Source organism: Ixodes scapularis, unplaced genomic scaffold (assembly GCF_016920785.2).
Source record: "Ixodes scapularis isolate PalLabHiFi unplaced genomic scaffold, ASM1692078v2 ptg001547l_1___fragment_2___debris__unscaffolded, whole genome shotgun sequence".
Lineage (NCBI taxonomy): Eukaryota > Metazoa > Arthropoda > Arachnida > Ixodida > Ixodidae > Ixodes > Ixodes scapularis.
Genome location: NW_024610164.1, coordinates 51,670 through 123,758, shown reverse-complemented (window position 1 = coordinate 123,758; position 72,089 = coordinate 51,670). Strand labels below are relative to the sequence as shown.

Here is a 72,089-nt window from a genome sequence, read left to right as displayed (position 1 = left end):
TTTGAAGAACACCGAAGTGTATTCATCTATAATATTGTCGAAGATTTTTTCACAATCATTAGAATCCTGTACGCTCCCGAACGACTGGAAGGTGGGAAAGGTGGTTCCTCTGCACAAATCAGGTAACACTCATTGTCCCAATAATTATAGACCCATTTCATTAACCAGTATACCGTGCAAACTCATGGAACATGTCATATACTGTCATATGGTGTCCTTCCTCGAAACTAATTCTTTTTTTAGTATGCATCAACACGGCTTCAGAAAAAATTACTCATGTGAAACTCAACTACTCGCCTTTACTAACGACTTATTCTCTGCTGCAGATCACTTAATCACTGTTGACTGCATTTTCATCGACTTCTCTAAAGCATTCGATAGTGTCTGTCATAGTCTGCTCCTGTATAAATTAAGTAAACTTAACATGGACCCTAATATTTTTAAATGGATAGAATGCTTCTTGTCTAATCGCACGCAATATGTAACCGCCAATGACCATAACTCCCCTCACTGTCCTGTAACGTCCGGTGTCCCGCAGGGGTCAGTGCTAGGGCCCTTGCTTTTTCTTATTTATATTAACGACTTACCTAGCTGCATTTCTTCATCTATAAAACTTTTTGCTGACGGCTGTGTTGTTTATCGCAAAATTCTGGAACCTGCTGATCATCATGCTCTTCAGTCTGACCTCGATAAGATTTCATTTTGGTGTGACACCTGGCTAATGAAACTTAACCCTGCTAAATGTAAGTCAATGAGAATTGCACGTCATTCAAATTACATCCTACCATGTGACTACTTACTTAACCGTGTTCACCTAACGCAAGTTTCGTCCTTCAAATATCTTGGCATTATCATTACTGCTAACCTTTCATGGCAAGATCACGTCAACTACATCACTAGTAATGCTAATCGCGCACTTGGTTATCTACGGCGTAATTTTTCTTTAGCCCCAACTAACTTGAAACTCATACTTTATAAAACTTTAGTGAGGTCAAAGCTTGAATATGCATCATCAATCTGGGACTCTCATATTAACTCCATTATTCTTCAAATAGAAGCCATTCAAAACCGTTCCGCGCGTTTCATCTTCTCAAATTACTTTCGAACTGCCAGTGTCACTTCCATGAAATCTAATCTTAACTTACCCGATCTTTCATTGCGTCGTAAACTATCTCGTCTTTGTCTCTTTCACAAGGTTTATCATTTCAATTCTCTACTCAGTGACTCTCTCTTTCTGCCACCATCGTACATTTCTTCCCGCAGCGACCATCAGTTCAAGGTTGGCGTCCCAAGCAGCCGCACCAATTTGCACTTCCACTCGTTCATTCCCAAAACCTGCACAGACTGGAACCACCTCCCCGCCTCCATCGCTTCAATCACCGACAGCGACCGTTTCAAAAGCGCCATTTGCAACCATTTTTTGTAATCTCCCTGCTGTGTTTATGTTCATGTTGTATTATTATTATTTTTTTTTTTGCTTCACCACTCCTCTCTGTAATGCTTCGGCCTTGAGAGTAAATAAATGAAATGAAATGAAATGAAATGAAATGTATTGTTTGCGGGCGAAAACGAGTGTTTGTTTAAATCAGTGGTTCTGAAATGAAAGCCTGCAGAGAATTTGGGTTCCCTGAAAGCCTTGCTAGGGACCTTGAAGTTCTTGACCTTTAATTTAGCAGTCAATGAAACATTTTGTCTTTTTATGATGCTGTTTTTTTTAAGAAGCTAAATATATCAAATCATGTGCGCGAAGTGACTAGAGTTGATTATTCTTCATTTCAGAGCTGTTCCTCCAATGAAAAAGGCGATATTGCTTCTACGCAAAATATGACGCCATATCCTTCCGATACATCATTCACAAAATGCAAAAAAAAAAAAAATACGCGAAAATATTGCATACGTCTAAACGTCTAAATTTTTGGCTGAGGTAATTCCATGCTGTTGCTAAGCCTGCCCTCGTTCTCTAAACATTTTTCAACCGCTCGGCAATTTTATCTTCATGCGCGTCCTCCTTCTACTACTAATTCCTATTTTTGTAACACATTATATTTTGTGACAATGGGCTGGAGATATATGCAGATATCTCCTGCATTCTGGCAGCAGGAGATACCCGATATTGACGGAGTTTCATATAAGTAAACACTTGATGCCCGCTGACACTGGTTCGACAAGAGCGATTTTGAGTTCCGTGCCTCGTGAAGGCTGAAGAAAAAACCGTTCAATATGAGGCTGCGAAAATCGCGTTTTTGCCCTTTTCCTTGCAGCGGTACCGCAAGGCACCATCTGAGCACGAATGAAATAAAAAAGCAATATTTGAGCGTTCAATGCTACTGTCGGTAGAGCGTCGAACCCCAAACATTATTTTAAAGAGTCCTTGCTTCGCTTGAATCTCAGCGTGAAGTAATTCCAGAAGAAATAGTCAGAAGAGAGCTGAAGAATGATGCTTATTTTGCGATTGTTCTAGTAGAGGCACAAAAAATAATTAGGCACGGAATCGCACCAACTATCAACGCGCCACCTAGTTCAGCTGTCCACATTGCTACAGCTGCAGCAAATCAGCATTTTAACTGGGTGACTTCTTCGGGATTGTCAATGAACAACTATTTTCCCTCATTGGTTTTATATTTTATTTAAATTACAATAAACTTATCTTGGTCATTCTGGTAAACCCAGAGAGAACAGAATCCGTCGCGAGTGCATTATGTGTCCGTTGGACTTCGTTATGCTAGATTACGTGGAGCTTTGGTTGTATTCAGGTTCGCTGCGTAAACAATGCACTGAAGTGCCCCTTCTCCCCCCCCCCCCCCCCAACCACCAAACACACATACCTGGTTTATCAGAAGAATCAAGAAAAATATTACAATTTAGGAATAGACTTTGTTAGGTGTACGGTTTGCTTAAAATATTTTATGGGTAGTGTTTCTTCTCGATGAAGAAACACTACCACCCTCGATGAAGAAGCTGCGGCGCAGCGCCCAAGAATGCAGACCACGGCAGCACCTGTCACCGATGTCCGCTACGACGGTGTGGGTCACCTACCAACACTGGAAGGCAAAGGTCGCTGCAGGTACTGCCCAAGCGGCCAAACATCAATTGCCTGTAAAAAGTACAAAGTTAGGCTTTGCATAGTGACGGGAAAGTCCCCAAGAAACTGCTTCAGGTTGTACCACAAGAAGTAATTATTGTTTCAAATATTCAACATTTTGTTATCCCCTAACGGGCAGTGTGCACTGGGAGATACATGTCCTATCTCTTAAATGTGAAATAAAATGCCACAAAAAATAATGTTTTGGTGCTTGAATTGGTTCCTTAAGGAAATACTGATTGTGATATAATTTTAGTTCCATTTTTGTATGACTGCCCGAATAAGGGTTAAGTCAGTGTTCTTGAACTACAAGAAGGCCATTGTGGTAGTCGAAGTAGTCGTGAGGAAAGGAGGTTTATTAAAACCCGCTTCATAAATGTCACGCTTCACGTCTTTTCCAGGTACCGACAATTTTGGTTTGCCCTGGGCAGTCATACAAAAATCCCCTAACGGGCAGTGTGCACTGGGAGATACATGTCCTATCTCTTAAATGTGAAATAAAATGCCACAAAAAATAATGTTTTGGTGCTTGAATTGGTTCCTTAAGGAAATACTGATTGTGATATAATTTTAGTTCCATTTTTGTATGACTGCCCGAATAAGGGTTAAGTCAGTGTTCTTGAACTACAAGAAGCCCATTGTGGTAGTCGAAGTAGTCGTGAGGAAAGGAGGTTTATTAAAACCCGCTTTATAAATGTCACGCTTCACGTCTTTTCCAGGTACCGACAATCTTGCGTTTGCCCTGGGCTAATGCTACGCAGCCATTTGCTACCAAGGATCAGTATTTTACTGCTGCACCACCATTTGATTTCAAGAGCTACAAGAGGCGCGGGTTCCGTGCTTTTCCGCAGAAAAATGGCTTTAGTTTTATGGCGCCCTCTACGCTATCTATTAGCTGCCGTGCGGAATCATAACCTTGCACGCGCCTTGAGCTATTTGCTGGGACGTTATTATACGCCCCTTCATGTCGTGGGATCACGTTGTGAGCTATGCATTGTAATTGAGAAGACAACTTGCACCCGTCAATGTTAACATGCTGGCGCAGTTTCCCGTTCGCTATCCTTTGTCCTGCTGTTTGCGCTCGCTTTTATCTCCTTTTTGTTGCGCAGAGCAAAGACATTGTGCTACGAACCAAATGATTTAGGGTTCGATTCCCGCTGAGTTGCGTGGTAAATCTTGCTCGCTACAATCAATTAACCCTTGATATAATTACAGATTGATAATTATGGCAGAGTATGGCTTCTGTTTGGATGACCATGCATTACCTGCCATAGACTGTGTATTCGTTACGTTGCCTTGACTTGCGAGTAAGGCTTAATCTTTACATTTCCAGCTTGGAATTCTCCGCCTAATATCCAGCCTCGGGCCAATTAAGCTAAAGTTTAGGGGAAGGACATATCTGTCATATTGGTGCTAAAATTCACGTTTGCTAGCTATCTGGACCTTTATTTCAAATCACAGGAAACATTTGTCCATCCTCGAGAAATGTTAAAATTGTTTGCCACAGAGAAAAATGATATCACCTGAGCTTCCTGCGACCATGTCTAAAGCTGATGAAGTCGCATTTCTGAATTCCAACAACCGACAGTTATGTCTGCTCTGCTCTAAGCAGCAAGTTTGTGGCGCCCATTTCCAGGTCGGGGAACGGAGTGCCAATACTCTAAGTGTAGCTCATTTAGTGTTGCTATAATCCAGCCCATGTGCATATTAGGGGGTTGCAACTGTAAACGTTTTATTTATAGACATGAAAGTTAAAGTACTTTGCGACTAAAAAATTTTAGGTGCTTATATTGTACGATTTTTTTTCCGGTACTGACGTTGTATACGTGTTATTAGGATTGAAGTTATAAGGACTTCACTAAGCCCCAGGTATATCATACAGTGCCTTTCCTTCCCTAGCACAGCACTCTACACCGATTTTATTGCAGTATGCCTGTATTAAGTCTGGGACGTCATTTAGTTTGACATTTAACAAATATGCTTATGAGTTTGTGGGCTTGCCATACAGTGCCTTTTCTTCCCTAGCACAGCACTCTACACCGACCTTATTGCAGTATGCCTGTATTAGGTCTGGGACGACAATTAGTTTGACATTTAACAAATATGCTTAGAAGTTTGTGGGTTTGCCGTCTTTACCCGAAAGTCCTCATTGAGCTAAATACCCACTCCGTAGTCCGCTCTTTGCGCGGCTACGGAGTCCGTCCATTGACTGACTTTTGGGGCGCCGGTGGACGGGAGACAACACCAACACAGTGAGTCAGTTTTCCACATGTTTATTGACTCAAATGCCAACACGCTTTGCGTTAGACACGAACAGTCTGGGCGCTGGCTCAATTGCCAAAATCACCCGGTCGGTTTCCCGCGCTGCAGCAATAGACAGATTCACGGGAGATCGGAGGCCCACAAAGAAAAACCGAGCTCCGGAGAGCCAGGTCCTCCGCCGACGAGAGCCTTCGGCACTCTTTGGGGGCCGTCCTATGTAGCCTGCCGGAATATGGACGCGCCCGGGGCGGCGGATGGTAGGTTTAACCGGACAAAGCCGCGTCCACAGCCCCTTTCGCCTGTTCCTCGGGGCGGCTCATCTCCTCGCATCCGAGTAGCCGCCGCCACGGCTACCCGCGACCTGCACCTAGCTAGGGCCTAGATAGGGCAGGGAAACATGGCTGTTTTCACAAGTTTAATCAGTTCTTTTAAGTCTGCGAGTAAATCGAAATAATAATTTGTAAACAAAGCTGGTTAAATAAAAAAAATCCGTTAAATATAAGCGCTATATATTCTTTTTCTCTTAACATATTAAGAGTAGGGCTCAGGTACGGCTTCATAGTCGCACCAACCGAAATGTGTTCATGTGAATATAAAAAAAAAAAGATTCTCCGGTATTATATCTTTCACTCACTCATCCACGCATAATTTAGTAAATGTGAGACATTTGAGATGGATTTAGAAAAAGTAATTTAACCGATGAGTATTTTCATGGATATACTATCTAGACGCGATCAATTCAACTAAGCAGAATATTCGTACCTTTGTTTTTGGTTAGGCTACGGCAAACCAATAGTGAAACAAAAATAAAAACACGAAAAAAGCGATCATTGCATTCTGAGGGGCAGCATAGTAATATATTAAGAAAAAAACTGCGTCAAGCACAAAATGATTACGAAAATTGTTAGAAACGTTATGCTAAACAGCACACATTTATAGTTCATTTCGTTTACGAAGTATTTCCGGAATATCTCTGTAGTAAACTTGTTACTCAGTTTTGCTAATAAGAGGCTTTCAAAGGAACTAATTGATCTTAAGACTTCTGCGCGCCTAAAAATAGAGATTTATAACGCATATATTTTTCTTCAAACTCAAGTTCTATCTAGTTTCGTAGAAAATTTGGCCGAGTTCTGAATTTTAATAGTGAGCACACAAAAATAAGAAACAAATTTTTAAAGGTGAGTTGACCCGGAAGGATCTAACAGATTTTCATTTTTAAACTTGATCTCACATGGCTGCAGGCAAGAACCAAATATTCGTGTGCACCGTAATGGAAACCAGACATACAAACAGTGCTAAATGATCATCCGACGCAGTCCAGTGACTGCGCTCTTTCTGCTTTTCGTCGAGCATTAGAGCAGTCAACTAAATCGAAACGGGTCTCAAGGACAATTACGTTCGCTCAAATCGTTTCCCTGTCGTTTACGCTAAGAGATGAACGGAATGAATATGGACGGCGATAGGAGCACGAACATCACCGGATTACCAATGCATACAAAGGTATAAACCGCTCATAAAATTTATGTTTGAATAATTGTGTGATTCCGTTATTCCAGTCAGGGATTTGTAGTAAAAAAAAATCCGCGCCACAAAAAAAAACAAAAAAAAACGTATTTTAACTTGAATTGGCAGATACTGTTCCAGCACTGTCGAGATAATCATAGTTCCTGAGTTCGACTTTACGTGTTTCGCAATGATTTTAAATTCTTGGACACTACCTTGGAACTTCGTATAGGGCGCAACTGCAGAGCAACATATGGCGGCACTTTTATAATTTGATGAATAGAGATCGTACATAACCATTTCGAGTCCTAACACCCCCTTCTGAAGCCTGCAAGATTATTATTATTTTAATATCTGGAAGGTTTCATTTTGGTTTGGAACAGTTTCCACTTTCACAAATGCCGCTTAATATATTAGCAGCTAGTAAATATTCGCATCGGTAACCTGCTGCTCCGCTTCTGCAGTTTTGTATTCTTCATGTTTAACGGCAAAACAGCGTTCAATAACTAAAATGATTCTATGGCTTGGTTTTGTTTATAAATTCGTGCTGACTGTCCGGCCTGAAATCATATAGCGATGACTATTTTGTCCTTGTGAAGAGTGGAGCTTACATAACACGAGACAAAATGTGCAGGAGAAAAGATGTGCGTCATCAGGGAGTTAGACTGACAACATACGGATGGTCGTATAGACGTCCTACAAGTTATTACGTGGAAGAGAACGCCGTCACTGAAGAACATTTATATATGAGCTAAAAAAAATAAATCACAAAGTTACTAGACGATATGAATCAGCCACTTTCGATATCTTTCAGCCCGCTGTTCAAAAATATTGGTAGCACAGCTACCTTCTGGTTTGGAATGCCTTAAAACGGATTGTAATTGTATGTACGAAAATAATTTCTGGAAAAGGGAAACAACAGAGACAAAAAAAAAAAAACTTTGTCCCTCTTGTTCTCCTTTGCCCCTCTTGTTCCTCTTCTCCAGGAATTATTTTCGTCCTTCTTGTCCAGCTCGCTTGCACCTTTGCATTTCATTGCATTATAATCATAAATTGTATGTAGTCGTTTTGAGAAGTATTGTCCTGCTGACGCAAACTGAGTGGTTTAGGATTTTGAAGTTTTGTTTGACGCAGTACAAAACTCAGTGAAAGATTTCAAAATGTACTATTTTTAGAGCGCAGCTCTTAGGCGCCCGTTTCTGGCTTGAGCGGCGTCGCCGTCGGTGTCGGCGTAACCCTGCATTGCATTACGGGATGTTTTCCGTAACGACGTCACATTTGACGTCCCGAGTGACATCCCGAGGGTTGCGGGGGTCACAAGTGACATCACGAGACTCACGAGTGACATCACGAGGGTCACGAGTGTCGTCACAAGTGTTCCGAGTGATGTAACCAGGGTCCCGAGTGACGTCACGGTGGCGCCTAAATTTAGCAGAAACATTTCCCCGCTAATTTAGCGGAAAACATAGCCCGCTAAATTTAGCGAAATTCGGCAAAATTTATAAAAAATTCCCGCTAAATAGGAGGGGAGTATAAGAGAAAGAAGGGAGAAAAATGAGGGGCTCACCCTCTTTTCCGTAGCCTCCTCTCCTCCTCCTCAAGAGCTGCGCTCTAATTCGACGTTACACTCGAATTGTAAACGTCTTTCATTTTTATATTTTCTTAAGGCGCTGCGGCAAAGTTTTGTTTGCGAGAAACACACACAAAAAAAGGACTACAGGGAGCTTAATTTGTTCTTGACGTTGGTGTTTAGGAACACAAACCAAGACACAGACAACTCTTCTCGCGGAGAGGGTGCTAACAATCCCATGCATTTATAGAAGAAGCGCATACATGCATGATATGTAAATCCCACTTCGTCGAAGGAACACTGTAGAGCATAACAAATTCTTTCGAACACCATTTCAGCACACCCAGACCATTTTGTTTGGCGTAGAATAGATCCAAATGATAAATCTAGAGGAAATTTGTCCTACCACGTTCTATGTCCACTTCAATGTAAATAACAGGGCATATATTTTTCTCGCGCAAATATTTGAACACTACATGTATGCTTACGTCATACAAACAATTTCAACGAAGGCTAAACTTTGCCTAGAGGAAGTAGAACCCATTTCTTTGACAGCCAAACACTCGAGAGATAAAAAGCTTGCCGATTGTTGTTGATACCCTTTTTATTTTCATTTTCACATAATCTGGGACGGCCGGGAAGCGTTTGGTATAAGCCAGGCGTGAAGATGTTGCAACTCGTTCAAAACTAAAAAGTCTTCACGGTAAAATATTTTTTCCCGAAAACCTATTCGCAACTCCAGCGCGCCGCTCGCCCTCCCGCGGACGAGCGGAGAACCAGAGGAGCGGGGACGGCAGCGGCGACGGCGGCGCGGAAACGGTGGCAAGGACTGTCGGCCCTGATGCGTGAAGCCGTTTTAACGAAAAAAGTGAGCGCGTTAAAAAAGGAATTCTTGTCCTCCGCCTTGCAACAGCCTTGCACAAAGGACCGGAAGGTCTAATTTCATCAGGGACTTTTCGTGTATCGCATACGCCGCGGATTTCTAGTCTTGTGCATGGCCCCCAGCTCAATCTGTGCTCAACGTGACGGAAAACGCTCCCGCTAATAATAAAGAACTTTGTAGTACGGTCTACTGAAAGTCTATTTTTTGCAATAATTAGGAGCAAACTCGTCGCGCAACGGCATGTCGAGCAATGCAAATCGGGAATGGGTTCGCGTTTTAAGGGGGTTACAAGGAACATGACCATTTATTCTAAGCACTTTAAAAAGACAGAATACAAGTACTTGCTTTCAGGTAATTGCAAAGCAAATAAAAAAATGCTCGAAGTATTTTAAACGCGTCTGTGTTAGCCGGCCGTTTGTGACGAGAGCTTAGAACGCGCAGTTTAGGCCAGAGGGACTGCAATGTTGCAAATAACCCGGTACAACAAATGTACGGTATATTATAATATTTTTTTTTATAGATCAATAAACAAAACCCCCAAAACACGCCGATTATGTTAATAGGCAGTTTTTGCAAAGCGTACGACAACCCTAAAATTCAGTTGGACGTACAGCGCACTGATGTTCAACCGGCGCTACCAACTTTCACGAGCGGCTTGATAGCCGAGTTGGGCAACTTATTAAAAGAGCTTAAGTAAGTGTAAAGGACTAAAAAAAAAAAGAAAGTAATCGGGTTTTTTTTTGCCCTACTGCAAAACGTCGGTGTTTTTTTGTTTTTTGCCGCTCTTTCATGCGTACTTTAGCTGTTTAATATCTTATATTGCGCCGTAATCAAGCCTCTCGTTAAAGTTTGGCCCGTCAGTTTTACGTCAGTGGGCTGCACGGCAAACTGAAGTTTTGGAGTGTCGTATATGTGACAAGGGGTGTAAGGACTACAACATTTTTTTTTTTTAGAGTGATGAGCACGGCGACACTTCTGGCGCGCACTGAAAATTGTGCTTCAAAGGCGCAGCGCGAGCTTGCGGCTGTAATGCTACACCGCACGGTAGCCTGCGGTAAAAAACTTTTTAATTAATAACCATAGAGCAGTTTGATTGTGTGTTGCAATACACTATAACCGAGACGGTGAGCAGCGATTTGAGAGGCTGTGACGCGAAGACACCAATACTGTGTATAGCTGCTCTTCCGAAGCTTGACGATCACCGTTCGCGGCTCTCTTTTTAGAGCACTAAAGGCCAGGCAAAGCGCAAACATATCTTCATCACACTCAAAAATATTCTGCCATAAACAGCAACGTGGCCGGTGCCTAAAACGCGCTCGCTCACCACAAAGCTTCACTCTTTGAGGTTTCTGCAACTTTTAAATAACAGCATGCTCGTTTTCCTAACGTGCATCAGCATCTCCGTCACCTGTAATGATCCCTCCCTAACCGCTTCGCATTTGTAGACACACAAATCATTTTTAGCGCGCTGAACAGCGCCAGCGAGCAGGCGCACGGGATATCCTGGGGAATCCATCCCCGTCTCTTCCGCCATCTTGGAACTACCGCCCCGCCACCTATAGGGCGTTGGAGTTGCGAATATATTCGGAACCGCGATTAATATATTTTCGCGTTGGTCAAAATTATAATATAGTTAATTCCTTGACATGTTTTACTTTTTTTTCCGATGGAGGCTTAGTAATGTACACATAAAGTTTCATTCGCCTCAGAGTTTTACGTTTATAAATAACTAATTTATTTAGAAAAAAAAATTGTTTTAATTGTTTTCAATAAAATGTGAGTAAGAACTAATATAAAATTACAAAAAACATAAAACTGCGTTTGGTTATTCTAAGCCTTGAAAATGTTTTATAAATGAAGAAATCACAAAATACTGTAAGACCCTTTATTCTTGCGGCCCCTATTTTTCGCGAATCGGTCACAGATTATATAATCGCGACCACTAAATTTCGCGAATTCCAGACGCCTGCATTGAAAATCTTAAGGGCCGAAATTTTCGCGCGCCCTTAAATTTCGCGAATTCTTCAATTCGTGAAATTCGCGAAAATTGAGGGCTCGCGAACATTAAGGGTTTTACAGTAGTTGGTGAAAAGACGAAATCGCATAGAACCTGGAAAACTTCAGCCATTTTTCGAGCAAGTTGGACGCTTTTCAAAAATGAAGTCATTTGCTGCAAGTTTTTATAGACGTTATTATAAAGTTCTGTGCCACGGCCGGCTTGACCAGTGGCTGATTTATATAAAGGGCGGTATTTTCTAGTTTGTAAAAAAATAAGAAAACCAGCAAAACGGTTCTTAAACTTATAGTGCCAATTTCGTGGCGATCATGGTAACTAGAAAATTTGCGACATGAGTTATCGTTTAAAAATTAATTATAAGATATAAAAAAATATTGTAGTTTTAAACTTTTTTGGAGGCATAACTTATTTGGAGCAACGGCGCTAGACCTCAAAATGATGGGTGAAATTAAGCAAAATTGAGAACAATTACCACTGAAAAGCAATGTTTTTCAACAAAGCAGTAGCATCATCAACACTACACAGATGTATTCAGTCAGAGCACATCTTATCATGTCATTTTCGCGGAACTTATCTATGGAAGAGAGCTACTTGTCTGCATCAAAGCTCTCCTGCCAAGTTTTTCTTAGATGACGTCTGCCGTTTCTTCTCAGACCCGCTAATATCGACGGACAGAGCAATTAAGCTGAAATGCATGAGACCACTCAAAAAGACCGGGTTGATTACCCCGACAACACGTCGTGGGTGGTGCGCCTTTCATCCTTGTGCGACGATAGCTCTTTCAGATTGTCGATTTCTGAGCCCGAGTGATCTAATAACCGAAGGACGGGAAACAAGGCGCATGCTGCGTGGTTTCCTAAGAAAGGCCATGGAACAATTTCTAGGAAACTGGCATGTCAATGAATCCGCGTTTGCCTATGAAAATCTGTGTATTATATTTAGTTGTTCAGCTGGGAATCATACATTAATGACCCTCATCACCCTGAGTCAAAACTGAAACATGCGAAACGTTTATATTGATGGCAGTATGAGTGGCAATGATAGTTTTCGAGTTTGAGAATTTTACCTCGACCGAGACAATTTGGACTGTAACTCTACTATAAATTGATGTGTATCCTTTTATGCCCGTTAACAATATCCTAATGTCATTGAGATAAATATATAAAGACATGAGATATAATAAATATATTTTTACGGGTTGCAATAATTTTATAAACAATGATTTATATTTCTAGTCATAGCAACGAAGGAAACCAGGTCCAAAATTTTTGTACGACGGCTTCCAGGCAGTAACAAAAATTTTAGAGAAACCCTTGATTTTTGTTTGCAAACCGTTATTCTGTGTGTTTTATCTATATTCTAAATTGTTATCAGATATGAATCACATGTTACACAACGAATTCTAGAAACATACATTGTCCCACCTGCATCGAAAAAAAGACCACAAGGTGCAAACATACCTACCACAAACACAAAACAACCTCGTGGCAAATAAACAAATACGTGTCATACTTCCTTTCAATAACCCGCAATATGTAGGACACATTGTGTGGATCCATAGGCTCTTGTGTGGTGGTAATTACTTTTCAAATGTGCTAACTTTGTATTTTTTAACTAAAAGAAAAGCGATCATTGTCTGGCAACATATTTTCTCAAGTGATGTGTAATTAGGCAGAACCTGCCGCGATAAGCGCATAAGAAGTATAATTAAAAAGTATCTGCACTTCATCTTGTGGAACAACCTGTGACAAAAGTGCAAAAGCTGCCACCAGTTTAGTTCAAAGTGAAAATCTGTAACCTTATGGGGCAGATTCGTCTGCATACTTTGCTCTTGCAATGCCTTACCGCGCCGATGTTTTCAATATTGTATGACACATCACCAATGCTTATATATTTTTTTCATGGCATCTTTTCGCTTATCTTCTACAATTAACTGATATCAATATCGGTTTACAATTTTAATGCATTCGTCAAATATCAAGCAAACATAAGCCCACTGTAGCCACACACTGTTTAAGAAAAGTCGGGCCTGGCTTATCATGTTGACGGTTGACGTTTTATAATTCATTATCCGGCATTCTCATCAGCTGATGTTGCAACCTCAAATGCACCGGGACGATTATAATACGCTCCGGACAGAACCACGCCCGTCATTTCTCTAGCTGCCAGTCACGATTGGCACTCTCCATAAAGCTTTGTATTTAAATTGTAGTGCTTTAAACCATCAGCGCTATTGAGCCATTAGTGTTATTAAGCTTCTAGTGTTATTCCCTATAGTTAAAAATAAAAGGCAAGTATTCCACGCGAAGGTACTTGATTTATGTTTTAAGGTGACTATCTTAGCTATTTTTATGTTAATTTTATTCCACCCATGTTTATTCTATTCCACCCATGAAACAACCGTCGACGGTTGATACAGTCACTTACAGCTTAAGATGATGCTCAGGGTGTGGTTTATTAATAAGGCCCCACCTCTTCCACTTTGATTGGTTTCTCGGTGTTCTTATCGGCTAGTGCGGTAATCCCAGTGGCTCTGGAAACGTAATGAGATGCACTTGGATCTCCACGCCCGGCATTCCCTAAGCTGTCGTTGAATTTATACTTTAAAATGTCGGTGAGCTCACTATAATCAACAGCGGCGATTAGAAGGATTCCAGGAAATGACAAACCTGACATATAACCAGGCCACAAATAAAATAAGCGCCGAAAAAAAATTAGCCTGCCGTTTCAATTGCTCATTGTACCTCAACACATTTTCTTTTTTTTTTTCTACATATAATCTCATACTGAGCTAAGGGGCTTCTTGAAAATGGAATTTTTTTATTGCTCGCCGTGATTGTCTCTTGTCATGTTCGGCAGAAAAGTTAACTCAATATAAATTTCTTTTACAGTAAAGTGTCGATAAATACAACACATAAAAAACGCACAGCATACACGGACATTCGCACCATTAAGCGATAGCGGCCAGAAAGGACTGGAGTGTAACAAATTATCAAGCTTGAACAGGTAAAAAATACGGCAGTGGGGTTTATTTATAACTGTTATAATTCCACAGACTCAGTAACAATGCCCACAGAAAGGGCGGGGTTGCCTGACATAAATACACGAATGTATACACATCGTTTAAATGGCCATTTGGGATTATTAAATTTATTGCATAATATCGATATGTCAAAATTAGTCGACTCGAGCGTTCCAGCTGACTCACACAGGCTTCTTACCCGTACAAAGCATAACAAATATTATTCATTGATATTCGTACCTCACCCACACCTCTAAATGTTCATTTTCCCAAAGATGTGCAGAAGATGTAAATAAACTTGAGTCAGACGTTGTAAATGCCCTTAAGACACGAGTTTCATGAGCAGTATGGCACCATTGTAAGTGTAATTGTAATTTTACTTTGTTTGTTCGTTTCTTCTCTTTCTGTAGAAGTGAATCTGCACTTTCTTATACCACCACCCTGCCCGGGCCTATTGTTTTTTGGGCTGGCAGTATTTGTAAACCAAAATAAATAAATCATCGAGTGTACTATGTCACATACTGTGTAAACTACTCGCACCGGTATTGTTTTCGTGTTCAAGATGAGTTTTCCACGCATTTCTTTCAGTGTTCGAGAGGAAGCGATACAGAAGTATTTCTATTTCTTCACGCAGCACTCCTCGAGGATGAGTTAAATTAGTGGTGAAACCAGGGCACATGACTTTGCCTGAGTCTGGTCGGAGATAGATTATATCTGTCTGATAGATGAATCAGCGAAAATAAGGAATATGTTGAAATACGGCATTTACAAAAAAGCACTGATGGTCAACATATTTAATTTCGCTGACCCATCAGAATGAAGTGATAACTAAAAGAAGTGGATCTGCTCCCGCACATTAAAAGTGTCTCTTGCAGAAGCCGCGCTGAGCCTAGCTCGCAATGCCAGTGGAGCAAGAAGAAGGGGTTTACGCGTTAACCCGGCTAGTAAACTTGCAGAAAGTTTGCCGCTGAAAAGGCAGTTTGTTGTAAAAATGATTTATCGGGTGCTTTGATCAAATAATGGTTTCCGGGGACTGTTGCATTCTTCGCATGTTGCCACCAGGCAAAACGTTGATCCCACTCTTTTTAAAACTTGTTTACCTGAGTCTTTTCATAGGGGCAAAATGTATAGTTAAGGGACTTAGCAGTGGATTCGCTTCTCTTTGCATATTTATTCCCCAATTAGCCTCTACATCTCGATCCTTACAGTCGAGGTGCATTGACGTTCATTGGAGCGGTATTTGTCATTTACCTTCTGATATTTACATTTGAATTGGAAAAGCACGTAGCCTTTGAAGAAAATGGGTCTTGAAGCAATAGCGTTCTCGCGATACATGTGGGAGAATGTAAATTAATTTTGGTAAATACATTACCCTAAAGTTAGTCTTTGGAATATTTCTATTGTAATGTTTGTACGTCTGCAGTGACGGTGTTTTAATACATAATACGAGTTTCTCATTACCACCTGTGAAACAGAATTGTACATTAAAAACCGTTAGCAGTAGGTTAATTGCCATTAAGGCATACGCCATGACGTTAGTAAAGTGGTATATAGGTGTGTGATGGTGTTACTCATAAAGTATATATTTGCAAAGCTGTGCATCCACTAACTCCCTAAAACTTAGTGAATGCAGTTTGAAAAAAAAAATATATATATATATAGCCCCACCTCATTAATGATAGTTCAATTAAAAGCACGTGAATCTGCAGATAATATCCCGTATTAAATAAATGGCGGCCCACCCGAATCCTGCCCTGATGTTGGCGAGAAGGTACGAGCTCGTGGTATCACCAAGGAGTTGTCATCTGTTTAATCGAAATGCTTCCGAAAAATTTGATCGCTATAGCAATCAAATTATCCTATGAACAAACAAAAATATTTATATGGTCACATCAAGATAAAGTTTATGACAAGCCACTCCCACAAAGTATTAACGTTTTCCACCTTAGAAAATTGAATCCTGGACAGAGGCGATTCTACAATGGAAAACAAGCACACATGTTTAGCAGAAAGCTCAACAGAAGGGGTTTGTCTTTCTATTTTTTACCTGCGTGCAACATACTATTAGTAGTTAAATTTGCAATCTTCGATGAAAGAGCAAGGTAAGTGTAGAATTTATTATGATAGAAATTAGTTTGTGCATTAAGCTACAGAAATAGTGTGGTTTTTGTGTTCATTATATGCTAATAGGAGAGTGACAGAAGATTTCGAATTGTAATTGCGCTTAAAATGACGAGATATTAACTCATAAAACAAAACCAGTCACATAAGTCTTGAATCGTTCAGTAAAAGCTAGTCCCCTTTTGTATCCCCACCAAGGTATATTATGTGATATATATACATTTGACACCGTCACCCAACTTCCGCGCTCGTTTAGTAATGCAAGGGTTTGTTTTAAAAGGTGATACTCATACATGAGCGCTTGGCACATACACCGTTCGCGAAGTTCTGGTAATAGGCTAAACTTATTCGGCGAAAGTGTAAAGGGCCATGAAAAAGGAAGAAAACAAAACCGCATTAACATGCCCTGCAATCATTTATTTAGTGCCAACGCAGGACCAAAACACACCGGTAGTTTACTGAGTACAGAATATATAAATGTGTTTATACATACTGGAACCAGCCACATTATTACGACTAACCGATCTCACAGAATGACGCGACCGCCAATGATGCTGTAAAAGGTTTCAGGACGGTGTGAAAAATACGCGCCCTTGGCTGTGGCTTCGAAATCATACGTATATAAGTAGTCAAAGTGCGGCATTTTCGTTTGAATTATCTCGCTAGCTGTTAGACCCGATTGCTGATCGAGCTCATCTAAAGTGCATTTGCATATAGCATTAACGTTAAACAAAGCAATAAACAACGTGTCAGACATTAGCGAAAGTTTGGTTTGTACTTTGGTCCAAGTATTGGGCTACGCCAGTCATCGAGTACAGTTGAAAAAAAAAAGGTCTGGCAAATGGTTAGGCAATTATGTTGCATACTTGAAACGTTATTGCACCACAAAGATTTAACGAAGTTAGTTTAGCCGCAGGTCTAGCGAGTTCACTCGGACGCCTACGTTCACGGTGCTTTTCATCAGACAATTTAACGCGCGGCATGTGTACACTTCAAATGATAAACCTGGTGATCTTGATTAGCCTTCTAATTCTTTTCCTTCCCTCCCACCTTGTCTCCTCGCCTATGGCTTCTCCTCACTCCACCCATGGTCACATGACCTCCCCATTCACTCTTCTCCCACCCGTCAACAAATCAGTGGCGAGCCTCGCGGCCACTCTTTTATATATCCATTTTTTTTTCTTTTGGGCTCGATAATTTGCCGAACAGCTAACCAAATAAATTTGCTGCAAAAAGAAAAAAAAATAAAGAAATCTCAAGCTGGGTGTTCAGTAATGTTTCAGGTATGTTATGCCCGAATGAAAGCTTCTACATTCACTCTCTTGTAGAACAAGAGGTTACCTATCCCTGCGATTCCATAAGAATCTTAACGAAGTAAACAAAAATCAGAATGCGATTCCACTTTAACATGCATGTGCGTGGGAAAAATCCGCATGATGTTTCTAGTATTTTTTTTTGTACTAAACCGCATCGAAATATTTTCAGGTAAACCGTTATTTTTTATTTTTTGATTACCGTAACCCTTCCACTATCCAAAGTGATTTGTTACCTTCACTGTCGAGAGGGATGCGATGACACGGTGTTACAATTATCCTGGGAAAGCGAACGTGGGCCGCAATAGACCATTTGCTATATCCCCCAAGTGCCCCGGCTCACGCCAAAAGAATTATGGGAACGGTATTCCTTCAGCCCCTTAGAGATTAGTAATTTCGACCCTGTTTTTGGTTACACAGGTTTTGAGTGTAATACGGGGTCACCGTGAACAAGCACCTGATACACCCCAATGACCTGTCGTATCGCTTTTAAATTTCTCCTCAGTGTCAGCGTTTTTGATACTGTGCATGCTGTCCACCCTTCAAAATGGATGGGCAGCAGAAATCTCTTACATTATTTTCATGCTGATATGAAGTTAGAAACGCTAAAAATGCTATAAACAGCCTCACGGACTCCGAGCTAAATCCTGTTTTTTCTTGTTGTGAATTATCGGCTTTTTAAGCAATTCCTGCTCAAACAACAATCACGAGAATGATAATATTGTAAGATATTTCTACAACTCAATCAGGTAAAAAGGTGGATCGCATGCACAGTATCAAAAATGCTTTTTGCGTGCGGCTTTTTGCGCTTTACTACATTGGAAGCCGAGTGCAGGAACGTTTCACGCTAAAATAACGCTGCTTAAAATGTTAGCGCACTCTTTTTTTACGGTCAGCGTCGAGCAAAGCGATTCAATAAAGGATTACGAAACCCAACTTTACCACATACACTCGCAAAAACAAAATTACAGCGACCTTTATTTCTAGTTTTATTATGCATAAAATGCCGTATTAAGGAGCGGTCGTTTAAAAACTATCTGGGAGATATTAAACCGCCGTTTCGGGAATCGTAACCCTACCGAAAAATCCGGTATAACTTTTCCCTATCCGGATTATGGAACCGGAAATTTGTTTCTGGAAACCCGAAATCCAGATTGTAGACAAAGGAATAATTTCTGAAAATCTAAATTCCAGATAGATTCCGGATAGAATCCAGATAGATTTCCGGTTCCATAATCCGGATAGCGAAAAGTTATACCGGATTTTTCGATAGGGAACCTATTTATTTTTATAAATTTCCCCGTACACTGAGCGAGGAAACTAGGTGCATGAGTCGTGCGACGTCAATTTTCCTGCAAGATTTAGTGGGAAAAGTATTTTTACGTGTGTGTCACTAACGTGTCGTCAGGTCATCTGACGATTTTCCCGCCAAATTTAGCGGGCAAACTAAATTGGTCTTAGGACACGTGACCTGATATCACGTGACGTTAATTTCTCCACCAGAATTAGAAGAAAAGCTAACTTGGTGAGTAGGTCTCGTGACGTCATGTTATTTGATCTCGAATTTCCCGCTGAATTTAGCGGGGAAAGGTGATTGGTATATAGGTCACGTGACGTTGGGTCACGTTACATTAATTTTCTTATGAAATTTATCGGAGAAATTGAATTGAGGCATGGATTTAGTGACACCATGTTATTTACCGCCGACTTTGGGGAGAAACGTACCCAGGTAGCACGCCAGAGGAATGCCCAACTTGGGCAAAGGTCTGGCAATCATAAGGGCCCAACTTTGGCTCAGTTAGGTTTTTGCACCATGGCACTCATCAGTGCCAAAGTATGGTGCCTAACTATTGCCAAAGTTGGGCGATCCTAGGGCATGCCAAAGTTTGGCTCTTCTCTGGTACGCCAGAGGAGTGCCAAAGCTGGTGCCATACTTCAGCCATATCTGCCATAGTAAATCCTAATCTCGGAATTCGGGGCATGCCGAGGTTTGGCGTTTCTCTGGTCCGCCAGAGGAGCGCCAAATTTGGTGCCATACTTCAGCCATAACTGCCAGAGCAACGCCTAATTTCGGTATTTGGGACGGGCCAAAGTTTGCGCGGCATGCCAAAGTTTGGCTCTTCTCTGGTACGCCAGAGGAGTGCCAAAGCTGGTGCCATACTTCAGCCATACCTACCATAGTAAATCCTAATCTGGGAATTCGGGGCATGCCAAGGTTTGGCGTTTCTCTGGTCCGCCAGAGTAGCGCCAAATTTGGTGCCATACTTCAGCCATAACTGCCAGAGCAGCGCCAAATTTGGTGCCATACTTCAGCCATAACTGCCAGAGCAGCGCCAAATTTGGTGCCATACTTCAGCCATAACTGCCAGAGGAGCGCCAAATTTGGTGCCATACTTCAGCCATAACTGCCAGAGCAACGCCTAATTTCGGTATTTGGGACGGGCCAAAGTTTGACTTTTCTCTGGTCTGCCACAGAAGTGCCGAAGTAGTGCGATACTTGAGCCATAACTGCCAGATCAACGCCTAATTTGGGTATTTTGGACATGCCAATGTTTGGCTTTTCTCTGGTCCGCCAAAGTAGTCAATTGGCGAGGAGATCGAACTATAGGGTGCGCTGCGTTCACCAAAACAAACACATCTCCGATGTTCCAGTGTGCTGCCGTTGGCTGCCGTGTTGTTTCCGCGTTCCCTGCGGGTTTGTTAGAATATGGTACACGCTTGGGTTGCGTACCGGAGTGCTCAGCGCATGCTTTAAAGTCTGGAGGTAGCTTTCATAGCTTTCCTGCCGAAAAAGAAACTGAAATCGCAGTGGAAAGGTTAAGAGTAGAGAAGAAGTTGACTGCGCACGACGTGTATTCTCACGCGATGCCTTCCAAGCAAACTACGCTACTGGACGAGGTATGTACGCGCGTAAATCACGCTTCCATCGACATCCGTTCAAACCGTACATTGTATTTCATAGGTAGTGGATATTCTTCCGGCAGCCGGTAGAACTAACCGGGTGAAAAACAACAAAGCTGCCGATAGTTGTTGCCATTGGGTTTCGTATAAAAGGAATAGTCAAAGCGTGCATTTGAAGGTGCGTGAGTAGCTCAGTGGAAAGTTGTCCGCGTCATATGCGTTGGGTCGCGGGTTCAAATCCCCAGGAAACCAAACTTTTTTTTTTTTTTTTTTTTTTTTTAAACGTTTGGCAATATTTTTTTTTTTTTTTTTTACAATAATTATTGCCCTTTGAAACTCTCGGCAGTTCTTTTCCCGAGTGTTGTGCCCGGCTGCCGGCACAACCACTTTCATAACAGGGCCCAAGAGGAGGTTCTTGAAAACGCCGTTCCGTCGGAGAACCTTCCGAAGGGATCACACGACAAGGTCGTGAGGCTTCGGAAGCCACCGAGAGGTACTGCTATCATTTCATCTCTATTTTATTCCAGGCTAGCTTTGCAAATGAGCGTATGACTAAGGCCTCATCGTGCAGAACGCATTGATATTTCATTGTGAACCTTCGAATAACCGATAAATTTAACTGAAAAAGACAACTTGTACGTTTAATGCCAATATGCAGTCTAATTAGCAACATTCTACATTATAACGCTCGCCGTCGTGTTCTGTATTTTGGCATTTCAAGGAAAACATAATGTAATGACTATTTTGGTTGATGTTTTGGTGAAACTTCCACAGGTAACAGGGCAGCATCCGACACGAGCTGCTTGCCTCCTGGTGCTGCAGCATCAACACAGCACCTCCTGACTGCTTTCGAGAATGTGCAACAGACTGTGAGTTTATTACTAGGTCACCTCCTCACACTCAATGACGGCTTGCCAAGTTACTGTCTCTTTGTATGTCAGAGGCTGTTCTTGTGTAATACAGAAGTGTTGGAAAGCTAGGCTAAATGCCACCTTGCCCATTTGAATGGGTTGAATCTGAGAATAACAACCTGCATTTTTATCTGGTACATTCCTTGTTTGAGATAGTGTAGTAGTTTTGTAACTATCCCTTGCAAATTACACTAGGTGAGAGCGATGAGACCGTTTCCTGTGATGGGGACAGCGAGGCCACTCTCACCTGTGACGAGCACTGCGCGGAGACCAGCAGTCACTGCAGTGACAGTGAAATACAATGCAAGTTTTGTGACCACCGCATGCCAATTTATTGTGATTTCGGCATTACAAAACATTTCATTTCCAGCGACTGCCTGAAAAAAAGATTGGTTATACTTGCGGTGTCCAACTCCTAAATTTCCTTCGAAGTATGCTCCTTGCGCATTTGAACACTTAACCCAGCAGTCTTCCATTGCTGGAAACATTTATGGAAGTTATGCTTTGGTATAGTTGCCACCTATGCTGTTGTATTCATTTTGTGCGTGTTCTGCCGTTTTCACCTTTAGGGTCATAACATTTTGGCGGAACTTGATGAAAAAGCAGTGTTGGTCAAGCAGAAAGATTCACACTTGGGCAGGAGGACAAATCTTTATTAAAATAAAGAGCCCCTTACTCGAGAGCCAGGTGAAAAAATAAGTGTTAGGCGTCTGGAGAAGCTTGGTGAATATCGGCCATGGGGGCCTAGCACCATGGTACCGCATCAGCGGCGTCCGGGGGGGGAGGGGCGAGCCTCTCCTGAGGTGAACAAAGAGGGCTGATAATTAGGACTGAAGGCATCAAGGTGATGGTGAGATGCGAGGGCGTGTGGAAAATTCCTGAGCATCTGAGGGCTGTCAGTGTACTCCGAGCAGTTATCGGATCGGGGACGATGCGGGGAATCGGATGGGGTAGAGGAGGACGGGGAGCATGGGATAGTTTCAGCTTTCCAAAAAAGAAATTCTACAGTTTCCGGGATAGTGGCAAATACTTTGGTTGCACTGTGGGCCGCAAAAAGCTGCTTACAGGCACCATATGACACGGCTGTATTTTGTGTAGCCTCGCTGCAGTCATGGTACATATGAAGGTGAACATAAGACCATCAATCACTCCGCACCTGCAGCATCATGAAGCTATGGCCATGGTAGCTTGTTCGCCTTTTGACGCTTCTGGAACTGAGCTGCAGGGCACTATGGCCACTGCTCCATGGCACTGCCAGTACGGAGTGGTTGGTGATCCGACGTTCACATCCATGTGGGTCATGACTGCACACACACTGTAAGGAAATGCTGAAAATGTAAATTTCTGTTACATTCTTTTTTTTTTTTTTTTTGTAGGGCCCCACGACTCCCTTTTGAACATCCAAAAGGAATTGCCTGCCCAGGATGCCTGCGTTCAAGTAGACAGCATGTTGCAGGCGAAGCTAGGGCCCCACGTTCGCTTGGCGAAAGCTAAAAGTGACAGCGAGCTTGCCTCACTAACTGGGGTTGGATCTCTACAACTAATGAGAAACATTGTAACAGAGTTCGATAGTGTGCGAGCAAAGCTTTCTTCGAGGAGCTTCCTGCTTTCTTCAGGTGACACTGTGCTCATCACATTGATGAAGCTCTATCATGATGTCATTATCAGTTTCCTAGCGTTCCTTTTCAGGATACATAGAACAACGGCGTCTGAGAACGTGAAGATGTCCCTTTGTGTCCTGAGTTCGGTTTTAGGGTCAGCCCTGTATGTTCCCTGCGACCAGTCTATTGAGAACAACCTCACAGTTTACTTTAAAAGTTTCCTCGCACGAAAGTTATTCTGGACTGCACTGAGATCCCCATCCAGCGACCACTTGACCTTGCATCCAGGATACTGATGTACAGTCATTATAAGAAAACCTACACCCTAAAAGTGCTGATTGGGTACGCACCAACTGGCATGTTTACGTTCGTGAGCCGTGCTTTTGGGGGACGGACTTCGCATTCTTTTATCACAAAGGAATCGAGTTCTGGAGAGGTGCTCACCGTACGAGCAGGTAATGGTCGACAAGGGCTTCCTTATTGACAAGCTTTGCGACGAGGCTCTTGTCGAGCTTGTGCAGCCTCCATTTCTGAGGAACAAGCAACAGATGACTGAACATGACGCACTCGGGAACCAAGATATCGCACTTGCACGTGTCCACGTGGAACGTGCCATTCAACGACTAAAAGTGTTCAAGATTCTGCAGCATCATTTTCCTAAGCACCTGCTTCCTGTTTGACGATGTAATGCAGCTCCTTGCAGGTATCGTAAACCTTTCACTGCCAATTTTTGCAGAAGATAAGTTTCTGTAGCTGGCAAGGAAGCCACATGTAAATAGAGTAAATATGCGTATTAGCGGCTTGTATCATCATTTATGCGGGTTCAAACATCGGGAAAAGTGCTCGCAATGTGATGAAGGCTTTGTGCGGAAAAGGTGCTAGTCTATAAAATGTGTAACAGAAAACTCGGTATGCTGGATGGGATCAGTGCAACTTCAGACCAGTTTTGTGCGAGGCTTATGAAATTTTTCTAAAAGCCGGTTAACTTTAACCGCAGTAAAAATTTAATCGCATTTCCTTACGAGGGGAAATTTTAGGTCACGTGACTGGAAGATTAAGGCAGCAGGGAAACATGGCGGTGCCTTTGTGAGCGAGCACTGCTCGCTTTGGAACTAATATGTCATGTAGCTGCAATATTGGGCACGGTAGTCAGCAGTGAATATTGCAGGAGGCTTTTGCTTGGCCTTACGTCATTTACGCGCTGTCATCAAGAGATGAAAATGATGGGACAGTATCTCAACTAGATTGCACGTATGCTAAATAAATGAGTAAATAGTTAAAAAAATAAGCCTCTAGTTATTATGAATTGGCTCACGACAAATACACTTGACATCAGTGCGCCTAGTCTTGATGGGTGCATGGGTAGTCTTGATGACGGCGTGTCAGTTATGATGCGAAGCTATATCCATGCTAAGCGTGTGCTAAAAAATGAGAAATAAAGAAGTTCATTTCAATTGTGCCTCATTGTTTCTATGCCTGATTTGCCCAAGAGGGTTGCACAGTAGTCGTTTTGCACGGCTTCCATAGCGCACAGTACTGCAGCACACCTTGGATAAAAACAAAAAAGGAAGCTAGTTAAATGCCCCCCTTAGCTCAGCGAAAAGATAGTCCACATATATTGACCGTACAGCATGCACACATTCCTCGAAGTGAGCATGATCATACTTCACTTCAACTAGCTTGTAGTCTGTTTCTGAGACATAAGCAAAAAAGTCGCAACTTGCGAGTGCAGTGATACCCATGCAAACCTGCATCTGCATGTAGTAGACGGACTGGGGCTCTCTAGTTTTTTTACAGAACGAATTCTAGACGACCTCTGGGCATTCGACTTCCAGAAGCACCCGCTTTCCCTGACAACATTCACACTCAAACACCACGATCCCATCGGGCGAACTCTCCATAATGGGCATTTGGCCCCATATTATCAGCCCTCCGTTCTCAATCCTAGGACAATGTCCTTCCTTCACCAGCTTTGATAGGTATTTCTCTTTCGCAGTTCCCTCCTTCTGCTGTCCCCTCTTCATTGACGCTGACTGAAATGTGCTGACTTGCAACACTTTGTCAAGGAGACCTCTCAAGTTGTGCGGCCGTGGTTGAGCCTTTAGTGACAGCGCGGGTAAAGAACCCACGGCATATGGATGCAGTGGCCATACCCCTCCTGTACAGCATCCAATCAGATGATGAGGCCTGTGCCCTTGTCATGCGCTCAACTTCCGCAATAGCCTCTCGTGTCATTATGCGCTTGAGTTGCTCCAGCAGGTTTTCGGTCTCCTCCTCAGGCAGGTCCTGAAGCGCTTCAAGCAGGCTTCAGGGTCGAGGCACAGCTGCTGAAGTGCTGGCTCCACCTGTCTCTGAAATAGGGGACGTAACTTATGGCACAGGAGTTATAATAGTATACTGGTGGGCATTAGCCTACCTCAGAGCCGTATATGTAGAGAGTTTGGCCATTTGTTGGGAAGTATAGGAGACCAATGAGGAGGCGCCATTGGCCGAAAGCGGGCTGGGCGTGTTCCAGGGCGTCTTCAGAAATTCGAATGTGACCAACCAAAAGCCGGAAATAATACCCTGGCGGTGGTCGCGGGAACAAACCTGATAACTGCATTGGAGTAACTCTGGATGGCTGAAAATATGGTACACGTGATGTACCAATCACGCTCATCAAAAATGATGGTGGAAGAGTGCAAGTAGCGGAACGATCGACATAATCCGTACGTCAAACGCCAAGGGCCGAGAATCTGCCATTTGAGCGGTCACACACTGTCCGCGCAAAACAGAGTTGAGCGGCGCATTCGTTTCTTACATCGTTCTCGATAATCATGATCAAAACAACACGTGAGCCTATTTTCAACCACCAAGAGTTACTACACTTCACTCTTACGCACTTATTAAAACCATATACGAACACAGACTTTCGATCAGAACTGTTTCTCGCTATCACCGCTAGGGGATTCTTTTCGGCTTCTGGTTGGTGAAGAGAGCATGGCAAGCCCTCTTTCCGAGTCTGCCGCACGCCCTGGCTCTGCCTGCGCCTCCCATTGACCAAACTCTCTACATATACGGCTCTGGCCTACCTTAGCCCCATTGTGGAACAGTGCCTAGAGTCACAAGATCACAACTGGGATAACCTTCACATGTTACGGCATTGCACTTTACTAGTTTCGCCATAGAAAAAGGCATGACTGCACCTTGTAATGAGTTAGGTATGTTTAAACAAGAGATTGGGAGAAAAGTCTTTGCAAAAAAAAACGAGATTTACCTTTTCGTGTTCTCTTCCTTTTGTGAATAGCGACAGGACAGATGTGCGGAAGGCCTTCCATAAGTCTGTCCACGACACAACGCTCGACGGCTGGCAAGGCAGGTCGCTTGAACTGTAATAGTTTGCAGGTACATTCAATTAAATGTGTTGTTCACCTTCGTGACTCTTGAGATCCAGAGAACAATTAGTAATTCACCAAGTCTTAGATAGAGCATCATGTTTTAATTTCCACGAGCCACAAACACCCCTTATCTAGGTTAATGTTAAACTCATATAGCTGATGGCATCAAAGATTGTGATTGGTCAGAGATGTAGGAAATCTCTTTTAAAAACAAAAAAAACAATGGCAACGCTTTGTCGCCATGACTGCCACTCAGCAGCGGAATACACTGTAGAGGCGCAGGGCGCAGTGGCTAGCAGACGACAGCCGCTTGCGGCCACAGTTTAAGGGTAAACATGTAGCCAATTGGCCAGCCACTTTTCTACCACCAATTGGCCACGCCAAGCTGGCATCTTTCATCAGGAAGGGATCCTGTTTGCTTGGTTTAGTAAATTTCATTACGCCGAACAATTTGTTTCCAAGCAATGCACGTTTCAAGAAACTTTTTTTGCTATGTTTCGCTACGTTCACCGCAGTTGAAGCTCAGCACAAAAATTTAAACCAGTCTAAACATAATTGGCACGAAAATATTTAAAACAGACTATCCACTAATACCCTAATGCGCCTGGCTATCTGTGATTTGTCTGTATGGAACACTGAGAGACCAGCAGCCAGGACAAGGCTCTTGGAGAGAGGCCCATACCAGAACTGGGCACCGGCTTCCAAGACAACGGAAGTTGCTCACCAGTATTTCTGGAGACAAGTCAATGGTGTCCAAAGGGGTCTTTGTTTGGTTAGGGTACCTAGAGGCGTCTCTGAGCAACCGCACCCCACATTCTACCCTCAACTTAAATGCGGCTTGGACACAACCACCCTGGCTGGAATAACGGTCAGGGTAGCTGCCTGGTTCATTATTCGGAGTCGGACTGGCATTGTTGCCTTTGTCTAGCCCTGATGTTGTCCGAGACAGGCTTGCAATAAAGGTAGACAATGGAGTATCGGGAAGCGATCTGCAGGGCCATTTTTCTGCCTTTAGTATGGTTGGAGGTCCCTTTTGTTGTGAGCGACTTGTCTCCAGCTACTCGAGCATTTTCCAGGAACTTCAGCAGCTAGCTCCAGCTGTTTGCATATTCCTTAACATGGCAGCCAAGTTCTAGTTTCAGGCGTACTTTCCAAGTGCCAGCCCAGGCTGTCGCCAGCTGGCTGGGCGCATTCTGGCCCCGAGCTAAACGTAACTGAACTCTGCACGGCGATCATGCGCTGTCAATCCGACCAGCAATGCACTTGTTATAAAAGCATGCATACACTATTGAAGGCTACCATTATTTTTAAACAAGCATTATATCTACCTACATGCAGGGTACAGATGTTATAAATCTGCACTGGCATTTCAAGATAGCGGGACTTCAAAAAAAATATGCACATATTCGCTGTGCACAGCACTCACCTTTGGGCAGAAGGGGATCTCCATGAGAGACCTCACTGCATACTTGGTCTTGACGACATCCTTCGCATGCTGGCCCCAAGCCTGCGGCAAGTCTGTGCTTGACAACTGGAAGCTCTTGCATCCTGTTGGTTTTCAGCAGGACAGCAGTGCAGTGCTTGCATTCGCTTGACTTTCTGGGGGCAGCACAAACACACATCTGTTATATCTCTTGCATTCTACACCACTTCTACAACACCTCGTAGATTTCCTCACTTAAATCAGTTCTTAACTACGGAATGCCTAGGCAGTGCAACATTTCATAACAAAACTACCTTGCAGATTAAGAGAACGATGAAGGAACTGATGTCGTCTAATAAAACGTGGTTTATCGCCTAACCCCTCTCGTTAAAAAAAAACGCAGTGGAAACGTGCATTCTTGCCCTGCAGGGCACGTGCAGCACAGAGAGACAATCTCCCCTTTGTTCAGAGTGAGATGCACTGTATGCGGATCGCTGTGCAGAGCGCAGGACTGGAGGACGTATCCGACGATGCGGACGCTGTCAGCCGTCAGCTCCGGGGCGACGCTGCACTCTATCACATGATCGGACTTCGATACGTCTTCGCCTTCAACGAGGCATCTCTTGCTCTCGCCGATATGGCTGATTGTTGTTGCAAGTGACAAGGACACTGAAAAGCAATGCGCGAGTTCCGCGAGTACGGTTTCTCCAACCTAGGAAGCGCACAAACATCGCCACACCGCGTCAATCACGCACGACCTGGCACGCGCAGCCGGAGCGACGCGGCCAATCGCTAGCGGCTAGACGTGGGTTGGTTTTTGCTTCGAACGAGATAGCGGCGACATTTAAAGCAAAGCGAGACAAGCAGGGACTAATGCTACCCCCCCTGCAGATGCTTTTCGAGCAGATAACTATTCCACATACCTTTCACGAGCCTCAAGTCTTCGTCCTCCATGGCTGAACGAATACTAGCGGCGGAATTGTTATTCCCGCAAAATAGTTGCGACGGCGGCCGCTAGCCAGCGCCACCATTCGATCTCCTCCCCAATACTTGAGCCATAGCTGCCAGAGCAACTCCTAATTTGGGTATTTCAGACACGCCAAAGTTTGGCGTTTCTCTGGTTCGCCACAGGAGTGCCGAAGTAGTGCTATACTTAGGCCAGAACTGCCAGAGCAACGCCCATTTTGGGTATTTCGGACATGCCAAAGTTCGGTGTTGCTCTGGTTCGCCAAAGGAGCGCAAAAGTTGGTGCCATACTTCAGCCATAACTACCATAGTAAATTCTAATTTGGGAATTCGGGGCATACAAAAGTTTGGCATTGCTCTGGTCCGGCAGAGGAGTGCAAAAGTTGGTGCCATACTTTATCCACAATTGCCATAGTAAATTTTAATTTGGGAATTCGGGGCATATCAAAGTTTAGCATTGCTGGTCCGGCAGAAGAACACCAAAGTTGGTGCCATACTTGAGCTATTATAAATCCCAATTTGGGAATTCGGGGACAAAAAGTAGGCTTCTCTCTGGTCCGCCATAAAGTGCCAAAGCAAGCCCAGAGGCATGCCAAAGTTTGGTATTTCTACGGTTTGCCCCAGGAGTGCCAAAAGAGCCATACCTGAGCCAAAGCTGCCAGTCAATCCTAATTTGGGGGTTCAAAAGCATAAGAGTTAGCTCCTCTCTGGCTCCCCACTGGATTGTCTAACATGTGCCAAAAATGCCACAGAAAGCCCAGAGGCATGCCAAAGTTTTGTTTTTCTCTGTTTAGCCACTGGAGTGCATAAAAAAGTGACATGGATGAGCCAAGGCAAGATTGCTGAAAATGCCAGACTTCTGCCACATAAACCTGAAATAGCACCCACACACCATACCAAAATATGATTTTTGGAATACTAGACCCAAGCCAAAGTTGGTAAAGTAGGCATCTCTGAAAATTACTTAAAACTACCAATTTATGCCAATTTAACAATTTTGGCTGCATCAATTGGATTGTTATTACATATAGACTGTTTCACCTTACAATAATGTGAAGTTGATGGACTGCATTGACATGGGTGTGGGGGGGAGGGGGGCATAATCATGCAATAACTTCACCATGCTGGTCTGCCTGGGATAGCTCACAGCATCCACTGCAGATCATTGTAAAGTTAGAAGGAGTATAGCTTTTATTCCTGCATTAAACGATACATCACCACTAGTTAAAACCCATTGAAATAAGAACACCTCCACCAGTGGTGCTAAAAAAGGGCAAAAACGAAAGACTGTGGTCACGGGTTTTATTCTTAGAAATCTTCGTCGCTCCAGCCACCGGATGCGGCAACCTCGAAGAGGTCCACAACATCGAACGAGGCTGCAGCTTCGCCCGAGGCTACAGCGTTGTTCGAAGCTGGAGCCTCGCTCAATGCTGCAATCCTCCTCGAAGCTGCAGCATCTACAGCTTCCAAAAAGCGGGAACGCCGCCCGCCCTCCCGGTCCTTCACACCGTAGAGGTACACCCGGATGGCCGCCTCTACCTCCGTGTCAGCCGCCTTCGTTTTTTTTTGGACAGCAGCTAGAACACCAAATACAAAACACAGTAATACACAAGTTAGACTAAAATTGTTGTCTCCACCATTACGCCATCCCATTAACAAAATATGCTGTATGTTATCTGACAAAATGATGTAATAATGTGCTTGAATAACTGGAAGATGGTTTCGTACAAAATATGTTTGTGCTAATATTTTCTATCTGTGACAGCTATATTCAGACAATTATAGACACGCTTCGTCCAAGGACGTGCAATCACGAGGATTACAGCAAAACAAAAGATGCTCATACACACTGTACTGCAATGCTTTTGCTTGCTTTTGTGCACTGCAATTTGCTTTGCTATATGAATGCCTCATAAATGTTTGTGCTAGTAAAAAAATTAATTGTGCATTTTTACCCATTTTTTTTACACAATTTTTAGTTAAACACAAGATTAGCCATCTATAAACAAAAGCTATTGAGTGCATTTTAACACATAAAATATTAGATTTGTTTCTGAGCTTACCAAAGGGCTTGCATTTGTATCATAAAAAATGTACATGAACAAAAATGATATGGAGTAAAAGCTGTGGGTATTCCTGTGATCTCTCTTCCCCGATGGCTCTGATAATAGCCGCGGGTCGGAATGCTCGACCTTCTTCACCATGACCTCCCAACTCGTTCGTGAAACAGAGGGTCCCCTGTCTTGGAGGGCCCTCCCCTCACTCTCTCCCGGTGGTTCCCCTTTCCTTTCCCCCGCTCAGATGCAAACCACTGCTGACAGGCAAGGAGGTTTTGCCTCCTCTTTTCCCACTTTCACGAAGGTGACTCGTCCGGTGACCGCGAAATAGAAGGATATGTCGGTGACTTCTCAGATGCTTCCCCAATGTTGGCTCTCCGGAACCCTGCATCTCAGGTAAGGACCTTTTCTTACATTGCAGGCAAGGGGGGGGGGGGGGGGGGGGGGGCATTTTGGATGGGAACATAGTAGTTTGTACAGGAGAGTATTCTAACAAATACTCTTGGACTCCATCCTTACTCTGGTTTGTGTGTCCGCTATATTCGACAATCAAACAAAGATTCGATCATTAGCACAGACAGAAGAAATTTATTGAACCAATCCTCAGCAATGATGTGGGACCGTGCTACTAAGCTTGGTGTCTCCTTCGAGATTGCCGCCGCTGTTGAAACGGCCCTCTGGTTACTCTATCGGTACTTCTGCTCGAGATAACCAAAGGGTTATCTTAACAGTGGTGGCGATCTCAATGGAGATGTCAACCTAGTAGCACAGTCCCACACCTCTGCGGCAATGTAGACAACATTTAAGGCCACGTTACATTGGGTCGGTTTGATAAGTTATTTCTGCCGTCGGTGCCTATGATTGACTATTTTGTCTCACTCTCTTGAATATAGCGGAAAAGAAGACACTCATACCAGAGTAAGGACAGTGTCCAAGAGAATTTATGAAAACACTCTCCTATACGATCTACTATGTCCCCACCTGGAATGCTTCCCACGCCGGCAAAATAAGAAAAGGTCCTTACCTGCCATACGCGGGGTTCTAGAGAACCAAGATCTAAGAAGCATCAAAGAAGGAGCTGAGACATGTCCTATTTCTTTTGCGAACACTGGGCAAGTCCCCGTTTTCGAAAGCGGAAAAAGGAGGCGAAACCTCGCTTGTCTTTCGTGAGCCGCATTCGAGCGTGGGGCCAGGAAGAGGTCCACCCGGGGGAGTGAGAGGAGCGTCCACCAAGACCAAGGACCTTCCGCTTCACGAGCAGGCCAGGGCTCACGGCGAAAGAGGCCGAGCGTTCCAACCTGCGGCCAGTATCACAGCCATCAAGGAAAGGAGACCACAGGAATCCCCACAAAGCCCATAGAGAGACATGCTTTCCTACCTTTACCAACCCACTCCTTGTTCTTTTACCAATTTCGATTAATTAATAAGAAGTATAAAAAGTAACACTGTTGATACTGTAACTTTTTTTTATTTGTTATGCCAAGCAATTAAGATAACTTACCATTTTACTCTACTAATTGATTTTTTTAATTCTTATTATTTATTTTATTTGACAATAGTATTAGTCCTTACAATGGGGACCGTAATAGGGGTGAGCAACATAAGTGAACATAAAATAGTTACCCAGAACATGGTGTAAAACGTAACATTACCAGCATACTTTATGGTTATATTATCAGACACAACGGAAACACACTCAAGAAAGAAATACACAAAGCACTGTGAGCAACAGATTTAGATACATAATTTTTACAATAACTTCTGCAGACCTTAGTTCTTAGTTTTTCCTCAAACAATTATAAAATTCAATGGAATTTCTTATGACAGTATTAACCACTATTCTGTAAGTGCATTTGTTTAAATTTTGTGCTCTAAATGGGTAACTCATATTTTGATGCTTTGACTTGTAATACTTAGCCTTGCCACGACCCCGCAGATAAGATCAGTGTTGTTTGTAAATAAAAAAATACTAGATCAGCAAAGAAATAAACAAAATATCCAACTCTATGCCTACGGACCTTGAGTACTCAAGCTGAAGCTAAAGATTAAGCAATTACAGATCCAAATACATCCTTGGCACAATATGGCCTAAGTTGCTCTTGCGCCATAAAACCCCAAACCATCATCATCATCCAAATACATCCCCGAGACCAAAGTATGGTGCAAAATAAAAGCATTTTTTTACATGAAAAAATGGGGCACACTCTGCATGTTTTCAAGTAGAAGCTTCTTCTAAATGTTTGCTTTGTGTCGAAACATCAAGTTCATTGGGTATTTAAAAAATTACTAGATATCCATGTTCAATAAATAAAGCTGTAAATGACAGAAGTCATACCCTTGATGACGGAAAACAGCTTCGTTCCTTTAAATGGCTGCTTCCCCTGCCGCCCCACGAAAGTAAAATGTGCCTGAACTTCTTTCTTCAGGGTTCGCTCCATGATGCAGCGAACCGCATCCTTCACACTTGTTCCACCCATTAGAACAAACCGAGCTCTCTGCAATACGAACAAAACACAAAATTAGTCATGAGTGCTATATTTTCTATATCAGTTTAGGGAGCTTCACGTGCACAGTATAGCAGTAGCGTAATGTAAAATCTTGCTAACAGAGTCCTAGACAAATACCGTATTCACTCGAATGTAACGCAAGTTTTTTTTTCAAAATTTCCCTCACCTAATTTGGGGGTTCGCGTTATAATCGAAATGCTTCAAAATTCGCCTTGGCAGTGTCGCAGCACAGGCTCTTTAAAATAGCTACGAAAAATCTCGCAATCTTTCACTCTTGTGCTGGCAACATATACACGCTGGCAACCAACCGCCAATCCAAGTCTATTCTTGTTTGCGACTCGTTGCGCCCATGTTAGGGTTACCTTACCCATGTGCCCGTGTTTCGCGGGCTGCTGCTTCGTGCTTCCGCAACTGGACCCGAGGAAATGGCAACGCGACGAGCTCAGTACGACATTCACTTTAAAAGAAGTGAAATTTTGATGGCTGAGGAAATCGGAAACTCTGCCGCGGCTCGGCGGCTAGATGTGACAAAAGTCGACTATCTGTGGGTGCAGGCTCCAGCATGAAGCGCTCTTCAAGTGTGAGCCCAGCCAAAAAGGCTTCTGCGGACCTCATTGTCTCAGGGGGAACACTTGATTACCAATGGCAAAAGGGATGAGTGAGCAAACTCATTTTATTTTTAGAAACTGGCAGGTGTTGGCCACTATGTGCAACAAATAAATCACTTTTTTCCCCTCATTTTACTCGCGTTACATTTGTGTTCTTTTATTTTTTTGCGCTGTGAAGTCATCCTTTGCGTTACAATCATGGTTGCGTTACATTTGAGTGATTACGGTATACAGATAGATTATGTTTTGTTTTTCACACTGAATTTGAGCACGTTAATTATCCTGAGCTAGTACACTAAAGGTGTTTTATGAACACTCACATTATATGTGAGCCAGTGATGTGATTGGCCTAAGCCATTTTGGAGCACCTTTTGGAGCAGCCAAAACAGTGTTTTACAGCAACAAATGTGGCCTTTGGAGCAACCCAAACAGTGTTTTGGAGTACCAAAAGTGGCTTCTGGAACAGCGAAGATAGTGTTTCGGAGCAGCAAAAGTGGCTTTTGGAGAAGATATTCTTAGAAAAATAAAATTATTTGTTTTAGGTGCTGTAGAAACGAAGGCCATTTTGTGTTATGTTGTGTTGTGATGTGACGTTTTGAGACGGAACTCGCTGCTTGTGTTCTTACTGCTGAGACATCCCACAAGTGTACAGTGCTGTAGGCAATGCCGAGCAATTCCGAAAAACCGTTTGCCTGCGTTTTACTGGTTCCCGACGAGACAGATTTTCGTCAAAAGTAAGCAAACGTAAAACAATGGATTGCAAGTGTCTCGGCTGGTGCCTCTGTCATGCAATCATGTTCGCATGCACGTGAGGACAACTACGACAGGCATGCAGTTGTGCGTGCCTCGTCGCGCGAGCGCAGACAACGGCCTCGCCGCTGGAGTTCATGGCTGCATCTCCATTTACCCATGAACTCCAGCGGCCTCCACCTTCTCACTTTGACATTTTATAATGTGTTATACTCTTGAAACTGCTAACATACAATCTTCCAAGCTAATTTCATCTTATTCCAACTGCCAGCATTATGCTGGATAGTCTGGAAACTCTAGAATGTAGTTCATTATGCAGTGCGCAGAAACTATTTGCTCTTCTCAGAAATACTTTGTGGAAATAGGGCAAACATGGTTGTTAGTCCCCTTTTGCCAGATCATTTGCCATGATTTGACAGACTCCCTTAATCTGGGAAAGGGTGGAAGTAGAGGAGTTTTATACCACAATCAACATTTTTCATGTTTCGTGTGGTTTAGGAATGCACAGGCATACACTATAAAGCATACAATACCTCCACTAAAAGAATAACTTGAAAAGGAATGTTCACGCTGGTGCACACAACAAGCATCACGGAGCAAGTTAAAATTTCATGTCTTACTGCACGATACAACACATCCCATGCACCATACCAAAGCTTTTCTTGAGGCACCATCTTGGAGGACCTCCTCCGCGGCCTGGAAATCCTCCAGGGAGAACAGAGGCAGCTGAATTGCCTCTCCAGCTGGCTCAGTCCTCCTCGGAAGTTGGCCCTCCAGCTGGGCCAGCCGCAGGCACAGCTCCTCCTGGGTTTCCTTGAGGGCTGTGTTCTGTTGCGACAGCTCACGGAGCTGCTGGCGCTGCTCCAAGAGCAGCTTTAGTACCTGTGACTCAAAGCCTGATACAAAAAAGAGAAATATTTAAAAATGTACAAGGAAGGAATGACACTGCATTGTACTTCTCGAGCGCCGGAGTAAATAATACAGGAACTGGATAGTTCAGGTTACATACAACCAAAGCCATAATTGAACTAGGCATCTACGGCTCAGATACAAAGTATATGCATGCTGAAAAACTTCGTAGAAGTGCAACAATTTTCTTGTGGAAAAGGCCATCCACGACATTAATAAGCACATCCATGGGTTGCAGAGGACTTTACTTGGCAGGAGGGAAAGGGCAACAGAAACTTCATGACACCACTACATAATATAAGAAGCCCAACTTTTCTTACTATTGCTCTTGGGTGAAAATGAATACAGTATAGACCGCTTACAACGTAACCGCTTATAGTGCAGGACCGGGTATAACGTGGCTTTTTTAAACCACCGGTTCGCCTCCCATAGAACTCCACGTAATTACACACCGCCTAAAATGCAGGCGCGCGAAGGGAAATACCGGTTATAGTGCAGTTTCTGGAACAGCCTGCTGACCGCACGCTTCTCTGCGCGACACTAGATAACGGCGCTAGCCACGAGCTGCACTCGGCGGGGCAAGGAGGTTGCTCGAAGAAGCGGGGAGAAGCGAAGAGGGAGGCTTCAGTTGCCATAGCAACTGAGGGAGGCATGGACGTGTCGTAAACGTGCGTGCGTCCCTCCGCTGCATTGGAAACAACCGCAACGACAGACCAATCGCAGGTCGAGGAGAAGTGTTCGCGCGCATTGCATGCCGGTCACGGGCCGGCTGCTTCTATCCGCAAACATGGCGTCGGTTGTGATCGTCGCTCATCGTTCCGCGTAAAAGCGCTATCCTTGACAGTGAATTTTCGTTGTGTGTCGCTATGATAACCTAGCACGTACTAGAAGGGAAGATCCACCTACTCGTGCGGCGATGTTGTGGCGGCACTCTCAAAACGGCAGAAACGCCCGTGTTGTCGTGTTTGTTACTTCGACTACAGTGGTCCTTTCTAAGCATTTGTGTTTTCAAACATCACCCGGATTTCTTATTTGGAGCATTTCGTGCCTGTGCTCAAGTTGAAGGTATTACTGGCGCGTACCGTATAAAGGATGCGAATTTTCACGTATTTTCATCGCCGGAGAAAAGTGATTAGGGTTAGCAATTCTGACGTTAGCAACGTCCGTCCGCAACCCGCGACGCCGTTAAAAGGCTGTGCCAGGCGAAAGTCGCTCATTTCTTTCAAAATGTGTGACACACTTGAGAGAGAAGTATGGTGAAATAAAGACTTTCCTCAAACTAAGCTTTATTTTTTATCTAACATAAAATAAATTGTTTTACAAAGGTAAGTTGTCTGATGGCATGTATTTTGGCCTGAAAAATTGATGTTTTGGTTATAGCGCGGTACCGCTTATAGTGCAGATTTTCGCGACTCCCGCGACATACGTTATATGCGGTTTACACTGTACATCAGATTTCTTGTTTAAAAACAATTCTGGTTCTGCTATAGAACCGATTCTGTAAATGTCATGACACCAAAACACCTGGACTTCTTTAACATAATAAATGAGCATTATTGGCCTGCTTGTATGATTGCAGCATTAGGAACTAATTTGGAAGTTCAGAATTGGCTAAACAACCTGTGAGTGCAGGAACTGTTGCTGGAGGGGGTGGTTGGCAGTCTGAAGCGCAGCTTGCCGGCCTTCCCGCATCATTGGTAGGTGGAGCTGAAATGCAGACAAATATATATTGTTACCTGGTATATTATACAGGATAAGGAATGTACAATGAGCAATACAGTTAATATGAACATGACAAAGGTGATAATGCAATTAATGTAAAGGAGCAAGCCAGGTGGACAAGAATAACACTAATAATCCCCGGAGAAGAAGAACAAGGAGGACAAACACAAATCTCCAAACACAGCTACCATAAAATACCAGTGGAGTGCCCACCTCACTTTCACTGAAAACTGGGTTAATCTAGACAATGGCACTTGTCAATGGTCAAATCGGGCGCTGAACGTACAAATTGCAGAATTTCCAAGTTTGGAAAGTGTTAATAATGGGTGCTTGAACGAAGTGGGTGCTTTCCGCGTTAGTTTATAGTTTGCAACTGGTGTGCAAATCAAACAAATTGGGCCTCTTTTGAAACGTTTCCCTCACACAGGGGTTCTCAAACTTTTTGGTCTCACGGAACCCCAGGAAGCCTCAAAAACTGCCACGGAACACTGCTCCCCTCCCTCCTCTATATTTGCCGACCGAGAAGCAACAGATGCACAATTGTTGGCAATTCTGCTTGTGTTGCTTCCCATATATCCCCACCATATCAATTGCGATGTCAGTACAAAGTGAGATGAAGGCGCTTTGCATGGTCCTGCCGTGCAGCCTGCAGCGGGGGAGGGGGGATTGGGGGGAGGGGGGGATGGCAATTTGGGTGTTCGCTGAACCCATGAGACCAGCTCGTGAAACCAGTGTTCCCCAGAACCCAGTTTGAGAACCCCTGCCCTAACAGAACATTTGCTGATGCATGACAGTGGCACTTTTTTCAGTTTGCTCCTCAAACAACAAGGACAAACCCAATCTGATATCGTCCAAATTGGTGCTTCCAATAACATTCCCACCACACAAGTTGTGTTAAGGCCCGAGTGCATTTGACTTCTCTTTATTCCATACTATCTTACAGCACTTCTTCAAAATTCTTGCCAGCCTCGTATTGGTGGGAATCACGTAGCAGTGACTGATTGCTTTAGTTTAATTATTAAATGCTCTAATGTTCACTGATGAAACAAAACATGAATACTTCTGATTAGCAAAGATATTTTTTTATTACTTTGATAAACTAGATTTTTAGAAATTTCCTGCTGGTGGGCTGCAACGTTTACAGGGCTTGGCTGGAGCTATGGGGACAACTAGAAAAGAGATGAAACGGAATAATTAGCTAGCTGACTAAAAGGTTTCTGCAAACTTTTTGAAGTTTAAATAATATCTTCCGTCATAACGAAGTTGGACATTGACACTCAACTTCATTCTAGTTTAACCCAGCGGCACAAAAAGCCGGGGTTGAGAGGTGACGTCTGGGGGGGAGGCCTCAGAAAGCTGAGCTGTTGATTGCTTTGATACTGCTCTAAAGCGGGGAAGGGGACGGGGGGGGGGGGGGGGGGGGGGGGGTAGGGTAGGGTAGGTAATCGGACGGCGTTATTTTAGAGGTCGCGGGTCTACAAAGTTTGCGTAACTCTGGTCTTAACCAACCATGATGTGAAATGTCAATCCTTGTACACACCTCGTAACTGAAACTGAGCAGGCAAAGAGCAATGGTGATGGTGATTTCTTCGCTCTGTACTGGCTCCACAACCCAAAAGTTCATGCCGCAGGTGACGAAAGGCAGTGCGATGATGGCACAAAGCACAGGGATCGACGTCATGGGCATGTTCTGCTGGCTCAATTTTTGTTTGAATCCATGTACTAAGATGACATTTCTTGCCGCGTAGTACCCACTAATTATTTAATCAAAATTTCATGTCACAGCTACATAATGAGGTCGAGCATAGATTCTCCAATTACATTTTGTCCCAAAAAGTTGGTTAAGATTTAGATAGAAAATTAAATCTTAGCTAGTTAGGTAACTAATGAATCAATTGAGCCTCTTTTCTAGTTGCTGCTATAGACCTTTGCAAAAACAACTCGCTGGCCGCCGCCATTTTGCGACTCAAGCGACCCCTATCAGCCAAAAATTTCTGCCACCCCCCCGCGCTGTGGAAACCCGGTTAGCGCGACTCCCCACCTGCATTGCGTGTTTGAAGTTCGCCGGCTTTCCTTGAAAGTGTTTACTCTATTTGCCTGTTCAGGATGCTTGCGTGTTTTTGTAATCTTCCACTGTGAGAACCAGGGAATACCAGAGCTCGTAGCCTACTCGACCTTCGCAGGAAACGAACGAAGAGAGCGAACGTCAAGCAGCCCGCGACGCGGGCCGTTCGACGTTCTTCGAGGACTATTTCTGTTGAGATAATCTCCGAAAAGCCTTTCCGGCTATGTTCCGGGTCTTCGCGAAAAATAGCTGATAGGGTCGGGACCTAGGTGTGTGGAAGGAATAGACACGTTCGTTTATTTGCTTTAGTGCTGTGTAAAAAAACATCAGTCTTCAAAACGTACCCCAAGACAAGCCGGATTCCGTCCAATCGTCGTGAAGTGACTGTAGTCGACACTGTATATTGGATATGCTGTGTTACTTGAGACCTTTCTCAAATCCTGTTCGGATAACTCGGCACCGTGGGGTACGTACAATATATGTTGTTCGATTGATGAGATTCGTTGAATTTCATATAGTGAGCAGGCAATATCCATGCAGTTCGGTTATCCTCTGGTGTGGTCAAATATGTTAGGCAGTTAAGATCTTTGTAGTTTGACACGGCTGAGTGTATGGTGCCGTAAAAATATACGCATAAAATGAAACAAACATTCCAGTAGCATTTGTTCTATCGCGCACGGACTCACCGAAAATAGCTTTCATTTGTTTGTTTCTGTTCCCAAAAATAGTTCAATGCTCTCTTAAAAACTTCGAGAAATTCTCTTCGCCATAGAACACCAAAAAAAAAAATAAAGCGAGGCGATTTTTCTGTTACCAGCGTTCAAAATTGCTCCTACGCAGGCTTCCACAGCTTATTGACGAGAAAACCCACAGCTCAGCGCAGTCGGGCAACACTGATGTACAATCTCAAAACCAGGGACGCGCGCTGGAAATCGCTTCGTTCGAGACTGCCGCTGGAAAGGTCTATAGGCACCAACTTGCCCCCAGGACTAAAGAAAACCTGCAAGTTCTTTCTTTTTTTTAAAATCCTGGTCCTAATAAAAAACACTTTGTATATATCTATCACAATAACACCTAGCCTACTCCTTTATCAAAAGAACTTTGCATTATTTGCTTGTTTGTATGAGTCCAGTATTAGCAATCAATTTGGAACTTTCAAATCAGCTAAACAACCTGTGATCATAGAAGTCGTTGCAGGCAGTTGGTGGTCAAAAACCAAGCTTGACCTTGCGGCGTCAGTGGCAACTGGCGATGAAGCTGAATTGCAGGAAAATATACATTGTTACCTGCTAAAATATACACAATAAGGAATGTACACTGAGCAATAAAATTAATATGAACATGACACAGCTGCTCATTCTTATAGTTTTCTCTGACAGAACATTTGTTAATGCACAACAGTGGCCTTTTTTGCAGTTTACTCTTAAAAGAACAAGGACTACCACAATCTGGTATCGTCCAAGTTTGTGATTTCATTGACATTTCCACTACACAAGTGGCGTTGAAGGCCTGAGTGCATGCGACTCCTCTTTATTTGGTGCTTTCTCACATAACTTCTAGGAAAATTTTGCCAGCCTCGTGCTGGTTGGAATGTCGTAGCAGTGACCAATTGCTTTAGTTTAATTATTGAATGCTCTAATGTTCACTAATGAAACAAAACATAAATACATCTGATTGGCAACAATATTTTCTTATAACTTCTGATAAGATGTGGGTAGAAAATTTATGCTTTTGTGCCATAATGTTTTCAGAGTTTAGTTACTTGTAAATTTGAATGCAATCCTAAACTCCTATTAAGCCATAATCAGCTAGCAGAAACCTCACAAACTGCAAGGTTGCAAAAGACAGGACAATGCCAACACAGACCATTAGTAACTATGGTGGAGGTTGATCAAGTATTCCCATGCATTAAAACTAATATGCAGTGAGTTGTGACCCTCTGACACAAAGACATAAGTACTAACTGTAAACGCGGCTTGTCCACAGCTTAACAGTCACTATGCGGAGGTCACCTTTAGAATACTGGTGGCCAGGCACGATGCAAACACAACGATATCTTGATCACCCTCACATTTTCTTGCCACACACAACGACAGGGTCAGTCTTTTTAAATGCGCTCGTACTCCACAAAGCTTCAAAAGTTCTGTGAGGTCTCTGCAACTTTTAAAAATTAACCTGCTTGTTTTCCTAATATATATCAACAGCTCCGTCACCTGCGATATGCTCCTGCTCTGACCGCTTTGCGTTTGTAGCCGAATAAATTACTTTAAGCATGCTGACCTGCATCAGCGAGCAGGTGCATGGAAAATCCTGCAATATCGAACCCCATCTCTCCCGTTGTCTTAGAACTACCACCCCGCCATCTACAGGCCATTGGGATTGTAAATATACCGTAACAAAATAATCACAATTGAAAGCTTCGCATAGTAATTCATACTGTTTAAACTAGCAAATATCTTACCTCTTGGGCCAAATACCCCACAGGCAAGACCAGGAGCTGAAAGTAGTGGTTTAAAATTGAACTGGTACAAATGACAGAAATTTTAACGACAATAGTCCCTCGCTCGCATCTTTTTATTTTCATTGGTAATATCAAAAATTTGTTTGTCAGCTGTAGATGATAAAGGATAGTATGCATCACAAAATTGCAACTTGGTAGGTTATCGTTAATGTCAACTCACTCAAGAAGTGCACCAAACAAATGGGGGAAAGCTAATCATACATATACATTAAGGTATATCAGCCCATGTGCAGTGCTGCCAATTTCCCGGTTTTCTAAACGTTTCGCTCAGTTGACTAGAGCAAGAAGTTGCCGCTTTGTGGGCAGTGGGATTTTCAGCAGTTCTTAAGTCATGCTAGCATTTTCCCTGGCAGCCTAAAGTGTTCTCGAATTTAAATTTATCACTCGTAAATAGGTTAATTCCTGAGGTAAGTTATGATAGTGATTTAAAAATAAACTCTACAGCACCCTAAATGTAGAACTTACCTTAATCAAACAATTCTCCAGACCCAAGCCTGTCATGTAGTATTAAATAGCTGAAGCTTTGACTGATTTGCAAATTATTTGTCATCATCCACTATCATCTATTCAACAAAATCAGTTCACGCATATGCTTAATGTCATCGAAAATTGGGTTGTGTGTATGTTTATACAGTCTAGAACTTAGTCTGCCTCAATGTGCGACGAACCTCCCAGCTGTAGATAAGACATTTAGCCAGTGCAGTAGAACCGCTAGCCTGGGGTCTTTAACGTGCACCACGCAGTAGTGATACACGACCGCACGCCGGTACGATGCTCATCCAGATCGAAACGGGCAGCAGTGGGGATTGAACCCAGGATCCTGGTTTCCGCAGCGCGAGCCTTAACGTCGTCATTAGTCATGGACACGGACAGGTATCTGGCTGCTTCATTATAGCTGACACTTGCATGGTTGTCCTTGAACTTCTGAATCATTTCAAACACACTTCTTTGTGACAAAATACTTGACACTAAGCACACCCACAGACCACAAAAACAATGGACCTATCCCACTCATGCAAATCATAAGTGAAGCAGCCATTGTTTCTCGCATCTCAGTCACAAATTAATTTAACACATTCAAACCTGCACAGCAACGACTGGAAACGGCGACCTCCAAGGAAACACTGATAAGACTGTGCCACCAACAGAAGTTTTTAAGGTAACACTGTGGTAATAGTTTCTGCACCACCCTTGTTGATACATAGGGTTGACACCTTTGCTTTACTCTCAGCAAAATCATTGCGCGAGGGCAATGATTGCAACATTGAACTATGCCCTGTAATTCAGAAAACATGAAGGCTATAGGGTTCTAGACTTTGGGACTGGTTACTGAAAGTTCCAAAAGATGTTAGACGAGTCAGGTACCTCTAAAAAAAGGTTAGTTTTTGCAAAGCATGTCAATTCGGCCACTTAAGCCTTAAAGTGCCACCAAATATTGCACTAAGATCCGAATGATGGAAGCGTATATCGGCTGCATGTATGGCAAGACAACACACGTGGTAACACCTGGTAAATACATTAAAGGGAAGCTGAGGCGGTTTTGTATTTGAGAAAACCCACTTATATAATTTTCATTTGACCTCCAAGATCTCGAATATCTAAATTATTTTTTTTATTTGGGGCACGCAGGCCACTGAAGGCCCTCCTTGCCAGGGCGTAACATCACAAAAGTAGTGAAAGTAAACATCTTTGACAGAAATCTGTCTGGTTTAAAAAAATAATAAAAAAAAAAAAATCTCAAACCAAAAGCTCAGAAACTAACAGTTGCCACAGTTTCGAGGTCTACTTGACTCCTTCTTCAGGGGGTGACTAAATGGAATGGAACAGTAAGAGCTTCGACCTCTTCTTCCTCTTTTACCAAGTCTATGTTTTGTTAAAGTTATGCAGGCCCTGGACGTGAACAGATTGTAAGGCCCCGAGGGACCTGTTAATGTTCCCCGACGTAATACCCAAATATAATGATTAATCTAAGAATGACAAGCATGAGCGGGACTTTGAGTGATTGGTAACAAGAACACCGAAATAATAAGACACCCTAGGAATTTTAGCCATCTTGTTCAGTAACCCTCAGATGAGTATTCATGATACAAGGAACACATTATGCTGTGGAACAAAGAAAATAATGTGCTGCACTAATGAATCATTTCGTAAATCGGTGCATGCCCTTTCATGACATGAGAAAGGGAGCACCGAAACCTGGAGATCTGTGCTGCTTCATCGTCTAAAGAAAGTGGGCTTCGACAGAAAATTTAAATGATTTATCTTTCATAACTAGTTTGTAGAACAATAATACCTCAAGAAAAAAGTGTGCTGTATTAATTGTAGCTATTCATGTGAACAGTCGTCTTGCACATTTTTTTAGAAACCTTCAGTGCAGCAAAACACAACAGTGTTTGCTGCGTACCATATGTCGTCTGCTCAGTAATATGTTTTTTTTTTATTAAAAATTAAGATTTTTTGAGTGTAAGAAGCTTAACACATGAAAGTGTTTATCATGCATGTCTTAGATGTTTAAAGCAGTTATTATACAGTACACTGTCCATTCTTTGAACAAACAAAATGCTTCTTTTTTCATTTTCTTAGCATTCTTGAGTGAAGATGGCTGGGTGCACAGACGGTTCACATAATTTTTTTTTTGGCACACACTGGCAGTGCTAGCATTTGTAAAATCATTTATGTATTTAATTATTCAAGCAATTTGTAAAATTATTTACGTGGTGCAGGCAGCGACGTCGCCTGTTGGGTGGAAAGTGGCCGCCTGTGGAAGTGACGGTCACCTACGAAAATTGACATTGGAAATTAGGTGACATGACTGGGGTTCACCACTCTAGTGCTCTTGCCATTTTAATTGTTATTACCAATGTGAGCCATATTACCTGGTGATCCACGCTCCACTCCACCATCCGTGGTGTCCAGTGCCTGGTCTTCTTCTGCCCTTTTCAGCACCCTCAGGGCCTTGTCATATGTTGCTTTCAAGAAAAAAGAAAATATTAACGCCAGTCTTTTTTTTCCATATAGCCCTTCATGATGACTTTTACCTTCAAAATAAAGCAATACATGGCTTATATAAGATTATTGTCAGACATTTGATAAAAAACAAATTGGATCAGAAATTCTTGGCGGTTTGTGTCTAAAATCAATGAAGGTCAGCATGCCCAACAAAAGGACACATTAAAAAGTTTTACCAACATCAGGTATTTAACCCCTTAATCATTTAGGACAAGCTTAGCTTGTCCACCTAGAGCTGTCTCCGAACCGTACAGGATGAATATAGCTTTACCGCAAACTCTCGCTCGCCCCTTGACTGTTTTGGACAACCCAGGCATGTCGAGAGCTTAGTTTGCAGCGCTGCCAAAATATGGCAACACATTTTTTTTTACACATTTTTAAACATAGTGATTTGTGGTGGAGACACGTGTGGCTTGTACCGCACCTTTCTCCACCACATACAATAAATAAAAAAAAGAATAGCTTAAGAATTGCGAAAAATAAAAAAATGGATAAGGAGTTAGCATATAACTAAAAAAAAAACTGATCCAGGTACCCAACTTGTAAAATTTTGAAATGTAACTTAGAGACATGCTAAAAGCAGCAACAGCTCAGACCTAGCATTGTACCTACAAGTTGAAAATCTTCGCCACATATACTCCATGCGAGATGATACTGGTATGTCTCCATATAGCCAGCTGGAACTTTTGTCCAAGTTCAGTAATATGTTTGATAGTAAATCACAAAACAAGCTCCGGCATGTGTTTATCGCCTTCCATTGCGCATTGGCTGCACGCAAACGCTGAAAGCTCACAAGATGCGAAAGAGTTATCGAAGGGAGGCGACTGTCACTGGATCTGGGACCACGTACTGAAGGACCTCCCTTTTGTTTGTCCTGTCAGTGACAATACATTTTAATATTGAAAGGCATGGCAGCACTCCTGTGAAAATCTAAACATCCCGAACCGTTTAAAATGCAGATTCGGATACCGATGAACGAGTCGAGCTGAGTCAGCTAGGTTTGGTTTATTGCAGCCGAAAGGTGAGCGACACATGTGCGGAAGGTTCGCACAATCGCATTATGCTTCCGATTTATTTTAGTTGGTTTTAACCTAATTGCAAAATATTAATGCATGGAAGTGCAAATGCACAAGATATTTGGCTTTGTTAAAAAGCAATTTTCCTTGTAATTATATTGTTCATATACATGGTTAAGTCCAGTTACTTGGTATTAGTATATCTTATTTAACTCTGCGAGTTAGGTCATTACATAAGTCTGCAGGGCCATACCCATATGTATGTGATGCCTTCTAATTGCCAATGGATATACATACATACTTGTATGTATGTATAGACATTTATGTATATAAACATACATACTTGGTGAAATTACATAAAGAGCAACACATGCAAGTCGGCTGTCTGCACAACATAACAACCTTGGACAATACTTAATTGAGTCTTTACGTTTTGTGCCCAATAAAAGCAACCACATAGTTCTTCTCTTTTACGGCATTCAATGTATATGTCGGGTAACTTGGTCACCCCTCCCCAATTCATATTTGGAATAAGATGCTTGCACGCTTGACTCATGTTGACAACCCTCGCTCACTCTATCATGAAGACTTCTCGCAAACATGAAGCTGGTCATAGTAACAGGGGATCACTGCATTCACATATTCAGAAGTGTCTAGAGGCAGCATAAGCCAATGTACTTCAAAAGAAAAAAATGAAAAAATTACTTACAGCACTCCTTTAGCACCACAACTCCATGGATGTACCAGTTTTCATCCGGCTCCACTCCTTTGCGTACAAGTCTTTTAAAATTATGATGCCGGCCTTTTGGCCAACAACAGGCCAGCTTTCCCTCAAGCATCCAGCACCTCGGGACAACCGCCAGACTGTCCTCGAAGTGGGGGAACATCACGACAAAAAAGCACGCCCCTCCACTGCAACAAAACTTTATGTTAGAAAAATACTTGTAGCCTATTCATTAAGAAAGTTATTGTATACAGCAACTCTGTTATGGTTTCAAGAGTACAGTGCCTGGGATCATGACTAGTGCCCCTCGATAGTTCTCACATCACCAGCGATTGAGCTCATAGCCCTCCAAAATTTAGAAGTGCTCAAGTTCAAGGAAGGGGGGGAGGAAAAGAGAAAGAGAGAGAGAGCCCAAACCACGCTAAAGGACGCGTTATCAAGGCACGTAACACCGCGGCTGTAGTGATGCGGAAGCTCCGGTCGCGTTACCCTGTAAGCGCTGGTTGCGCAAGCTTCGTTCGCTTAAGCCAAGGTCGTGTAAGCTCATAAGCGCCGGTAGCTGAAGCTGACATGACCTGACGTCCTTGACATCCTCCTCATTGTCGTCCTAGAGGTCGTCCGAGAGATCAGTCGTTTTTCACATTGTATTTGAAATTGTCCTAGACACTGTTCTTGACGTCGTCCTCGATGTGTGTACAGTGTATTACAACCATTTCATCACCGTATGATTTCCTAATTGTTTTCACTAACAATGTCCCTGTAAAGGTGCCGGCTTTCATCACGTTTGGTCGAATTAACAAAGCTGCATCAATTTTTTAGTTTGTTTATGGGTTCCTCAGATGGTGTTTGTTCAAGACTGTCACAAAAACTGTCTGCCCACGAACACACAAACATCCAATAGTTGATGTAAGTGAGCGCACGTTTTACTTTAAGAACGTTAAATACCATATTTTCCAGGCTATAATCTGCACCCGGTGTTAGTCTGCAAAGGCAAGTTTAAGGTCAAAAATAAATTTTTTTGCATAGTCTCCACGCCGTGCATAGTCCGTACCGGTGCTTAGTCGACATAAAAATATTCTCATGCACAGCACACCTTGACAAATGTCTGCTTTCTTAGCTCACAAAGAAGCTTGTATTATACATAAATCATACATATTTTTTAATTCACAAAATCCGTTACGTCTCGTATAATGAACAATCTAGACAAACAAAATTCCTGTATAGTCCGCAGGCGTAGATAGTCTGCACAGCCTAAAATTCCAACTTTTAAACATGTATAGTCCACAGACTATAGCCCAGACAATATGGTAATATTACTACTAATAATGAGCATCACTCATGTTACTCCTAATGGACGATAAAGCCTGACCACAATTGTGACTCGCAAATCAGTTTCAGCGCTTGTTTTAGCACGCTCCCTGGTAAATGGCAAAACCACACCAGTTGCTCTATTTACCTTTAATAGTTTGTTTGTTTGTTTTGCTGTCTGACAGCTCCAGTGAGCCAAGAAAAAAAAGAATCAGTCGCTTGTGAGCGTTCACGTTAATACAACATGGCTTTGGTGCGGATGTCCGCTTTAGCTGACAAAGAGATACAAAGCCTTCCTTTTTTAAAGGGATTAAGGCTCAGGCACATGTGACGATAAATCCTCCTGCCTTTAAATATTCAGGAATCTGACGACAGTTTGATGGACAGTTACGGGAGTGATGAAAACAATGTGAATCCTGCAAGAATTTCATTAATTTAGGCGTCCGCACATAAGTGGGACTCTGACCTGAAGTCCTGATTTAGTGCAAGATATTATGCCTGGAAGTCAAAGAAATGTTCTTGCCTTATTTTAACGCAAATTGCAAGTTTGAATTAAAAAATTACTGTATGTTCCGTGCAGAAAAAATAAGAAAACAAGGGGTTGGATATTCATTACAGTACCAAGTTGGTTTGTGTTAGAAAAAACGAATATTTAAATCGAGCCGGCATCTCTATGGCACCATGGTTGTCTAAATTGTTAGTTTAGTTATATTTTTAGATGCCCGAGTCTCCTAAAGTGGCAAATAATTACTCTTTCAATAAATGTATCTAGCTAGTCTCTTAAATCTCCAGAAGAGTTGGATGCATACATTTTTATCTAAAAGGAAAAAAAATTCTAGGATTCCTATCCTTAAAGGGGCGGTACAATGATTTTCGAACTTTGGACAATCAACTGCACGTGACACCTCTGTGGTGGTGATGATGACAGCTAAAGACTTAGTTCTGGTTTGAAATGGATCGTTTTCGGAAATAAACAGTTTCAGAAAAATGAATTAGTATTCTCAACGCCGTTTAAAGATATAAGAACGCGTTTTTAGCGCGTAGCTGGGCGTCTAAATAGTGAAAGAAAAATCAAATTTAATTATGATGATGAAAAGTTGGAGCAATTCGGTTGCTGCGTGTGAACGCGGGCGGCCCGTGTTGCTGGTGTTGCGACGTCAAGTTGCTAGGCGAAATAGGCCCACCGATCCGCGGTGGGCCTATTTTTTTCTTTTTCAAACATTTCGTTTTCTCGAGGCATTAACAATATTTACGTTTTTTTTTTTTGTTTTTGTTTTTTTGTCGACAAAATTTTGCAGAACTAAATGGTATGGGTTTTCCTTTCCGGAGCTGCGATCGGGGACAGCCGCGATCGGCGTGTACTGGTTAACTTGGGTTGCCAGCTGGACGCCGCGAAGCGGCGTGTACTGGTCAACTGTAATTAGCAGCCGATACTGTCGCCGCGAAGCGGCGTGAACGCAGGCGAGGGGCTGTGTTGCGAACATATTTTCCGCCACGGCAGAACTCTATCTAGTGTGGTCTTCAGGATGCGAGACGCGTCTTCCCGCGATCGGCGTGCCACGCGCGCTTTCTCGCTAGTGTGGGCGGCCCTTTAAAGGGACACTGACACCCCCAAAAAATGTTTTTCCATTTTTTGTCAGGCGCTTCATTATGTGTCAGAGGACTACCCAATTAATATTTTGCAACAGAGCAGCGTATTTTTTTAATAAAGCCAAAAGACGCAACTGCTCGAAACCGAAACCGAAACCCGACGGAGGTCGGAGAAGTGGAGAGAAGAGAGTGAGTGGCGGAAGTCACGTGACTACACCCAACCGTGCGTTCTTTTTTTTTTTTTTTTTTTTCTCCTCTCCGTAGCAGACGACACGACATGCGGCGTACGGGAACTGTTCACCGTGCGATCCTTTTGCAGTTATAACTTATATTTGTTCCGCTCGCTGTTCTGTACTCCAAGATGAGTTGTTTTGTACATTGAGGAGTTGGAGATGAGTAGTGAGTGCCCGTGGTGAATTTCCATGATCGGCTCCGAAAATAATACACCCAAGATGTTGCGTGAAGAGCTGGCTCACATGTCCTGCGTCCGAAAAAAAAAAAAAAAAAAGGGGGGGCATTGTGCGACAGAGTTTCCGAAAGATCAACGAAATCGGGACCAATGGATGGCTGCAATTCAACATGTACGGGCACCTCGGAAAGAACAGGCTTCCTTATTTGTATGCTCCTTACATTTTGTGGAAAGTGATTACATTGAGTTCGCAAGTGTCAAAAAGGAAATTCCATACCATTTAACTCATCGAAGTGTTGTCCACAACATTTGTTTGTTATTTTTTTTTTTTGTTTCTTCAGTGATAATTGTAAAAAAAGAAAAAAAAATGTAAACATCGGAAAATGTTTGAAAAAAAAAAAAAAAAAGTTTCGCGGGGGATCGATCCCGGTCCTACCGAGTATGAAGCGGACGTCTTTCCCACTAAGCTACCGGGGCACCTCCTACTTGTAGATCTCTCTCCTTAGTAATGATCGGTAAACTGTAAGGGCTCATTCACACTGGAAGCGGATCCGCGTTCGCAAAGCGGCTGCGAACGCGGTTGTATAAGGATTCAGTACAATTGCACGCGCACACGATGACATCAAATGCGCGTGCATTTGTACTGGATCTTTATACAACCGCGTTCCCAACCGCTTCGCGACCGCGGATCCGCTTCCAGTGTGAATGGGGGGTAAGTCCGAAAGTTAGCTGCCGATTTTCCTCTAGCAAAAGCACTCCCGGGTCGAAGTCGGGAAGCACCACGTATTGGCGACATTCACACCTAGTAAAGAAATCGTACGCGTGCATGTTCAACTCGAAGTAGACACGTCGTGCTTGACGTTTGCGCGAGCGATGTCTTCAGCCACGAGAAGGGAGCGACGGCTCGGCGACGTCTTCGTGCAAATCGGCTTGGTGGTCGGGCGTGTCGTACGGGATGAATACCAATTCTTTTGATCAGTCCCGAATTTCTCTTTTAAAGGTAGACAGAATTCGCCGGTACCGCGAACAACAGTTCTGAAATAAAGGTCCCACGCCGGTCGTCCGCTGCCATCGCCGAACGACGAACGCACAGAATGCTTCCGGTTGTCTGTGGAACTTTTTTTTTTCAATCAACGTATTTGCAGCTTTTTAGAAGCCACAAAAAATTGGTTTCATATTTTTTCTATTTTTAATGCTGAGTGTGTGCCTTCAGTGACCCACGACTTTGATTAAATTTGGTGTTCTGTTCTGGGTAGTTCAGCTCTCATATGTCACGCACAACAAAAAGCCTCGGCGAGCATAAATACCTTGTCAGTGTCCCTTTAACGTGCCCATCAGTGATTCATATCACATGAGCGAATGACATTTTAGCGAACAGCGACATTTGAGCGAATCGACGTTTTAGCGAATAACGGGGGCGCGCGTCAATCCATCCGCCGCGCTGCGCTCCGCCAGCGGCGACAGTCTGCGGCGGCTCATTTCAAAAATGTGAACCCATTTGGCCCACCCGAAAACGCCGCTTCGCGGCGTCCTACTATTCGCTAAAGTGTCGTTCGGTGAAACGTGGGCGTTCGCTAAAACGTCATTCGATCAAGTGAGTGGAAAGGGTCCATATCACAAGAGCGAATGACATTTTAGCGAACGGCGACATTTGAGCGAATGGTCGTTTTAGCGAATAACGGGGGCGCGCGTTAACCCATCCGTCGCGCTGCGCTTTACGCCGCTTCGCGGCGACAGTTTGCGGCAACTCCCCGTGGCCTGCACAGCCTGCACGCGCAGAGCTCCAGCGAGGTGCTTGCACGCACAGAAAGACTAAAGTTCCCCCGATGCATTGCGGCAGCGGTGGCGTAGTCAAACTGGCTGGTGAGATCGGTCTATTGTCGGCGAGCGGCTGATGGAACATATGTCAGAATAAGCGTGATTTGTGCTTCACACTTTCGGACGGCACTGGAAGGCGCGAGTGGAGTGAACAAGTCTAAACACAACAAGAAAAAGAAAACTGCCAAAAATGACAATGAAGCTTTACTTTAGCCTTGCCAGTGGTCTCCCGGCGGCCTAAACTAGTCGAAGTTCATATGCTAGTGCTTCCTAAATCTATGCAAACTATTTCATGCACGCTAGAACAAAATCTACAAAGGAAACACCAAATACACTTAGCTTCGCACGCCTTCGGAAGAGCTGCCGCAAACACGCCTGCTTCGCTCGACAGCCAGGACAGCTGCCAGCGACAAGTTCTTTTGCGTCACGACCGCCACGGAGCAAGCATCCAGGAGCACAAAGAGCCGACCATCAAGGCCGAACGGCCGAGCGAGGCGCGGGAAGAACTTGGAAGACCGAAAGGAGGAGTAGAAAGGAAAGGAAAGAGTACAGCAGAGGAAACGAGCTGGCAAGGAGGATAAATTCGTCTCCGAGAGATGTTTCTTGTTGGGACCCATGTTGGGACCGTTCGCCGCACTTCAAGATGGACGATCACTGATCTCCTCCCGAGATCCCGAAGCGCGCCCGCATTCGCTCACTTCGGGAACTCGGAGGACATGTTTGGTGGATCGCGCTTCCCCGCTTGGTCGCTGCAGGCACGACCAACTCTGCTGCAGGCGCTGCAGCGCGAGCACTATGAGCGCGAGTGCGGCCACCGGGCGGCCCTCTTGCATGCAACAAAATCGCATTCTCGCTAGCGTTCCAGAGGCTTGCGGCTGCGTCGTGAAGACACTACTCGTTCGTCGTCATTCGCCGAAGAAGTTTTTCTAAAACTCACGCTGTGAAACTTGGCATTGAGAACACAGAAATTTCTACGAAAGCGCAGTGGAGTAGGTAAAAGACACAACTCGTCGAAAGCAAGTTCCCCCGGTCCGCGGCGTGATCAAAGCCTTCTCGGCACGCCGAACTGCTGCGTCTCTGTGCCTTTGCGCGCATGGATACCGATCCAGAACTGACGCCGTGTTGATGTTTTTAGCTTATACATGGTAAATAAAGCTATTTATAATATTATTATTATTATCATCATCATTATTTTTATTATTACTTTACGGTGTCGCCGGACACAAGTCGCTGTGCTAGCACTATCTTCGTCTCATCACATACCAGAACTACGAGCGAATAAGAGTAAACAAAAAACGAGCGCAACGCTTTGAAATTGACTGCTATGAACTTGACGCACAATGGTGAAGTGACAGCGTCGTGCAAAACAACACGCTCGGGCTGGTAGCATCGGCGCCGGTCACACTTACGATGCAAAATGGTAATGAAAAACATATTTCAAAACATGAGGCACATGCTATACTCGTTCTCGATTGTCGCTTTCGCTATGGGATGAAACAAAAATCACTTTGGGTACTTACTCTTCAGGCTGCAACCGCTTGGGTGGCATACTGCAAGAAATCTCTAGAGGACGCTATACTCCGTACAGCCAAGCTACTGGGAAGAGAGCGCGTATGCCAACCTGTTCAAGAGGAGAAACGGGAGAAAAGTGATGTGGACTCCCCCGTTCCTCCTTTCCCTCTTCGTGAGCAGGTCGGGATACACTCTCTCTGCTGTAGCATTAGCAGGCGGCTCATTAGGATACAAGGCCTCCGCACCGCTGAGACGCGCTAAGCGTTGCGGTCCTTCCAAATCCGCTTCCCCAGGCAGTTTACGAATGCACCGCACAGGCTGCACATTTGCTCGAAGTTGAGGCTTGCGACATAGAGACCGGCGTCGTTGGCCACAACATCGCTCTCGCCTAGGGCGGAAGATGCTTGCCTGGCGTGAATGTGCCGACTCTTTTGGATGCCTTGATGGCACACTTGAAGGTGTAGGTCAATTATCATTCTTGATAAAAGCGTCACGCGACAGCTTGGCTATTGAACTAATTTTTGACAGTCTATATACATAAAGCAACTTTTAGACTCATGTGCTGAACGCAATAATATCAACATTACTCACTTCAGCGATTAAGGAAGTCAACTAAGTACGCTTAATTGGTTTCCCCAGGAATGAAATTTGCGCGGGGGGGGGGGGGGGGGGGGGGGGGGGGGGGGGAGGCATTGAGAATAGAGGAGTCGTTGCGAATTAAAGGAGTCATGAAACGCTTTTCCAACTTTTTCCAGTTTCGCTTTCCTCCTCAACTCATAAATCGCGCATTCTACCAAACAGTTCAAGAAGACGGAAAAGGGGGTCTCGTTTCTGCAACGGAATCTCGTTTCTGCAGCCGGACACAACCATTGCCCCCCTAGAAGATCATCCCGTCGCTCGAAATTCAGACAAAAGTTGCTTTCCCCACCCCGTTCACCCCGAAGCCGACAGTCCGGTGGAAGCTACGTGCTCGTTGGGCCAGCCACACATTTTCCACGTGATCACGCTCTCTCGCGCATAACGACGCGCAGAGAATAAAGTCAGGTGATGAGAGGGAGGTGGCTGATTGGTTCGGCAAGCGCGTAGCTTCCACCACAATGTCAGCTTAGGGGTGAAGGGATTGAGTGAGGTCCGGTGCCGCGTGACGTGCGTTTGGGCCCGATGAAGCGCTGCGGGTGCCCGGTGACGCGCTGCGGGGTCCGCGGATGTATTACAGTGAAAAGGCAGAGAGCTTACGAAGGGAAGGAGGTACAAAATAGTCCGATGTGTTTTCAAAATTTTCGTACCGAAAGTCAGGCTTTTAGCTTTCTACTTTTTTTTCTTTTGGCCCACTGAACGATGTGCTATTAGTAAAATCCCAATATAAATTGATTTACTCCAGCCCGAAATTCGTTTCATAGGCCCTTTGAGGAGGTGCCTTCAGAATAACAAGGGGGGTGTACAGCCCCCTAGGGGGTGTGTAGGGAAATCACTGGTACGCTTTGAAACTAAGTGACTATGAGCACTTCAAAGTTGCTTCCACGGTGCATATGCTGTCGTTTTTCTCTCGCGCTTTTTTTTTAATATTTTGGTTGTTTTATTACTGAAAATAAAGGAGTGCAGATAAAAGGAGAAGAAAAAAAAAAAAAAGACGGGAGGGAAGAAAAGAAAAATGCGATTGTAAGCAGTGATAGAGTGCAGGCGAGCTGGTAATTAATCAACATCTTGTAGACCCTGAAATGGGGAATGATAAAAAAAAAAATATGGATGAAGACAACAAAATCTCAAACGCAGCTGAAATTTATTGATATGAGCACACCAATAAATAGACTTTCGAGCACATGGAGAAAGGGAAAGAACGAACTCAAACGGGCATAAACAAGACGATCCACGAGTTCGCTCCAGACACCATAAGCTACTACCCCCCCCCCCCCCCCCCCCTCCAACACTTTCGAAGAGGAAGCCGACCACTTGAACAACAACAACCCCAAGGTCAACTCACAAGGCGACCTCCAAACCGCTAAAGCCTAAGCTCCATTTTCTACTTCCAGCCATTGGCACTTGCGAGACCTTCGCTTACTAACACGGCTAAGCTTGGCGAGAGTTCTTCAGAGAGCCGTATTTCTCACGCTGTCCACGGACAGTGTCGTCACCTTCGTTTTGCTTGGGAATGTTGTGGGCCCGGCCCTTCGCCGTAGTTATCGAACAGAAAGAGAAACACATGGGATTTTTAAATCCTTAACAAAACGAAAAGAAAAAAAGAACTGACATTGGAAAGCGGAAAGGGAGAAAGAGGAAAACCATGAAATTTCGGGGTGTGTTTTAACCCTTGAACCCTGGCTGCGCCACTGGTAAGCGGCGCCAGCAGAGTAATAGCTCACGTTTGAACAATGCAGCCGCCACACCCATGGCATACCCAATCTTTCTTGACTCAGTCGCTAGATGCTCCCGTCGCTCGGGTCTGGTCGGCTCAAACCAGTCTTGGCCAGTAACTAGTTACTAGTAACGCGTTACCGGTAACTAGTTACTTATTTTCAGTAACTTTTACCCGTTACGTGCACTCTTTAATGCTGGTAACTTGTAACTGTAACACTGTTACTTTTTGATTGGATGACTAACTGTTTAGGCCGTCAGTTACTTCTTTTTACTAAATAAATTGGACCCCGTTGCCGTGGACATGGTGAAATCGCCATCTTGAAGTATTTTTCTTAATACTCCTCGCTGACAAAAAAGAAAGAAAAAAAAAGAAAGAAAAAAAAAAGAGAGAAAGCGTGGCCACGCTTGAAACTAGCAGAAAATTGCCTGGTTCAGCCCACGACCGAGAATGGACGGCGGACGCGTCAGCACGAAACCGGGAGGTGAAGGAGGCCGGCGCCCGCGGTGGTAGGGGCGGCAAGGAATCTGTCTGTTTCACCGACTTCGGCTCACCCTTCTTATGGGGACCATCTGCGGGTGTTGGTGGTCCTGCGACATGTCTCCGAGTACTCCGTCCGAACTAATGGGCGCGTTAAGTCGGCGCTCCTTTACTCCTACTCCGACGCTCCGAGTTTCATACTCCGAGCGCAGCAACTAAACGGCGCATAGCGTACAGGAGAGCGACACACCGAGGCTGCGTTCCAAACCTACTCGAACGGATCCGAGTTACCCTGGCGTTTTATGTCACGTGACAACAAAAATAGAGAAACGCTGGACGCGGGTAGGTCTTCGATAACCACTTTTACCCTAGAGTTAGATTGAGTAAGTTTGGAACCATAGAGATGAGATCTTGGAACACGGCCAGAAACTATCGACGGGCCACGGCCCACACGAGCACCTTCCAACCGTGGATATGGGTGGCAGAAGCCGAAAATATTTCGAAGATAAATAATTAGGCCCGGGTGGAGCGGCAGAGTCTAAAGCAAAAGAGACGGCAATGTTATGAAGTTTGTACGAACGTTTTAATATTCCTGAAAGGTTTGAAGACTCGCTTCGTGCACAAATGTGGAAGGCACGGTTACAGTGTAGCACGGTGGTGGAAGGTTGCCTCAGTTGATCTATTTATTGACCGTGCATGCTGTTCCGGCACAACATTCTTGCACCCGCTTGTCGACGCAGGAAAACCCTCAAATTTAGGGAGTTTTCGTAGATCGTTTTCGCCGTCCCGCAAGGCCCTCCGCAACCCGCTGCGATAGCGGAAACTCCACAGTCAAGGCTATCGGCGCGCAGGCGCAGTAGCGACTTCTTCGTTGCGGAACGCTTAGCGGAGGGGGCAGCGCGGTCTACGAAAACTCCCTTTTGTCAGAGATTCCATGGTTCCGTCGGTTCCGCCTCGCAGCGAGGCGGAAGTTACGCCGATACCGGCACACCGTCGTTCGATTGCACGTCAATTCGTTTTTAGGCGGTATGCATGAACAAACATTGGCTTTCCAAACTAAGTATCTTTATTCGCTGCGGCCGGGCCGTAGGCCGGGCTAAGCATTCTAAGCAGGGCAGCGGGCAGCCGTCTGACTGTCTTTTCATAACTTTTATGTCGCCGAGCTATCGGCACGCTCGTTCGATAGAACAATTCGTTTTTAGGCAAGACGCACGAACAAACCTTTTCATCGACGCTCGCTGATGTTTCGGCTTTCAAATCGAACTATCTTTATTCGCTGGGCTAAGTATTATAAAAGAGACAGAGCGGTCCGAATATCTCCTCATCTTGACAACTTTTCTGTCGCAGTGCTATCGGCACGGTGCCTTTTGATAGATCAATTTCTTTTTTAGGCGAGAGCGAGATGAACGAACAAACCTTTTTCGGGACACTAATTTCTGTCTTGGCTTTCAAATCAAATCCTTTTTATCCGCTGGATTAAGCACTAATCAACTGAAAAGGGGCAGCGGTCCGCCTACGCCTTTTCGCCTCGACGGTCGCAAGAGCAGCGCAGCCATCTTGTTTGTTTACGTGACGTCACGGAGCGCGAAGAAGTCACTCGCGCTCCGAAAAATTCTCGGTGCACGAAGAGCGCGCTCGAGTGTCAGTCTCCGGTGGCACTCCTGACCGTTTAGTGAAAGGAGCGCCAAACTCTCGCTGCTCTCGCGCTCCGGAGCACGGACTTAACGCGCCCAATGTTGCGGCAATATGCCACAAAGTAAAAGTGGTGGCGCCTTAGTAAATAAAGAACAATAGATCGGGACTCAATGGGGTCAGAATCTCGGATGTTGATCATCTGACAGAAACAAGAAGGTTATAATGGGCAGGAGGTGTCCCACAAAACGTACCCTCATTCTCTCGGCTATTCAGACTATCCTTTTCCTATGCTACAGTTTCTGGTAATTTCCATTATTATTAGGAAACTCCGTTAGCGGACGTCGCCATGCAGTGGCGTAGCCAGGAATTATCTTCGGGGGAGGGCAGGGCGGTTGAGTTTTCCATGACCGGAGGTTGGGGGGGGGGGGGGGGGGGGGGCGCTTTAATTTCATTTTTGCGCGCAGTATTTGATGTACTGTACGATTCACGGGTACAGACACGACCGTCCCCAACCTACCGCGGTTGTCATTACATATTTTTGTTCCTTTACAAAAAAAAAAAAAAAAGTGATAGGGTTGGGGGGGGGGGGGGGGGGGGGAGGGGGTGACTTCCCCAGCCCTCGCTAAACCCTTGCCTACGCCACTGCCGCCATAGAAATATTCGGCAAATAACCGCGTTATCATGGCCTTGCTGTGGCAAGGCGGTTGAGGCGTCGCCGCGAAGTCTACCTGTCGAAAACTGTTAAGGGGCGTCTCAAGAGCCGGGTCCTTGGAACGCCTGTTTGTTGGTGGTTATAAAGACGGTGTCCGCAAGATATACGGGCACCTTTTTGTTTGTTCCAAACTTATCGTTCTAGAATAAACTCCATATGAAGTTTCTCGAAAAGGTTTAAAATATTCATGTGTGAACCTTCTGTGTTGCTCGATTAGTCTTTGGCGACGCTTGCGTAACTTCCTGTCCACAATTGTCCTTGAAATACGCCAAGGGGGCTTCAGTACAAAAGAAAGCTCCATAACCCTCCTTCCATCAAACTTCAATTCGAAAAAAAAAAAAAAAAAAACATTTAACAAGGGGCGTGGGGGGCCTTGTTACATTTTGTTCTTCTGGCACGCTCTTGTACAACGAGCTCACAAACACCAGCTTGTCTGGAGACGGGAACCTTACGGTATCCTTGTGTTCCTGTTGAAAAAAAAGAAAAAAGAGAACAAGAAGACCGTTGCACCAGACGACTTTCGGAGCGTTTCTTCTGCTCTCTGTCTGAGCTTTCTTAAATAAAAAAAACAATTAACATTTTCAAGTCTCCTGGGGTCAGCATAAGCCCCCTGACAGCCTGGGTCCCAGGGCTGCAGCCCTTTTAGCCCGTACCTTAATCCGGCCCTGTACGACACCGGACAGACGACGCAGCCCGCAAGCACGCAACAGACGACCTAGCAGTGAGCAGACAGGCGACGGGAGCTGCTCGTCGGTGGCGCAGCCGCGCAGGTGGCGTCGGTGCTTAAAGCAGTCTAAAGTCCCTTCATTAAATTCACGCTTTCGAGTACCGCCAACCATTGTTGTGGAAACGCGCAAGACACGTGCCACGAGCGGGTGCTCCGCAGCCATTCGCTTTCAAGGGCCGCTCATTTCATTGCTGCGCCGCCATCTGCTTCCAAGGGCCGCTCGAGACACGGGCCACGAGCACTGGCGCATTTGACGCTACTTGCAAGACAAGCGCAAGCACATCGAGGGGCTTTAAGGCCGTCTCCCAGCTGTAGATGAAAAATTTTGCACTGGCTAAATTTCTCATCTACAATTGGGAGACTCGTCGCCCGTTGAGGCAGACAGAGTTCTAGGCTGTATAAACATACAGACAACCCAATTTTATCAGATGATTAATCGACCACGCTTTAACCCGGTCTTGTATCTACTACGTAAGCAGTGAAAAGTCGAATGGGGCGACTAAGGAATACCAGGTTTTCTAGTGATTGCATAATTGAACAGGTTAAAAAGCTAGTTGCGGCAACTAGGGAAAGTCCGAGGAAACGGTGGGGTCGTCGGGCGGTCATCCTATACCACCAGGACATCTCACACAACATAAAGGCGCCCGCAAGGAAGTTTGGCGTCGACGTAGTGTTTGAGAGGGATTTTAAATTGGACCGGTTGACCCCTTTTTTGAAAACACCCAACCACGGTAAAAGGGCGCACAGGAAAAAAATCGACAGTATGCGAGTTCGGTGTGATGTACGAAATACCGATGGAGTGCGGTGTCTCTCATGTAGACCAAACCAAAAGTTCTTTGAACGATATATTAACGGACCATAAATGAATGTAAAAAGAAAGATCTAAATTCGGGTATAGCCAAACACCTCAATGAATGCGCAGACTGCTCTCCAGCCTGGGGAAACGTGAAGATTTTAGAAAGGGAAAGCAACGACACGAAGAGATTAGTGAAAGAAACGATCGGGATATAAGGAATTCTGGGCTGGGATAAATGATTTTAGATAGGGATTTTACTAATAGCGAGCGTATCATTTAGTGGGCCGAAAGAAAGAAGGTAGAAAGTCAAAAGCCTGATTTCCGGTACGAAAATTTGAAAATACAGCGGATATTTCGTACCTCATTCTCTTCGAAAGCTCTCTGCCTTTTTACTGTCATAGATCCGCAGTACCCGAAGCGTGTCACCCGGCTCAAACGCATGTCGTACGACGCCGAACCTCACTTATTCCCTTCACCCCTAAGCTGACAGTGCGGTCGAAGCTATGCGCTTGCCGGACCAATCATCCGCCTCCCTTTCCTCACCTGCAGACCTCACTCTCTGCGCTCGAGGGAGCGTGATCACGTGGAAAGAGCGTGGCTGGCCTAACGAGCACGTAGCTTCCACAGCACTGTCAGCTTAGGGGTGAATGGGGTGGAGAAAGCATTTTCTGTCCGAATTTTGAGCGACGGTCTAATGTTCTAGGGGGAGAGTGGCGGTGGCCCGGGTACACAAAGGAGGGTCCGAGCAAGAGGGGAGTCCCTCCATTCCGTCTTCTTGAACTCGTACTCTGCTATCTGCGCCTACAATCGTCAAAGCCCGTTTGCTCCGTTGGCTTTTGTGGCAGACGTTCGAAATGACAAATAATGAGGTGCAGCCAGCGATGCGTGGTTATTGCGATTTGCTGTTTTCAACGCAGGGATTGCCTGTGCACCAGATCCAGACCGTGCACCTTCCCCGGGAAGGTATACGCCTCGCAAGTGGGCTCATTTTCGTCTTCTGCACACGAGAAAGAAAGTAGTGGTGACGTCAGAACGCCGAGCCCTGATTGGCTGATCGCGACCCCCTATCTGAGCGTCGTCTGCTCCTTTGCAACGTCGTATGCGTCTGTCTTACCTTTCCTGCGACTTTCGGAAGTGCAGGTCTTTACGAGCGAGCTCGAATTCTTCGCCTTTCAGAGAGGGCAAACGAAATAACTCGAGCGGTACGTTGTTTTTGTCTAACAACTAGCAGACGCGCATCAAGGAGAGAAGTCAAAGGACTAACTGGCGAGGTGTCCCGAGGCGCCGAGGTTTGTTTGCTAAGAACCGAGAGTGAGCGTCCGCAAGTTCCATCCCAATATACTTTTTCCCTTCTTTCGCGTGCGGCGAGACTCCTCACTCTTTAGCGGCGTCGGCGGGACGTCGTCTGCTTTACGTCTGCTAGTCAAAGCGATGGCTGCTTTACCTTTCCTGCGTCTGTCGGAGATTCACCGCTTTTTCACCGGCCAGGGTCACCGCTGCCTCGGAAAACAAGGAGATGACAAGAGAAAGAGATTGACCTCTTAATCTAAAATTGAGGTCAGCGATCAAAATATAATACGGGAAGGGTTCACAAGGGTCGCGCGGGCATATTCCATTCAGCACGCCAGCCGGTCGTGGTCGGAGTGCCTGCTAGGCTTATCTGCCGAGCTCGCTTGGTCGGGGTCAGTGGAATTGTGGCCGTTGGAGCATTTCCCGGGTGTTGGTGGATCCAGCGTTCTTGTTCGTTGTGGCTTATTTCAAGTACTTTTTACTTTTTTTCTTGTTGATTGTAGTCGGGACGCGTGAGAAGAGCACGTACAAAAATAAACGTCCGTTGGTCGTCGCGACCAACGGACGCGGAGTGTTAAAGAAATGTGCGGCATTTACGGATGCCCTTTAATTTTATTGTTCAGTTCACGGTTAAACTCTTTTCTCTGAACAAAGAATTCGACACACAAATCCCTATCAGGTGAAAAACCCACATTTCGTCCAGAAGACCATTGCGTCAGTTCAACTTTTGTTGAAAGTTGAACCGATCTCGGAGACAGGCTAAAAACTGCGGAAGGAAGTGGTCATACGGTTAGTAATGAAGCACATTCCCCCACTCACACCTCCAAACGCCCTCGAAAATACTGACCTTTTTCAGTTAAAACCGAATTTTTAAAAAAGATTTTGTCGTACTTTTATTCGAATTTAAATTTATCACTCGTAAATGGGTTAATTCCTGAGGTAAATTATGATGGTGATTTAAAAATAAATTCTACAGCACCCTAAATGTAGAACTTACCTTAATTTATTGTTTTATTCCCCCGCCCACACCTCCAAACGCCCTCGAAAATACTGACCTTTTTCAGTTAAAACCGAATTTTTAAAAAAAGATTTTGTCGTACTTTTACTCGCTTTATTGGTTTCTACCGAAAACGCTGAACCCTAAATATAGCGATGGAGTCAAAAAATGCATGTTTCACAGTAAGCACTGTAAAAGAATGGAGGGTCTAGGCCAATTCCTCGAGAGTAATCTCGTCGACGGCCAATTTGTCGAATCCGTTCTCATGGGAGCAAGTTGGGAGTGGGGAGTATACTCGATGCGCGCATGAAGGCTCCCTGGGCAGTACCGAAGCCCCCGCTGTTGCGTATTCTGGCTATTTCTCGAGAAGTTCTGCTAATATTGACGCTCAAGTTTGCTGGTGATGTCGTCTACAATAAATGAATCAGTCGCACGACAATGTGCTGTTGTTAGTTGTTAAAAATAAAACAGAAAGTGTGTGCGGCAACGGTGTACTTACTTAGCCCACGCTGTGCGGCAACAGCACTGAGGTTATGGCATGTTTCTGCTTCACCGGTTTCCACTCGATCGAAGCCTTCGTCGGAAATAATCTGTGAATTTAACTCAAAACAACTTCTCGCCTGCAAGCTGCAGCCACGTGTTTCTGGGACATTTTATTCACGGCGAATGAACCCCGCAGAATCGTTGCCCATTGTACACCTTGTATTCGCTCGACATTAAAGTTACCTTACCTTCCCGGTTCTATCAAGGCATCTGTAATCGGCGCATCTCCTGCTTTTTTGGGGAGACGTTCTACGCTTGGGTGGTAATTACGAAACGACGAGTACTACGGAACCTCATCGGACCGCCGTAAACCAGACGGTTCATACTTCAACTTATGGATTTCTTTTTCCCAATAAGTTTTCATCCTTCGTTAATTCTAAAAAAAAAAAAAAAAATGACTAGACAATGCGCCCGACATCGACGTGAAGATATCACCTCTAACTACCCAATCTCTTCAGTGATCAGCGTAGTTAAGTAGTAACTATACTGCTAACTTCGTTTGTTTTTAGCAATAGCACAGCAGCACCAGTCGGGACACCGACTCAGCAATGAAATGGGCAATAAATTGCTTTATAACCTAGCGACAATATATGAATGTGTTAAGGAGGTTTGAAATTATTTGCGCAGAGAGAGGTGAAGAGCGCGCTCGAAGTTGCTACTTGCGTGCTGTTTTGTCGCTGTGCTGTTTTGCCGCCGCGCTGTTTTGGCACGTGCTCTTCTGTCGCTGTGCCGTTTTGACGTTGTGCTGTTTTGTCGCGTGCTATTTTGACGCCTGCTGTTTTGTCGCCGTGCTGTTTTGACGCTGTGCTGTTTTGACGCGTGCTGTTTTGATGCTGTTTTGTCGCGTGCTGTTCTGTCGCGTTCCCTGCTATCCGACTGAATGACTTATTTTTTCTTGTTCACCAAATCATATTATTGCACAAAGTCACAGCTGAATTGAGTATGCAGTTAAGAAGTAACATAATAAGTAATCAGCACGCGTCCACGTCTCTCACATGTTTAAAGATAATATTAATAATAATAGTTATTTGCACATAAAAACGACATCCTGGGCGGCGTGCAAGGCTGGACAGAAAGATGAAATCCCGCACGCAAGTGACCTGTCAGCCCGCTCTTGCGTCAACTCGAGTGTCCATGTCAGGTGTCAGCCACTGCTTATTCTTTGTTTCCCTTTTCCCAAAGTTTCCATCCAACTTCCCGCATGCACAGTCCGCTTACGAGAATCCCTCCCGGCCCCAACTGGAACTTCCTCCAACATTCTCGTTTTTAAGAATGCGGCTTGTAAGTCTCCCCTGCCTGCCCATTGTTTGACGTCGAAAGTGACGAGGGTTTTTGGCCGATCTCCGTTTAAACTGACAATTTTGCTGTTACAATAGGCTGCCGGTGTCAGAACACCGACTCATCTTCTGTTTACACGAACCCGCCGGTGGGAAGTCACGTGGCACAAAGCGCATAGCCGGTTAGACTGGAATATTTAGCTTTTACAACGTTCAGGCGTGAACATGGGGCCAGGCACCACGCTGTTCTTTGTGTGTTTGCGGGGTGGACGCGCTTAGGCGGAAACATCAATAAACGATCAAGCACAAAAACAAAACGCAGACAGCTGCTTATCATTTGAGCCGGTCCTTGTTTCGAGCTTCTCACAAGGTCCTTTTTCAAAGCGGCTTTCTCGCTTGGGCTTGCCGCCTTCGGTCCTTTCTCGTTACATCCTCTGCGTTTCATCCTCCAAGAAGAAAACAAATAAAATGGGGACACTTGGAGGTGGCGGTGTCATGGCTTGGTCACCGCATATGCCCGAAGAAGTTTCTTTGAGTCCGTCCTTTCCTCCTCCCAACTGGCCTACACGCATGCGCTCACATACACCCGCACACGCGCTTTGGTCCCCCGGTATGGCTAACAGTTCCTGGAATACGTCCGTTCTGCTCCTGGAACGTGCAGCGAAGGTCAGAACCCGCTCGTTTGTTTGTCCCGATGTGGTCGCAAGCACTGGGCAATAAAACACCCAAACTGCGTCTTTGTGTCAAAGCACGGCCGCGGGAGAGTGCACCCCCCTCCCCCCCTGTTATGCTAGGAACACTGCGCTGTAGTGTTTTCCAGGAATTCCTTTTCTTTCCCTGGCTAGCACTCACTCCGCCGCGAACTCGCATCTAGTGTGACCGTGTTAGAAGCGCGGATAAAACTGCATCGTCCTTCTTCCACCATATCTTTTTTTTTTTCCGCCGGATGGTAAAAATGTAACGAGTAATTGTGAGTAATTCGTTACTCAGTAAGAAAGGGAGTTACTTTAGACATTACATTTTCCAAAAAGTAAATAATTAATTACTAAATTACAAAACATGTAACGTATTACAAGTAATCTCGTTACTTGTAACGGATAACAAGTGTTGTACCTGTTTCTCAAAAAAAAAAAAGGAACGAAAGTTCCTTCCTCGTTCCTTTCTGATTTTTGGAACGCGTTCCCGTTACAAGTTCCATATGTGAAAAAGGAACTCGTTCCCGCTACAGTTTAAAAAATGGAACGTATCGTTACATATACGTTACATTTGTATTTTGCTAATAACTATATTTAGTTTAGTCAAACAGCGTTTTTTTTTTTCTTTTTAAATCTTTTCCATTAGTAGTCAACATACGAGTTTGTATGTCGTTATGGAAGGGCACCAGGGGAAGAAAACAAGCGGAAGCAGGGTTTCATTTGTTGATATATTCAAGTTAAAAACCTCAGCTTTTAACCATGTTCATGTTTGTAGTGGACGATTCAGACGAGCCGAATGTACTTTTACCCAACATTGTACGAGCGTTTCACAACAACCTCACACGTTTTAATTGAGCAAAGTCCCTTGTTCGAACTTAACAACAGTTGCTTCTCGATGTTGCTGTCCGCAAGACGAGCAAGTAGAGGAGAGGGTAGGGCTTTTGGAAGGTCAGTCTTGAAAACTAAAAATGCTTCTTTGTAAGACTGGCTTTGTTGTTCATTTTGAAGGTGGGGGGGGGGGGGGGGGGGACAAGAAAAGAAATATGTATATATATATATTTTTTTGTATTGTTTAAGTGACCAATGTTCGGAATACAAGAGTGCGTTCGATGTCTGGCAGTCTGTGATCTTGTTGTAACTGTAGGTCTCGTTACGGAAGTTCACAAGTGGCTGTAGTCGACCTTAGATTTCTGGGTGTATGAGGATTCGTGGAACCAAAGAAAGTAGCTGAGCTTGAAACAACCCTCTTTCTTTGCCTTTCCTACGACTAAAAGCCTTGCTTTTTGTACCGCAGTATCGGGCACTCAAAAAAGAATCAAAGTCCATCAGCTCTCCTGCACCCGAAACTGTTAGCAAGCGAGGACCACACAAAATAATCCACAAGTTTAGTAACCAAAAAGGTAACGAGATCCTGCACTTCGTAAAAATATTGTTTTTGTGCTTTCAAATTTCCCTGTTCGAAACAAAATAAAAATTACCCCACTGGCCGAAAAAAAGGAGCGCCGTTACTCTTTCCGTTCCAGTAAAAATGTAACGCGTTCCCGTTCCACTTCCAGCGATGAAAAATGGAACGGCGGCGTTCCTTCGTTCCTCGTAAAAGGAACGCGTTCCAGGAACGCCGTTCCGTACAACAGTGCGGATGACCTCCATGTCTACTTCAAGCTCAAAGCCCGCCCGCTCCGTGGGAGTACGGGAAAAGAAAATCTTGGGGGAAGGAGGGGAAGAGGAGGGAGTAAGGAGGTTGCCAAACAAGGAAGGGAGGGGAGGGAAGGACGGCTCGAACGAAGGTGCGGGATAATGGAATGAAAGGAAAGGCCGCTTCTGCCGGTGACCTTGTCGCCTTGCCTAGTCTTTCAGCGTTCGACCTTTGCAAGTGGGATCCCGGCTTAACCTCGAACCGCGCGCCAAGGTGAGGCGGACCTACTCTCCAGCCAGGACGTTCGCTGGTTGTCGTACAATGTTGCCAAGCGTCTCTCACCGAAGCATACACCACTGAGCGCAGAAAGAAATCGAAAAAAATAACTATAAAACGTACAGGTGTCGTCTTCGACCGCGAAATAGCACGGATAATTAAATAAAACACCTACACCGGTAACAAATCGAAAAATTTCAAAAATATCTAAAGTCTCAAGGCGCTCTTCAGAATGCGCCACAAGTCGCATGGCCTTTGCATCAACGATGGCTGCGCTCGCGGCAGCTCTGGCTTCCACAACACCCAGGAACAGAGGCTGCGATCGTTATAGAGTCAGCTCCAACCCTTAAAGATGCCCCGTCCTACAATATGTGATGCTACGATTCTGTGTGGATACCTCCTCCTGCGTTCCGAGACAGTAAGTGTGCCGCTCACGTTAGCCATCGGCGATGCAGCAAACGGCACCATCTTGTCATCGCACACCCCACTGACGTGCCCCTAGCGCACCCCAGCATGGCGGAAACGGTACGCGGCGCCAGCATCGCTCAAAATGGCAGCGCACAGGAGCCTTTCTTGCAAACGTGTATTGTGGGCCTCAGAAAGATGATCTCCTTACTTGGGAGCGAAATGGAAGGGATGCTTATGTTTTGCGGGCTCTCTCCCGACTCGCTCGCAGTGGCCTCCCATGGCTGTCGTGCCAGCGAAATTAGGAGCGCAGCCGGGACATTTTCTCCCGTGAATTACGATTGGGTGCTGAGAATCCAAAGCAGCTCTTTTGGCGTCTATTTGAGGTTCTCGGAGTCAGTCGTTGAAACATCGCCCCGTTTATCCGATGTACCTGGCCCCGCAGGGGGGAATCGCTTACACTTTCTCCGTCATGCAGGCGGTGAACCTGCTTGCGTGTTTTTTGGTGCAGCTGGGTTGGGGGGGTCCCTCTCTGTTGGCGGCCCTACACATGTCGCCGAGTCTCGATTTGCTCGTCAAAAGCGCTTTTGTGTCGTATTTTGAGGCAAGAGCTTCTAGGCTGTGAGATGTGTGTATGTATGGAATACAGGCTAATCTTCTGGTGACGGGTGAAGTCTCGGTGGTTGGTGCACCGGAATTGAAATTCACCTCTGAGTCAGCGAAAGATGGAAAGCTACAGTTTTTGGACTTGCAACTATTTAATAAAAAGGGGCTTTGCTGGTCCATTGGGAAGGAAACCGCGAGGAGGGTTCTTTCTAGATGGAGTGCTCATTCTAAACTTGTTAAAGGGGGGGTGGTGAGATCATTAATTGGCAGTGCACTGAAGAAATCTTGTTTTCATTGTGTTGATAGCGCTTTCGGCGTTCAAATCAAACGTTTACTGTCGGCGGGTTCTAGTTTAGATTTTATCGTTTCTAGTCCACGTAGTCTGCTTGTACGCGCATCGGTGACCGTCGAGAGGGTTCAAGGTGGAACCTCTGCTGCGATTCCTTATTTTCATGGTTTTTCTCATAGCCTAAAAGCCTTGGGTGCAAAATTTAACGTTCATGTGGTTTTTAAGACGGACTTTCGTTTAGACAAGCTCACCCCGTTTACCTTCAGCCGTGAGGGATGTTGCGGGAAAAAACACAGAGATCCCTCAGTGTCCTGTGTCGCAGAGGTGGTCTACAAGATCCCCTTCGACTGCGGATTGTGTTATGTTGGTCAGACGGGGCGTCGTTTAAATGACCGTCGTACGGAACATAAAAGGTGTGTAAAGAATAGGGCGCAGAGTTCTGAGTTGGCAAATCCTGTTGTAATTTTCGTTCCCCTCTTTGGGATGAAACTTCCGTTCTGTGTAACGAAAAAGAATTGTTTAGAAGGCTAATTAAATGCCGCCGTACAAACGGGACGTTCTGCAGTGAAGAACCTTCTCTCCCAAAGCTGGGGGACAGGGAGGGAAAGGGCCGGCGAAGGATGAAAAGAGGTCAACGGAATGGGATTTGCCTCGGGGTGAGCTATCCTCTCGAGAGGGAGTGGGGGACGGAACAAAGCTGCCGTGGGTGTTCCAGCAACCAGGTGGAAGAAAGATAAGCTTGTCAAACGGCGACCTCGGATGCGAGGACAGGCACGTCAGGGAATTTGAAAATAGCCTTCCCGGTTGTGGTCGCGTGCTGCTTGATTAGCTGGACGACCTAGTGCGGTCTACTGGCGCACTAGGTGGGCAAAACGAGTTGTTTTGCACCAAAATTCTGAAAGCATTCTTGAACGTGAATTCTGGCCGCAAACAAAAATAACACAACATGTTTGAAACATGCAGGTTGTTTGTTTTTCTCGTGCTTTTTTTCCTTTTTTTTTGTTTGGTCACGTGACCAGAAAAATCTGAACAGATATTTTTTCTTATTTTTCCTTTTTTCTGTCTTTTTTTCCCTTTTTTTTCGGTTTACACTCCCTTTCGCAAAACTCTTTGCACCTACTTTGCGTTACATTGGCTTTAGCCAAATCATATTTTTTTTTTTATGGCGGGGAATTCTGCCGTATACGTATCTTATATTACTGTTACGAACCCTAGCTTGCAATTCGCACAGACCATTTTGTCCGGCAAACAGTCTGGGAATGACGCGGCCAAATTTTTTTTATAATTTTTTTTAGGTCTAAGCATAGTCTCGACCTCGTTATCCGTTGGCCTCTATGATTGGCTCTTCAAGTATGCTTTGGGAAAGTAGACGACAGGCATTTTTAGAGAGCACGCCGTGTCGACCAAAGTGAACATTGCTGAAGCGCCTCCAGTGTGATTTTGGCCGTAAATGACTGGAGGCCCCGGGCAAACCCGCCCAATGTAGAAAAGTATCTACCTTTCTGGTTTCATACATGGCTATGAAAGCCAGAAGAGACGAATCCCAGCTGAGTCAAACAACCGGCTTACAAACGCAATCCTGTTGATAATAGCGCCAAGGAGTTTGTATGACTCTTTCTGGCAGCGTGCGGAGAGTGAAATCACGGAGGTAATATTCGCGACTCCAGCGACCTATAGGGGACGCCACCACCAAGCAAACATGGCGGCTGGGTCCAGGTCGCGTCGGCTCGCGTCCGAGCCGCCTGAACGGGTGGCACATTCAATTTAACAGATTTTCTTTTGTTTAATCCCAATTGTATAGGTATTTGAACTGAGACGGTTAAGTGTAGCCGGTGCGCATAAACTTGCAGAGCATGGTTTTGCTTTCCCGGTGCTTTTTGTTCTTTTCATGTCAAACTTTCGCTTCGGAGATTTCGTTATAAACCGAAACTATGGCCTCTGGAGAGACGGTAATAGACTCTAATCAGTTTTGATCATCTAAGGAAAGCGGCGATGACTACAGAATTCTTCCACCGAGAGTCATTTTCAGCTAACTCGCATGCTTCGACCATGCGACTTATCTGTCCGAAATCGAGCTTTTGTGCGTATCCGCGTTTTCCAGTCGTCTGCTCGGTCAACAACACAGGCTGCTGGAAAATTACGAAAATTAAGCAATCGCTTCTTGAGCCAAGAAGCATGTTAACCCGTTGGCGCCCCACTAAGCAGCTGATACTCGTATTCGAATTCAGGGTTTAGTAGCAATCGAGGAGTCATTTTGACGAGCGGGTTATGTATTGTATTACGTAACTAAAGCGATATTAGTATATTCTTCGGGTTGAAATATGAGCTTAGTTGACTAGCTGTTAGGTGAACTGCTGAATAAAGTATATTTGACAGACAGAGATATACTATTTAAACTTAGACAAATGGTTCTAGGCGGTAGCACGGAGTCGAATGCAGACAAACTGAAGGGAGTCTTCATCGGAGATTCACGCAGAACCTCACTGCATTGAACTTGACTTCGAATCCTGAACGGAGAAAATTAGTATTTTTTGTGGCCGGTCAACCTGAGCAATGCAGACGTATATTGCTGCTGGCTTCGACGGGGATATAAATATTGGAGGCGCGATAGATCATAATGCCGTGATAGCTTCTAAGTTTGCGAGACGCGTCCCAAACCTTATGAAAGCAGATAATTTTCCTCATTAATCCTATGCAGAGAGCAGGTTTTCCTGAATCAAGTAATTGCTAAATCAGTCTAACTCCTTCAATGTGGTCCAAAGGCTTTTTCGATTAAAAGAATCCAAGATGAATAGCCAACGTACCGACCGGCGTGGGTGGCTCAAACTTGAAGCTAATCGAACACAACCAAACTCGAGAAAAACAGCTATCGAACCTTCACTTGACTGCAACATTTGTGTTCCCTCCGGTGAAACATCTGATCTGTCGTCCTCAGTCTACTGCTCTACATCCTTATAAAGAAAACACTTGTGAGTTACCAAGCAGTCGTCACTTTGATTGTGATTCAAGACAGACAAGAAATCAAAACGTTTTTCCGTGATTCCTCCCCATCCAAGAAATATAAAGCACGCGACCGTGTGTTGCGGAGTAAACGAGCTTTCAAATGTTATGGAAGGGAGCAATCTACTGAGGCTTCACCACACTATTGAAAACTGTGGCAAACTTAAGTTATATTCGCACCTTCGTCAAATTACATTGTTCGCCACCGCGCCGACAACGCGTGTCCGCGAAAGCCAGCAGAGACGCCGAGGGGCGCGGAGGGGCGCGGAGCGACCTGGTCCGGCTGGTTCCCGGTTTTCCCGCTTGGTGGCGTCCGTTTTGCTGGAGTCGGTATCCCTATCAAGCTGGTGAAGAATTTGGGTCCTAAATCTAAGGCAAAACTAAGGGAGGTAGTGAGTACCATGATAACAAAAGGAAATATTCCAGATGAATGGAGGCTTAGTAGGATGAGTATGATATTTAAGGGAAAGGGAGATAAGTCTGATATTAGAAATTATCGTCCTATAACCGTGACACCGGTTATTTACAGGTTGGTAATGCAGATTATAAAGAACAGACTGGAGGAATGGGTATAGATTGCGAGGGCACACTGGGCGAATTACAGAACGGGTTTCGAAAACAAAGAAGGTTGGAGGACAATTTATTTTCTCTAACACAGTGTATAGAAATAGCGCAAAAAGAAAACAGACAGCTCTGGCTGGCATTACTGGATATCAAGGGTGCCTATGACAATGTGAACCAAAGAAACCTGTGGGACATAATGGAAAACTTAAACCTAGATGAAGGACTAACAGCACTATTAAGGAACATTTACAAAGACAACAAGGTGATTATAACATGGGAAGGAAAGGCGACAGGGAAAATAGAGATAAGACGAGGCCTTAGGCAGGGGTGC

The 72,089-nt window shown here is 44.4% G+C and overlaps 1 protein-coding gene and 1 long non-coding RNA gene across 2 annotated transcripts; both read right to left on the bottom strand.

Moving 5' to 3' along the window:
* Nucleotides 1–21,792: 21,792 nt before the first annotated feature.
* Nucleotides 21,793–29,037, bottom strand: LOC115322159. Its single transcript, XR_005715496.2, has 3 exons — nt 27,990–29,037; nt 26,443–26,554; nt 21,793–25,537 (listed from the first exon to the last, which is right to left on the bottom strand). It is a non-coding gene; the product is annotated as an uncharacterized LOC115322159 (long non-coding RNA).
* Nucleotides 29,038–30,240: 1,203 nt separating this feature from the next.
* Nucleotides 30,241–53,994, bottom strand: LOC120840263. Its single transcript, XM_042288281.1, has 10 exons — nt 53,486–53,994; nt 46,826–47,028; nt 44,968–45,060; nt 44,806–44,868; nt 42,032–42,067; nt 40,744–40,827; nt 37,404–37,490; nt 35,526–35,770; nt 33,345–33,504; nt 30,241–30,529 (listed from the first exon to the last, which is right to left on the bottom strand). The coding sequence occupies exons 1-10, from the start codon at nt 53,512–53,514 to the stop codon at nt 30,261–30,263; spliced, it is 1,269 nt and encodes a 422-aa protein (XP_042144215.1). The 5' UTR covers nt 53,515–53,994; the 3' UTR covers nt 30,241–30,260.
* Between the last annotated feature and the right edge of the window lie 18,095 nt (nt 53,995–72,089).

Coding starts and splice junctions, on each gene's coding strand:
- LOC120840263 (XM_042288281.1), bottom strand. CDS start 53,514: ATGCCACCCAAGCGGTTGCAGCCTGAAGA. Junction 44,869..44,967: donor AGTGGAGCGTGGATCACCAG/GTAATATGGCTC, acceptor CAATTTTCGTAG/GTGACCGTCACTTCCACAGG. Junction 30,530..33,344: donor GCTGTTTTCCGTCATCAAGG/GTATGACTTCTG, acceptor TTGGTGTTCTAG/CTGCTGTCCAAAAAAAAACG.